Genomic DNA, 72089 nt, shown 5'->3' on the forward strand with positions numbered 1-72089 from the left:
TAAGAGGTGATTAGGTCACAACGGCTCTGCCTTCATGAATAGATTAATGTCATTATCTCTGGAGTGGGGTGGTTATCTCAAGAGTGGGCTTGTTGTGAAAGTGATTTCAGTCCCCTCTTGCTCTCTTACTCTCTCTTGTCTTTCCACCCTCCGCCTTGGGATGACGTATCAAGAAGGCCCTCACCAGATCAGATCCCTGAAGTTTTGACTTCCCAGCCTCGAGAAATATGAGATAAATTTCTGTTCTTTATAAATTACCCAGTCTCAAGTATTCTGTCACAGCAGCACAGGACAGACTAAGACACATCATCTCACACTAGAATGTCAGTTCCATCAGAAAGAACCTTCGCCGTACTCTATCTTATTCAGCATGCCATGTGTTGCCAGCACCTTTAAAAAACGTTCCTTAAGAATTATCCTCGGCCGGGCGCGGTGGCTCAAGCCTGTAATCCCAGCACTTTGGGAGGCCGAGATGGGCGGATCACAAGGTCAGGAGATCGAGACCATCCTGGCTAACACGGTGAAACCCTGTCTCTACTAAAAAAATACAAAAAACTAGCCGGGCGAGGTGGCGGGCGCCTGTAGTCCCAGCTACTCAGGAGGCTGAGGCAGGAGAATGTCGTAAACCCGGGAGGCGGAGCTTGCAGTGAGCTGAGATCCGGCCACTGCACTCCAGCCTGGGCGACAGAGCGAGACTCTGTCTCAAAAAAAAAAAGAATTATCCTCTTTTCAGACATTTTCCAAGTATGCAGTATGGGAGAAGGAGGTATGAGGGGAGGAGGCCATGGGAGGAGGAGAGAGACTGGATCAAAAGCAAATGTTTACATAAGATCTGGTGACAGAGCCTGGCAGACCAGTTATCATAAGACTCCAATTATTTTCCAGTTGCTGTGTGACCAGCTGCAAGTCATACCACTTTGCCTTTCACAACATTTCAAAATACATGTCACTCAGCTTTCCAAACCAGTTCACCAGCTTCATCAGCCCTTTCTACCAACTCACTTCACCCGTGACCCACCAAATGGCAGTGAATTCTAAGAGGGCAGTGTTAGAAAAGGAGAACAGAGAATTCATGAAACCCAAGGAAACACTATAATTATTCTCATGAACTTAAAAGTGAATTCAAAATGGAATAGGCATTAAGAATCATTGGTTTATGAGCAGCAAGAATTGAGTAATAGTCTAAGTTGACTTGGCAGCATCAAAATCTAGGTGCCAACAAGATGGTTCTCAACCTTTTCATGGTCATAGCACAATTTCAAATACCAGAATTTTGAGAAAACAGTTAGAGAGATTGAGACTCAAGAAATCTTTGACAATGTTAGCAATAGATGCATCATCATAATCACTACTAGCATAAAACAATGCTCATTTTGCCTGCAAAGATCTCACAGTGGCAATTCACTACAACCATTCATCCGCAGGCACTCGGACTTCACTTGAAGAGAACAGTTGATGCCCTCATGGTGCTCAAGGACATAATACAAAAGTTGTCATCTTTCTCCTGTATATTTTTCTTTAGTGAGAGGCTGACTTGTGTTAAACTGTCTTTCTTCTGGCAAATCATATTCTTCACCATGTTCTACAAACACCTCAGGTCCAGTTCTGCTTGACAGGTGTTGCCTGTTAGCAGAGTGCTTGGTTGCAGTAAAATAAACTGTATACATTGATCAAAACTGGGTAGCCTATTTTTTGGTGGCCAGAGTGCCATGACATGCCAGTTTGGAAGCAAGGCTGAATTCCTTACTTCCTATTTCAAACATCCTTATCCCACAGTCATCAAGCGCACTATTCTGGGGTAAGAGACCTGATTAAAGTTGAATCATTTGTAAAAAAGTAAGAAATATGGTTTTAATAAAGTCGATTGAAGCAATATCATAATGGGTCTTAAATAATATAAAATGTGCTAAATAGACGTCAGGAATCCATTAATTTATTAACAAATTCGTTCATTTAACAAATATGTATGAAGCATCTTTTGTAAGTCAAGTTCTCCCCTAATTGCATACTAGAGAGTGTGTGCACTGTTAGAAACAAAGTCCCTTCTTCATAAGACTTACTTTCTACTGCAGAGACAGACAATACCCAAAAAAATTAAGAAATAAAACAAGTAAATGTATAGTTAGAACTGATGATAAAGGTGAGGACTATGAGGAAAAAATAAAGCAGCTCAGGGAGAGAATGCGGGGGAGGAGTGGCAGCTCTGATGCATCATGTGGTCTGGGAATGACTCACTGCTAGGGTGACCTTTAGGGAAGAGACTCTAAGGAAGGGAGAAAGTGTGGGCTGCAGCCTCCTTGGGGAAGAGTGTTTCAGGCCGAGGAAACAAGTGCAAAGGCCCTGAGGCAAGAGCACATTTGCATCAACATTGGCCAAGGTTTGAGGGAATATTTGAGAGGACAGTGGCAGATGAAATAAGGAGGGGGTGCTGGGAAAGTGAAAGACACAGGCAAATCAGATAGAAACTCTATGAAGATCTTAGCTTCTACTCCTAGTGAAATGAGAGGCCAGTGGAGGGTTCTCAACAGAGGAGTAACATGTTGTAACCTGTGTTTTAAAATGATAGCTTTGGGAGAATGAAGTTGCAAAATGGCAGAGAAGGGGAGAGTTGATGGTGCTGTCTGAATGAGGGTGGTATCTGTGAAAGAGGTGAGAAGCAATTGAATTCTAGGTATATTCTGATGGTAAAACAAATAATTTGCTAATGGATTAGATTTAAGATGGGAAAGAAATAATCAAAGATTAGACATTTAGCCTAAACACTGGAAACATGACATTCTCATGAATCCAGAGAGAGAATACTGCAAGAGGAACAGGTCTGAAATTTTTAAACGTAAGAACTTCAATTTTGCAAACATCCCATGCTGTCCAAATTAAGAGTCACTAACTACATGTGGGTACTTAAAATTTACATTTTAGTTAATAAAAACTAAATTAAAAATCCAGTTCCTCAGTTGCACTCAATACATTTCAAGTGCTCAATACTCACTTAGGGCTAGTGGCTACCTCAGTGGACAGTGCAGATATTAAAGAGCATTTCCGTGTCACATAAAGTTATATTGGGCAGTGCTGGTGGGACATTAAGCCTTTACTATATTATGGGTCCTGTGCTAACTTTCATTTTTGTCATATTTTTTATTGGACAGTGTTGACTTAGACTTCCTATGTGATTTTCAATCATGCTTATTTCAGTCTCTATGCTAGGGTTCTTCGTTCATCCACATTTTCCACTTCTCAATCATGCTTGGTTCAGGGAGAATGTCAATAAACGCATATGATTATAAGAAGCGGAAAATGTGGATGAAAGAACCCTAGCATAGAGACTGAAATAAGCGTGACTGAAATGGAAGTACATGCAATTTTTACATTTTCCCTAGCCACATTAAAAAAAAATGGGTAAAATTAACTTTATTGTTATAATTTATTTTAATATGCAATCAATACCAAAAAATCATTAAGGCATTTTACTTTTTGTACTAAGCCTTTGAAATCCCCTATGTACATCTCATTTCAGACTAATCACACTTCAAAAGTTCGATAGCCATATGTGACTCATAGCTACATATTGGACAGCACAGGACTAGAGTATCAGTGAGTTGAAAACCTCCACTGACTGCTAGCAGTGGGTAATTCCTAAGAGAAGATGCTTACCAGTTAACATTTCTTCACATGGAGGGTGGTTTCAGAAGTCTCAATTAGTATACTTAGGGACTTTAGACAAGATCTCTGCACAAGCTGCAAAGAGGCAGCCTTGCAGAATGACTGAACACATTGAGTAGACTTGATGAGATATAGGTTGTCAATCCAGCTCTACTACCTCCTATCCTTGAATTAGTTAGTAAAAAACCAGTTTTCTTACTTGCAGAATGGATATAGTCGTACTAGCCCTTTAACGTTTGCCCTAAAGATCATTTATGCAAAGCTTTAGCTCAGGGCCAACAGCCTGCTTCTCCAAATGTGAACTGTGGATATTTGCATTGGGGACCAAGAAACAGAGACTCACTAGAATTCTGATTATTCTATACATAGTATATTATTTATATATGTATATAAATACACACAAAAAATATTTTAGTCAATGCTGGTTAATTAAACCTTTGCTCTAATTTGAATCATAAAGTTTATGTTGTAGCCACCTTTTATTGAGAATGGTCTCTGCCAGAAGTTCAAGATTCTTGAGTTCATACAAACTTCAAATAGTATAGGGAAAGCTTAAATAATTGATACAGTATTTCCTGTAAGAGTAGCTATCTAAATTGCTAGAGTGTCATCTTAATATAGTACCCTCAAGACTCCCCCAGCCTTTACTCAGTTAATAATTATTAAAACTCATCGCTAATTTCCTGTAAGGTTTAAAGAACGCATACAACATGTATTAGCACAAACACATTTCTTTATTAACCAAGGGATGATCCTAATTAATCCAACACACTTTGAAACAGCTACACGTAAAATGTTTGTGATAAAGATAATTGAACACAGTAATGAAAAAAAAAAAAAAGAAACAGTATGGAGATTTGCTCATTGAACTGAGCTTGGTCATTCTCTTAGTTAATTCCTGTCCAAAGTGATGATGGAATTTTTATTCTACTTTTTCATAGATCCGAGTACAGGTGACATTGTTCATGACACAGTCCTAGAAGAAGGAAAGACATTAAAGAGTTAGGTTAGCCTTATATTCCAGTAGTGGTGGTGTTAAAACATTAGAATCAAAGTCCCACAAAATCACGTAATCTAATTCATAGATGGAGAAAATTTCTTTCAGGATTCACGGATTTGAGAGAAGCTAGAAGCTGTTGTTTTGCTTATAATATGCATGTTTTACAGAAAACTAATGTGTTGAATATATCTTTATTCTTTTGGTCATGGCAAATATTCCTTAAAGATACAGAAAAATGTGTGTCTAAGAGAGCAGTTTGGGGGCTTGCCAAGATTTCACTGTAATGTGGCAACAAAGCAAGAACTCCCCCTGACGCCAGCCAAATCCTCTGCTATGTCATGTCACTTCTCTATCTCCACTAGGACTTTCTTAATAATCAGTGTTCCTGGCCGGGCACGGTGGCTCCAGCCTGTAATCCCAGCACTTTGGGAGGCCGAGACAGGTGGATCACGAGGTCAGGAGATCGAGACCACCCTGGCTAACACGGTGAAACTCCGTCTCTACTAAAAAAAAAAAAAAAAAAAAAAAAAATAGCCGGGCGAGGTGGCAGGCGCCTGTAGTCCCAGCTACTCGGGAGGCTGAGGCAGGAGAATGGCGTGAACCCGGGAGGCGGAGCTCGCAGTGAGCTGAGATCCGGCCACTGCACTCCAGCCTGGGCGACAAAGTGAGACTCCGTCTCAAAAAATCAGTGTTCTAGTATTTAACTTGTTATTTTTTTCTTCCAAACTGAGTTCTGTTAATGATCAATGATACAGAACAGTTATGTGAACTACGAATGCACACAAGAAGCTAAGACACAGCAGTTTGACACTTACCACCACTAATTTCCCATCTTTCAATTTTCTTGTTATTGTGCTTTCCTTCCCATCCCACTCCTGATGCTGAACCAATGCACCATCTGTAAAGCTGCAGACAGTCTGCAAAAATGAAGTAAATGTTTTATCTTCCAAGTACATTATAAGAGTTTCCATGACTCATAACACCTCATTAATTAACTTTTTTTTTCACCTTCTCCTTTCTGAGTCTACTTCATTAACCCATATTGATTTTATTCACAATAGTTTGTGGTTTTCAACCTACTAGCTTATAAAAGATGCCAATTCTACGATGAAGTTGATACTTTTGCTAATGTGACAAAACTCAATTCATAACTTTTTCATTAAGTTCTTGCCTATAAACAGTAAAATGTTATTGATACAGCCTATCATTCTAGAAGCTTCTGTGATTTCATAACATGTCATGACTGACCTGAGTTTTTCTGCCATCAGCTGTGGTTTCTTCAAATTTCTCTCCCAGGGTACAAGAAAACTGTGTTGTTTTCAAAGTGCTCTCAGTTTTTATGGTGAGGTTTTTGCCATCACAAGTGATGATACAGTCTGGCTTGGCCATTGCGCCCATTTTTCGCAAAGCTATTCCCACTCCTGTAGAATGTTAAGTCATGTTAAACAGGAAGACCAAAGTTATCATTTACATGATAAAAGCAATATAATTCCATTGTAATCACTTTGTGCAGCATATTTTCACTTATTTGCTTATTGATAACTATTGTAAACACATATCCCATAGTATGAGCCAGCACTTTACATATATGAAACTCAGGTAAGCTTACAACAGCCCTGTAAAAGGCAGATGTTACTGTCTCCATTTTACTGATGAGAAAGCGAGGCACTGAAGTAACTTGCCCAAGATCGTTCAACTGGACAGTGATGGAACTGGGAATCAAGAGCACGGGCACCCTGGCTTCAAATCTGAGCTCTTGGCCACCCTGCTATGCTGGTTTTCAGAAAGTTAGGTAAGAAATGCAGACTTCCAAATTTTATTTACTGAAAGCAGTTGATAGAAGGTGGAGATAAAGTATTCAAAATTGCAAATTCAGGAGTTCGCTCAATCTTTTTCTTTTTACTGGATTCTGCCAACCATTACATTCTATGACTCCAGCACACAGTCTGGCATAGAAATGCTCTCGATAAATATTTGATTAGTAAACTATACAAATTAGAACTCGATCCTGAGATACTCGAACAGCACAATCTTTTAAAAGTCAGCAGCACAATCTTGATGCTAACAAATGGGGAAAAAAATCCTACCTTTGAATATAAAAAATATTTCATAGCTTTATAAATCAATAGAAATTTATAAAATACCATATTAAATTGTATGTTAATTTATGATCTATCAATTTCCCCTTAACGTTCCCCTTAGAGTTAGTTAACATGTATAAGGAAACCTTAGATCCAGGCCAAATCACTGTTTCATAAATGAGACTACAACCTACGCAGGGTGATTGTCTTGATGAAGAACTCTCAGCCAGGCTTTAAAGTTCCCCTTGGAGCCTTCTCTTTGGCCAGCTCAGGGCTGGTGCCTTACCGCTGTTAATTGAGTCATTATTTACTCTCACTTCGGACAAATAAATGGGCTCTGCTCTGTTCACATCCTGACTGCTCCCTAATGAACCGAGTCTTGACAACCTTCAAGACTCCAGAATACAGGAAACAAGCCCTCCAAACCTACACACAATTTGCTTTCTACAATTTGTTCTCTGGGCCTTAAACTTGTACACACACACACTGTATTTACTGGACATGTGCAGTAAATCGCTTTTTCCAGAGTCATCTTGATATAGGTTTACAAGGAAAAAGAAAAATACTGCCTTCTTACTTCACTGATAGTATCATAAATACACTTATGATTCACCATAAACCAGCCTTAACACCACATTGTCTTGGATAAAGGGTACTGAAGGAGTGATTCCGAAGTGCCACGGCGACAAGGTATCAATAGAGGGCCACAGTAGTTATTTCACCAGCGAGCAACCAGTTAACATTTGTGGATACCGGCTTCTGAAGCAACCTTGTAAGTCCCAGCCGTCCCTTAGGGCTGGAAGCTCCCTTCCAGAGAGGATCCATGCTATGCTAACTCCATCTCACTTCCTAGTGGCCTGTGACATTTTTGTTTGCAATTTATCCAGTTATCTCAATCAGCATGCAATCTGTCACTGGCACAGAAAAGGACAGTAATTTATAATGAAGCACTGTTTTGAGTGAGAGAAATGAATCTTACTACTGAGATTCTCCTCCCTCGGAACGCTTTCCGCAGGGCCACACCCATCTTGCATGCAGTTTGCCGCAGCAGGGCCAGGCAGTTTCTGTTACGGTTTTCCAGCAACGCCCACTGCCCCCTTCCCCCTCACCCTCAAGAGGCAGAGACCAGGATGGCAACACATGGCCACCCCCAGGAACAGTCGGCCTCATTGCGCTCCTCCCACAGGCCACCCTCCCACTGCGGTGCCCCGGCCCGGCAGTGCCAGCAGCAGGTCTGCACCGCCAGCGCCACGCTTCTCGGGGGCCCTGGTGTTCCATGGGGTGCCAATCCAAAGAGTTCGGCTCAACTGCTGAGGGCGAGCAGAGGAGCTGGGGGAGATGGGGCTGACAGAGGAATACAAGCTGAAGCTGCAGCGCCGCTCAGACCCGTCTACAGGATTTCTGCGGGAAACTGCGCGCCAGCACCGCGTCCCCAAGAAGGGAGGGCAACCTGCGCGCCAGAGAGGAACAAAAGATGCGACAGGGAGGGAAAGGGGAGTGGGTGCTGCCACGATGGGGTAAATGGAAGAGCCAGGATAGTAGCAGGAAGGGGAAGGATGAGTAAAGGAGGAAAACAGGGAAATAGAGGGTCGCCTGGAGGGGGTCGAAAGAAGTGCAGCGTGAGGTGACGGATGCGCGCACTAAAGGACAGGAAGCAATGCAGAGTGGCTGCTGTTTGGGCGAGGGGAAAGAAGCATAAGAGAGGTAGGTGGATCACGAGGTGGACTACCTCCGGAATCTTGCGGCCTGCGGGCGGGCAGGAGGCGCGCACGCTCCCTGCTCCTAGACGCCTGCCCGCGTGGTGCTGCGCGCGCTGCACCCAACGGCCGCGTGGTGGGGAAGATGGGAGGGGTTGGGGATAGGTCGCCGAGCATCTCCTGCCCCGGAATCTGGCACGCTGACTGGGACCGAAGGACAGACGGCCACAAACACGCCACGTTGCAGGCGCTGCCAGGTCGGGTGCCTCACCTAGCTCCTTCATGTATTCATCAAAGCCTTTGCTATCCACCAGGCGCCATCTTCCTTCCAGCTGCTGAACTGTGGCCATGGTGGGCGCGGGCGGGCTGACGTGCAGAATGGGGTCGGCGTCGGCGTGGCAGCTTGCTGTGAGGCGCCCGACGCCCGCGGCTGCTTTTATATCCGCGGTCTGCGCAGGGCGGCGCTATGCGGCCAATGGGAGGCGGGCCTCGCCCGGCCCTCGCCCCGCCCGCCGCGCGCCCCCCGGGCCTTCCCGGGGTCGGGAGGTGCTAACCAGCAAGCAGGGACACGCCTCAGCACCCCACGCCTCCCGGACGCCGGCGCCTGCACGTTTTGGCGCCTCTGCAGGCCCAGGAAGCCACAGGGGGCACCTGGAGGCCCAGCCCCGCCTCTCCTTCACCCTTCCGTTTGACAGCCTATCCACCGCCGTTTTTCCTTTCAAAATACCCGGACCAATCGATTAGCCCTCGCCGGCCTCGGACTGCAGGAAGTGATTGATCGGCTGTTTGGTTTATTGATTGATTAACTACGGTGCCTCCCTGACCTTCTGCTCCTTGCCAGCGGACAAGCTCACAATCCACACCCTCCTGAGAGAACCCGCTCTCGCCATCCGCAGGTCTCCCTGGCCCAATAGTGGGGATATACCTGAGTTGAGCTAGAGGATTTTATCAGAAGGTGCCTGTTGGAACGGGGGACGTCTCGGGAAGTGTGGTTTCTAAACTAAAAGACTGCAGGAAGTGTCAACTTTAGTGATTGTCATTGCCATTCAAGAATGTTTTATTAGTTTATGTTCCCCTCGTAGTGCACCCTTCACGGTTTCTTCTCAGACACCAGCGGGTTCCCTCTTTCTCTTGAACTATAATAATACTCTATACATGTGCGTAGAACGTGATACATTTCAAAGTGTACTTTTCACAGTTTATTACTTGGTGTTCCCGGGTGCCTGTTGGAGCTGACCTCCCTGGACTGGACTGACCTCCCTGGACTGGACTGAGGTGAGGAAGTTGCCACACAGGTTGGCCGTTTCGATAGAGGTAATGTGCATTTATTGAGTAGCTACTAAGTGCTAGATGTGCTTCCTGGGTACTTTATAGACATTGGTCTCCACTATATTTTTGCTAGGGGTGTTATCCCAATTTTTCAAAAGAGAAAATGGGGCAAAGAAAGTGCACAGTGGTAGAACCAGAATCCCCATCCAGGTCCAACTCACTGAAGACCTTATGAAATCAGACCACACCTGATGACGGAGCTCTGAGTAGACCATAGTCACCGAGACACTACTAGTTCTTGTATCATCCTTGACAAAATTGAAATCTGAGGTTGATTTGCTATCTCCCAACATGCTGCTCCCTTGAACTGCATCCCTTTCAAGTCCCTGCCCTAAGTTTAGGGTCACACCAGTTTTCCTTGTGGTACCATTTAACACTCAGTTGTTTTCCCAATAAGGGTCTGCATGTCCCCACTGCTCAGAAAACATTCGTGTTCCGAGGGGAGCTGAGTGCATCATTTGCTCAGTGATGAGAAGCCCTGGCTTTCAGGGAGCTCCTAGGGCTGCCTGTGTGTTTGAGCTCTTCATGTGCCATTTCAACATGTCTTATCCGTTTTTGTATAGAATGTAGTAATAATAGGACGCAGCACTCTGATACTAATTTTTAAATTATCATAATCTAACGTGTTACAGAAATATCAAAAAGAGATTGGCACTGGAGTACTAGATACTTAGCTACTTAAGAAATAGCCTTTAATCCCAAGGCCTTACCTAAAACTTAGGTTTAAACACAATCTCTAATGTGATGAGTGGAAATCGTTCTTTTGTGTTAAAACATACAGAAAAAACAAAGATATATGGCCAAAATAATAACCGTTATTTTATCTTGTGGAACAAAAAAGGGCATGGTGATTGCTCTGTTCCTCAGGGAAACACATTGAATGTCTTGTTTTCAGACACTTCATCTGATGTGTATACAGATGTATGATTGGAGTAGATTATTCCTAATGCCCCTTAAGCTCTACTACTCAGATTCTTTCCTTCTCAAGAGTTATGGTAATGGATTTTAAGCTGTGAAAAAGCAGTAAGTATTCTCTTCACCCGCTAAGTAAAGGCCTATTCTAGGCTACTTACCTTGCACCCATTATGAGGTGTAAAACCAAAAATGTTGTGAAAACAAATTTCACTGAAGTCTCATGTAACTTTATGGGGATGGTTGAGTATTTCTTTGTTGGAAAGAAGGAGAATCATCACTTGATTGTGATTAATTACGACATAGGAAACAAGAAACAATAGTTTTATCCTAGCCTGTCCTTACGAAGATTAGTAACTGTACTGTTCATTATTTTTAGTAACAGCACGTACGTAATACAGGTGTTATATCATGTCTTCCTTCACACTGGAAGATAATAACACATTCTTCTTATGGATGAAAATGATTGAAGAATCAAGAATTACTAGCAACTCTTCTTCCAGTAGCTTAGAAAACTGCCTTTTTCAAGACAGATGCAATTTTACTTAATATCTCTGAACCTTAGTTTTATCATCTGTGAATTTAAGGAGATGAGAATTAAAACTAAATAATTTATTAGATCACCTTCAGTTTATGAAGTACTCCTGCAGTAGTAGTTCATGGCCTTGAAAAAGCATACTCAAAATTACTCTATTTCCACCTAGTGGTAAAACCATAATATTTCTCTGAGGCTTTACTTGATAAATGTGAGTAGTTTTTCAGCCTTCTCATTCTGTAATCACACACAGCTTTGGAGCATATTGTGTCATTTTTATTTAAAGAGAACTTCCCAGTTGAAGTTTATGTACATAGATATGCCTTCCACAAAGTTGATTATTGCATATTAATTCTTCCTAAGGACAGTAAGTGTTGGTGGCTTAGCAACAGGCAGTTGGTAGAGAAATGGAGAGTACCACATTAAATTATTGCAGAGAATATTCGAAGTAATCCATTTCAGGGAACTGAGTCTTTTCTAAGTATATGGCCAGATGATCAAAAAAGGAAAAAAAAATTAATCACTGAGATTGGAGAACACATTTATTTAAACCTAGTGCCTCCCTTAAATTTTATAACCAGCTTTTTGACCCTCACTCATCTGGCTTTCCTTGCTATAGACATGCTTTGCATACCCAGCTTCTACTCACATCTTCCCTAAGAAAATTTCACTTGGAATCAGTTCCAAAAGAAAATCTTAAGAGATAGAGTATGGATCTGCATGTTGTCAGCTATCTGAAGCAGCAAAAATTCCCGTATGAGAATAAGTCAGGGAGCCTTGCAGTTGAAGGCACACCTTAAATATTAAATTTTAAATCCTTCAATGCATCCAGCCAAAACAAGAAATTGCAATAGCTACCATCCATCAATACAAGGTTTTTTTGGTTTGTTTTTCATAATAAGATTGGTTTTAATTAAAGCACTTATAAGGCCGGGCACAGTGGCTCACACCTGTAATCCCAGCACTTTGTGGGGCTGAGGTGGGCAGATCACGAGGTCAGGAGTTCGAGACCAGCCTTACCAACATGGTGAAACCCCGTCTCTACTAAAAATACAAAAATTAGCCAGGCATGGTGACACACGCCTGTAATCCCAGCTACTCAGGAGGCTGAGGCAGGAGAATCGCTTGAACCCGGGAGGTGGAGGTTGCAGTGAGCCAAAATCGCACCACTGCACTCCAGCCTGGGTGACAGAGCGAGACTCCATGTCGAAAAAAAAAAAAAAAAAAAAAAAAAAGCACTTATACACTTATAAAGATGGAGTTATATTTTGAACTTTGTGCTTTTACTTAAAGCAGTTAGAGTCTTACACAACATGACTGCCATGACTAACCATTAAAATTTTCCAGCACCTTAAATAATCCATCATAAACTTGTGCTTGCTGAGTTAACTGGACTACAGGATAGCTGGAGGGAAAATGACGCATTGCAAAAGTTACAGTATTAAAAGGTGAATGGCTTCAAAATAAGGCAGAGGACATAATGGCTCATTTTATAATAAAAGCTTTCAGTATAAAATTAATACATTTCCCTTACTTGTATAGATCTTCCTACTTTCCAGACATGTGTATTATTGTATATTACGTTTGTCATTAGCTCATGGCAACAGATATACATAGTCTGGGCTAATCCTTTTATACCTCATATGAGCAGTGTTCAAAGGTTTAAAAGCACAACTCCGAAGGGCAGAGCTTGAAATGAAGCAGGAGGATGCAACCAAGCCACCCCAATAAACACAAAATCTTAGTAAAAGCATTATGTTTACCAGGCAATACAACCTCAAAACAAATTCCTTAGCAACTCCAACCTCTTCAATCACATTATTACTCCTAATAATAATCACATTATTACAAGCCCACTTCTAATCACATTATTACTCCTAAGCCTCCTTATATACAAAATCTTAGGCTGGCCAAGCCCAAACACACAGACACATTCATAATGAGCATCTCTGTCCTTAAAAATTGCAAACATAAAAAACCTCCAAATGGTATGTTCCCACTGGAAAAGGCCAAATTCTTTTCTTGTAGATTACCCTTTTCTATTTTTCATTCCTACCTCCCATGCAATATTCCTAGATTCTCACACCATTTGATCATTTCTCTTTTTGGATATTATTGTCTATCAGAATTAATGATTTTTTCAAGTCAAATCTACAAAACCATGGATTTGCTTGCCTCTAAGCTATTTATCTCAGTGAGTCAGGCCCATTGCTTCCATTTTTCTGGATTAGCTCTGAAGAAGAATCATCAGCATTTAATAACCTACCTAAATCTGACTGAAGATGCTTTCTTGATCCTATCTCTGGTCCTCTTCCTTTGGCGGTGGGAAGAGCTACCCTGTAACTCCTCAGAGTCCTGCACAGAGCTGTAAAACCAGCATGGAGCTGATTTTGTGCACTTCTCTGAAGGACCCAAGCAGCAGGATGGGTACTTTTGTTCACCCACCCATAGACACCACAGGACACTTTTTGTTCACCTGCTCACTTCTGCATTGACCAAACTTAAAGATATAAATTCAACAGTATGTAGAGGGAGGTATATTTAATTCTCCCATGCATTACCTCTGCCATCTTGCCCGTTGTATGCCTAAATTCCTTGTTTCTACGGCAATGGTTTCTCCTCTAAGTAATCCACTATTAATTATAAGAAACCAGTTTAAGTTTCCAGTAAACTATATTCTGTTTTCTGCATTGGCTAGAATGTAGATATTATATTATAATTTCATGCAGGAACTGGGAGGCTAAGTAGTTGTTACCAGTAAGAAGGTCAACTGTGATCTTAGTTCCAGCCTATTTTGGAAAGTGGGATAAAAAATATTTGTGTCACAAATCTCAAATCTTGTCTCCTGTCTTACAACCTTGAAATACATAGTCAATTCCTGCAGGGTCTCAGACATCCTACTGAGTTGCCAAATATTGAGCACCAACCTGGATTTCCCTTGTCAACACTCAGGACTAGAAAGAGGAGATCTCAAATACCATGGCCTCAGGATTCTGAATGTGGGTCTGAAATCCCTCCTTCTTACTTTGGATTAAAAGCTCGCCTGAGCTACAAACATCTGTTGTCCTAGAATGGATATTTTTATTTAGATATCAACCAATTCAACTTCACTCCTTTATTGATTCAGTCAACAAATCAATAAAATTGACTTCAAAAATTGAAATCACTTTTTAATTTTCCTCCTGTTCTCTTTCTACCCTGCCCTTTCTTCTTCACACTTGATATCAGTTTTACCCATCTGAAGGAGGAATAAGTCTGACTTGTCTTTGAAACATTTGCTTTGTCTCATAACTGCCACATACTGGGCCTAAAGTGTATGTACCTGGATCTGAAGACAACAAAATACCTAGAGGATCTGCTCTGTGGGTGGGACGTGGCAGCTAGAGCTGTGGAGGTCAAGCTGGAATTCCAGGGGATGGTACTATCATGATTCTGATGCGTTCTTCTGATCTGGATTTGGATCCTGGCAAGAGAATGGTAGAGTTTAGCCATCAGGAAGAAGGAACAAGACCTAAGCTGATGGTCAAATCCTAAAAAAACACAAAAATAATCGTGTGCCGTGCATCCTTACCTCCTTCTCCCTGCCCAGCACATCAGATAACATTAATTCTAGCTTCACCATCAGGGCAGGGATGGAGCTCCTAATGGCCTTTCTGCCCTGGTAGGTTATCTGAACATCCTATTTTTTGCAGAGTGCAAGATTGGATGACCATATCCTGGTTTGACTGGGGCAAGTCAGGGCTGTGCTTGTTGTCCTGGTATGATTTTGAGCAACGCCCTCCTTCCTTCCAACTATTTCAAATAGGATGAAGAGCTGTATATTTAATTCTCACGTATCAGGCAGCTCCAAAGTCTAAATTTCAAGGAAGGCATTAACATAGTACTACAGTGTCATCTATTGTAGGACCTGAAGGTGCCTTGCAGGAGGGAAAAAAATGCAGTAGGGCCATATTCATGACATACAAATATGTCATGCAGGGATAGCTTTGCTTGCTCACAAAAGAATGGCCAGCAGAGCTGTCCATACCAGACAGATTCCTTTGTCTCAAATCAGTCCGTATTTTTAGAACACCTAGTAATTATGTGGATAGAATCTAGTTCTTATCTTCAAGAAGTTTGGTATCTAAGTCTGTACAAGCTAAAGAACTACATCCATTGTGGTTTTTTTTTTAAGTTTCACAAACATTTATTAAAAATTGATTCTGTTTTAGTTCATTACATTGAAAATTTGAAAAAATTAAAGGTCTTTGAAATATCAGATAAACAGAAACCCTCAGGTTCCCCATAATTCATTATATCTTTTTTCTTAAGAAACCACATTATTTTATTTAAGAAATAAATGAAAGGTTTTTAGATCATCACTGGTTAAAGTCTCCATTTGTTGTTTTCCATTTACACAATAATGTTTTTATTTTGTTGTTTTATTTTTATTTTATTGACAAATAATTGTATATATCTATGGGGTAAAATGTGAAGTTATGATATAGACATAGATATAGAAATAAAATAATAAAAATAAAATACTTAGGAGTAAATTGAACCAAGGAGATAAAAAATCTATATACTTAAAACTGTGAAACATTGATAAAAGAAATTTAAAATGACACAAATAAATGGAAAGATATCCTGTATTCTTGCATTGGAGGAACTGATATTGTTAAAATGTCCATACCACCCAAAGTGATCTATAGATTCAATGCAATTGCTATCAAAATTCCAAGGTCATTCTTCACAGAAATGGAGAAAACAAGTCTAACATTCATATAGAACCACAAAGGACCCCAGTTAGCCAAGAAGAACAAATAGCAAAAGCTGGAGGCATCACACTACCTAATTTGAAAATGTACTACAAAACTATAGTAATTAAAACAGCATCGTGCTAGCATAAAAAGAGACACATCAACCAATGGGATAGAATAGCCTGCGAAAAAACCACATCTACAGTCAATTTAATTTTTTACAAAGGTGCCAAGAACACACAATGAGGAAAGAACAGTCTCTTTAATAAATGGTATTGAGAAAACTCAATATCAACATGCAGAAAAATGAAACTAGGCCCTTATCTCATATACAAAAATCATCTCAAAGTGGATTAAATTTTTAAATGTAAAACATGAAACTGCTAGGAGAAAACATAGAGGGAAAGCTCCATGGCATTGGTCAAGGCAATTGTTTTATCTTTATAATATTAAGTGAGGTTTTTTTTTTTAAAGCTAGTCTTTTTAAAAAAAAAACAATAACAACAACAGGCCACCTCTTTTGCAGAAACCAGGTGAGTGTACCAAATAGATATACCTTGTTTAAAATTAATGTGCCAAATGTCAAAAAGTTAACTGAGGTAAACTTTGCTCTGATGGATCTTGTCTGAGAAATACTGGGTTAGAGATCATAAAGCAACCCATGCCACTACTTAGCTCTGCCTGTGCTTTAGAGTTAGTTCATTGCTATGAACCTGGGAGTAAATGGACGCCAGGCTATGCCTGAAGTGGTGATGCATACTGAGATATACAACTTGCATAACAAAAATGTCCAGCATACAAGTCAAAACTGGAATTGTCTACCACCCAGCTAGTTCAGTAAGGGTCAGAAAATCCTGCTGAGTTCCTTTTCTGAGAATTGAGAGAAGTGTCTCAGAAGCAAAGCTGAATGATTTCTTGCCACACATACTCTGATGCCCTTGTCTTTCAATAGAAACTGTACGTAGTTCCTGGGGAAAAGAATATGGTTCTATATGATAAGTTTTATTTGTTTCATGTTGTAAAATATTATCACTTCTGCAGCTATATTATCAGGACATCAGATAAGTATCAAGACAGAATAGGACCAGCTTCTATAAACAGGAAAGAATGCCATTTACTGGTGTCCCTTTGAATGTATTTAGCATATGAAAGTTACTGTATGTTATGTACTGTATGGGAAAGAAAGCTTTTTTTCTCAAATACCTTTCCATTTTATTGCATTTTTGCATTTTGGTTGACATAATCATTTCTGAGATATATTCACAGAAACAAAAGTTTGACCCCAATATGAAACAGGAAATCAAAACGGCCTAATATTCCATTTGAAAGCATGTGGTGATATAAATCATAACTAGAAACAAAATAAAAATCACGTAAGAGTTAAACAAAACATTTATTTGTCATTTTCCAATCAACGTAAATAGTGACGGTAAATCTTGCACACATAAAAAAAGGATTGGGTTTCCTTTTGCTTCGTGCTTTACTGAGTAGGTGGCAGCTGCCTCTGGTTTTCCAAGGCAAGGCTCTAGTTCTTTCACACACTGGTTTTTCACAACCCAAAGCTATAGGTACAGTATTTAGAGAAAGCTTTGTATATGTGACCCATTTATCAATTAAGCCAGACCTTAAAGTTGCAACAGTACTCTGAGGGAACCTAACTAGTCCAAGTCACTAATCCACATGAACAAGTAGAACTCGATCTTTGCTGCCCACGCCCAAGACATATAGTTTTTAATTGCATATTTGGCAGTAATTCTTGGTCAGACGTGATCTCAGAACAATGAGTTGTCACTTGAGCAGCCATATCAGTAAATTTTTTAAAGTTATATAGTTTCATTTCTGAAATTAGATTAGTGGCTTGGATTTAGAACTAAAGGACAATCAAAATTCTAGCGTTTAAAAGAATTTTAGATGTCTTCTAATTCAGCTAAAACTCAAGATTCCTCTGACAAAAGATTTTCTGAGTAAGCAAAAATAGAATTGCAAATTATAGGTTTATCAAGAATACCAAATATATTCCGTGATTATTAAAGTATTCTTTAAAATACTTTATGGGAAGAAAAATGAAAAAATAAAAGAAAGGGATTAACCAAAAATTAAATTATTTCTTTCAATTTGTATTTGGCCTATGAAAATAATAGTTAATAATTCATAGTTAAAACAATACTAGCGTATGGATTATAAATAGATATGGAAAATTTAACACTGCAAGAAATTGTGCTATTGTTTGACCTCCTCACTTGTTTCTCAAGAAAATCATATGTCATAGTAATCATGTGTCATATACATACACAAACACACATAATTTGCTCACTATTTAAACTGTAGCAGAGCGTTTTTGGTCTCCTAGAAAATCTTCAAAAGTATATATCTTTTTTAAAGATCTGTTTTTAAAAAACTATTATCTTTGTGTCCTCAATTCCCCTTTGTCTTCACTTGAATTGAAAAAAAAAATCTTAAAAGATTTTTTAAGAATCAAATTAGACATAGCAACTTTTGTCTCTATTATAACTCTAGGCCCTAACATGTTAATATAGTCAGGCAAAGAAATATTAATATCATTCATAAGACAATAATTTTATTAAATATCTGCTCTAAATGCATAAAAAGTAAAAGCAGTGGCCTAGGATATTGTTCTAGACTTTGCTACAAAATACCTGTTTAAATTTAAATTTTTGTTTTCTCATTTATAAAATGAGAACAGAAGAAATTAAATTTTCCTGTGAGTGATTTTTTGAATACAGACTCCATTATCAAACAAATTAGGAAAATTGGGCATACCATGATTCCCACTGGATATTTCCAGCTTGTATGAGCATACTAAAGATGCCAGGAAATCTTGAACTTAAAAAATACATTTAACTTTTTAAGAGCAGCATTTCTACAAATGGATTGATTACAAAACCTGCCTTGTTTGCTGCCGTCCTTTTAACAGCACTTAGAATGCTCTGAAGAATACTCTAGGAAAATGCTGATGATAATCTTCAGCCTCCAAAGTATTTGATTCTATCACCAAGTCACTGTTCTGCGGGAATAAAGAAGTATAGTATGTAACTAGCAATGGCCTCAAAGAACATACATATTAGTTGTTCATGGAGGACATCTATGCATGAAAACTTACCCCCTAATAAAGGTCTTCTAGACATGTTCTACTGAAGTTCAGAAAGTGAATGTAACCAAAAGGTACAGTATTTAGAGAAAGCTTTGTATGTGTGACCCAGGAGGCCAAAGTAGATGCCCCTTTATCAATTAAGCCAGACCTTAAAGTTGAAACAAGTTCCCTACAGGTTGAGGGTTCAGGGTTCAGCTGGCGTGGTATTGTCCTAAATTCCTTTAAGAAAAACCACACCTTTGCTAAACTCCTTAACAACAGGAGGAATCAGGCAAATTATCAGAACCTTCTTAACTCTGATTTACATCCCAGACCACTACAACTTTAATTGAACAGAGGACACACCTTATATTCTTTCCTGATAAGCAACTGTAGGCCTCAAGCCAGTTTCAGCCAGCTTAATAGAGAGGGTGCACAAACTGTCTTTGTGTCCTATAGTTCACCTTTTGATGTAAAGAGCAAAGTCCACCCCATTTTAATGCTAAAATCCCGCCCCAAAGGGAACATGGGATGTATGTTCCATACACTTTTACCCGTTGTCATGCACTTAATTCCTCTCAGAGATATGGATAGCTTTTCCCCAAACTTGCAGAAGCATAAGAGACTTGGAGTTTTAAGGGAGGGACTATTGAAAAGAGAAAAGAGATGAGGGTGAATTAAGATGTTTTTCTTCATGTTTCATCCTGGTACATGTTACCCATTGGAATCAAGATATAACCTGACCGCAGGGCCAGAGGACACTTACCCAGGGCCTGATTTTTGTAGGGTAGAGCCTGTATTCTGAGGCACCTATGTTTGTCTGACTCTATTGCATGATACAGGCCCTATGAGGCATAAATTTCAACCTGTCTTTTCCCTCTTCAAAGACAGAGGACCTTTGGCCCACAGCGGATACTGACTCTGGTTTGCAAAGTGATAGTCAATAATACTCTCTTTTCTACCATGTAGCTATCTGGGTGGTCTTTTGAATGACAGGTAGAATATTGGACTGAGTTGGTTTACTTCTGAAATCTTCACCTTGAATTTTGAGTAATAGGGAACAAGACTGATGCAGGGAGGAAGGAAGAAACCAGGTTACTTACACACCTGAACTTTTCTGTTGATGGAAGAAAAGAAAGGTGACCAGTGGAGGGGAACAGGAATCAAATGTATCTTCTTCCAAGCAGTTATGAGTACAGAGTTTTTCTTTTCCTTCTAAAGGTGCATCAGGATATAGGCTCTGCCCAGTAGAGATCAGGCCATTGGTAAGCATCCCCTGGCTTTGTGGCCAGTTTATATCTTTTTTTTTTTTTTGAGACAGAGTCTCGCTCTGTCGCCCAGGCTGGAGTGCAGTGGCATAATCTCGGCTCACTACAACCTCCACCTTCCAGATTCGAGTGATTCTTCTGCCTCAGTCTCCCAAGTAGCTGGGACTACAGGCACGCTCCACCACGCCTGGCTAATTTTTGTATTTTTAGTGGAGACAGGGTTTCACCATATTGGCCAGGCTGGTCTTGAACTCCTGACCTCGTGATCCGCCCACCTTAGCCTCCCAAAGTGCTGGGATTACAGGTATGCGCCACCACGCCCAGCCGCCAGGTTATATCTTAATTCCAGTGGACAACATGTTATACTAGAATGAAACATGAAAAATAACAACCTAATGTACCTCCTCTCTTTTCCCTTTTCAGTAGTCCTTTCCTTTAAATTTCTTATGCTGTCCTTGGGGCCATAGGAACTTGAAAGACTAATTCATTCTAATGTATGAAGTTATTTAATTCATATTCGACCATCTGGGAGGTATTTGCATTTTAAAAGGAGAAGAAGGAACAATGTTTAAACTGAAGGCTGAATCCATAACAATGGCATTTCAGACAGTAGCACTCACCTATGTATGTGGCATTGGTGGGCAGGTGACGGAAGCCATTAGTGGAGGTAGACAGAAAGTAGTCAGAAGACACAGAGCAAAAACTGATTTTCGAAGAAAGTGAAAAGGGGGAAAAGTACAGCAAAGTCACTAGGTACTTCAGTAGGTGGTCTTGGTATTGTATTAAATTGCTATTCCAAAGCCAAGTGTTCTAGTTCTCAAGAAGCAAGCAATTGGGCACCGATTTTTTGCCTAGATATATTAAACCTACCTAATTTATATACTTACATATGGGAAGTGTAGTAAATGGTTTCTTTCTTTTCTTTTTTTTTTTTTTTTGAGACGGAGTCTTGCTCTGTCACCCAGCCTGGAGTCCAGTGGTGCGATCTCGGCTCACTGCAAGCTCTGCCTCCCGAGTTTATGCCAGTCTCCTGCCTCAGCCTCCCGAGTAGCTGGGACTACAGGCGCCTGCCACCTCGCCCGGCTAATTTTTCGTATTTTTTAGTAGAGACGGGGTTTCACCGTGTTAGCCAGGATGGTTTCGATCTCCTGACCTCGTGATCCGCCCATCTCGGCCTCCCAAAGTGCTGGGATTACAGGCTTGAGCCACCGCGCCCGGCCGTAAATGGTTTCTTTAAGATACGTGTATAATAATTTCACAGAGCATTTCTTTAACAACCAAAAAGAAAAGAACACTGATGAAAACAACTAAAAAACCTTATTCTGCATTTTAATTATTTATCATCTAACATAAGGATAAAATATAATAGTTAAAATTTAAGATATATGCCATTGACTGTTTTCAGACTAAGATTCCTGGGAAAATTTTGTAATATGATTTTTATTATTGTTGCTCAGCCCCCTTCTGCCAGCAGGATTTTGCTGAAGGAGGAGTTATAAGCAGAGAAATAAGAGTTCTCTGAGTCAAGGAAACCACAAGTGAGAAATCCTCAGTGATGAAGAGAGGAAGTTCTCCAAAAGTCCATGATAACATCCCATAGAAAAACATAGCTTTAAAAACTCACTAAGTACAAAAAATATTCATTTATATTGAAATGTATTATTCTGATACAAATAAATTTCAGATAAAACTATTCCAGTCAAATAAGACTTTTTCTACCCTTTATTTTTCCTCTTTTCCCACACGAGAATAGCCAAAGGTAGCCTAATGCAGACAAGAAGATAGTAGAGAAGCCTCCTGTATTCCCCAGTGGATATTTTCCCATCTGTGCAGAAGCTTATGGAGGGGAGGAAACTACTTTCTGCTTGCACAGTGAGAAGGCTCACTCTTCAAATTCACAAGTGACACATGCATTGACTTATGCCTGTGAAATGGATAAGAGCACTCCCATGCTCTCATTCTCCCTCCCTCTCCCTTAACCCCATTCTTGCTTTTCTTCTTTTTTTTTTTTCCATCCCACAGGGGATTTCAATCATTTCTTTTTAAAAAATCGCCAGGGTTGATGGCAAATGTATTGTGTAAATCAGCTAAGTCAACTGATGCCACCAAAAGCAAATGGCAAGACAGCATCAGTAGACTTGAACATGCAAACCTCATTTTTAGGTTACTGAGGTGTTTTTTGTTGTTGTTGTTGTTGTTGTTGTTTTTAACTATGACCAAATACATAATGATGGCAGTAGCATCATCATCAAGCACATGACAGTACATGACTCAGTAGTCTGAAGAAAAGGTAATTAAGAGTATTGATACTCTATTACTCTATTAGTAATTAGTAACCATTCGTGTAATTTTTTTTTTTTTTTTTTTTTTTTTTTGAGACGGAGTCTCGCTCTGTCACCCGGGCTGGAGTGCAGTGGCCGGATCTCAGCTCACTGCAAGCTCCGCCTCCCGGGTTCACGCCATTCTCCTGCCTCAGCCTCCCGAGTAGCTGGGACTACAGGCGCCCGCCACCTCGCCCAGCTAGTTTTTTGTATTTTTTTTAGTAGAGACGGGGTTTCACCGTGTTAGCCAGGATGGTCTCGATCTCCTGATCTCGTGATCCGCCCGTCTCGGCCTCTCAAAGTGCTGGGATTACAGGCTCGAGCCACCGTGCCTGGCCTCGTGTAATTTTTTTAAAAAAGAAAGAAAAAGACAACCAAGAGTTTGAGAATGGATTTGTAGTCAAAGAAACTTTGGATACTGGAAATGCCTTGGAGATTAAGCCTCTATTAAATCCTCTTTTTATTATTCAGAGATTACATCACATTTTCCTCTTCACCTACCTAAGTTTCCTGAAGCAAGCAGTGGAGGTTCTCTTTGAAAGCTGTAAGTTTAACTTTCTTGTTCAGTTTCTCCTTAATATCGGTAAGAAAATTAATTATATATGTGTATGTGTGTATATATAGAGAGAGAGAGAGCGAGCGCGCAAATAAATTCAAGAATCTTAGTCTCTGTTTCTCCACACCATCTCGACATACTCACTGAACTTTTCAAAGACAGATTACAAATCTATTTCATTTTATATACTTATTTCTGGATTATCCTTGGTATCCAGAATTATCTAAGGGAAATTGTCATCTCTCGCAGATCTTCTCTTAACTAAGTAAAAAGTAGGTAACATTTACAAGAACTTCTAAGAGAATTAGAATTCATAAGAAATTGTATAAAAGGTTTTGTCCTACTTAAAAGAAATGGATCAGATGTTCAGGCACCTGTTGTCAGTTCCACTAATGCTACCTTCTAGAGTGGCATTGTAAAAGTTCTGGTGTCTTCAGAACTTCAAACAAACACTATGATAGGCAGATGCCTTAGGAAGACCCTAGGGTTAACTTTTGCTGTGATCACAGCACAGTGGTGCCTCCACCCTCCTCCATGGCTTACTTTGATATTGCTGTTTTCACACTGATGAATCAACAGCAATACTAAGGTGATTTAAGAGTGGTTACTCACACATGAGATCATCCACTGGTGCCCTGCCACATGTTATTAAACTGCCTCTGTTCACAGAATGGTCCAGAAAACACTTCTAGCTAGTGTGCTAACTCTTGCAACTAGAAGGTAGCTCACAATGACCAAATCCAGAGATACTGCTGAGTCATCCTGGGTGCAATATTTAACATCTCTGTTTCACTAGGACAAAAGTGATGCCTCTTTCTAGCCCCCAACCTTGTTAATAATTTACATTAAAACTCAGGACTAACATGTAGAGTAGGAACCATTCCTACTGACCAAGCCTGGCTGGTAGATAGTAAATTGGTAAACCACTTTGGAAATCTGTGTGGTATTATCTATTAAAGTTGAACATTTACACCAAGAGTCATGTACAAAAATGTTCATGGTAGGGTTATTTGTAATAACCCCAAAATGGAAATATAGTCAAGCAACATCGTCATTGCTTAACAACAGGGATAGAGTCTGAGAAATTCATCGTTGGGTGATTTGATCATTGTGCAAACATCATTGAGAGTACTTACACAAATCTAGATGGTATAGCCTACTACACACCGAAGCTGCGTGGCATTTTCTATTGCTTCTAGACTACAAACCTATACAACACATTGCTGTTCTAAATACTATAGGCAGTTGAAACACAATGGTAAGTATTTGTGTAGCTAACCATATCTAAACATAGAAAAGGTACAATAAAAATATGGAGTTATGAGCTTACGGGACCACTGTCAAATATGTGACCCATGATTGACCAAAACTCTTATGTGGTACATGGTTGTAACTCATGTGTTCATCAACAGTAAAATGGGGCTTTTAGTGTGACATATTCATTCAATGGAATAATGAAAGCAATGATAAAGAAAGAACTATGACTATTTGCAACCACTCAACGATAAACATATTGAGTGAAGGAATCTGCACACACAAAAATTAAAACCTGAAGATCCTATTTGTTAAAAAATCAAAAATAGATAAAACTAATCTGTGCTAGTGGGAGCCAAGATAATGGTTTCTTTTGGGAAGGAGAGAAGGAGGAATGCTTGGGAATGGGGCTTCAGAGTGCTGGCAAAGTTTTCTATCTGGAAGATGACGACATGGGTAGATTCACATTGCGATATTTCACCAAGCTGGACATATCAGATTTGTGCATTCTTCTCTGCCTAGTGTTATGCTTTCATTAGAAATGTTATTTTTTACAAAAGAAAATAGGATGATGAATGAAGAACTATGAAATATCTTAAGTGTCTCAGGAAAAAGTAGCAAATGGTTCAATAAAATTATTCCTAGGTTATTAATCCTGGCTTATAAGAGTTCTCTTAAATTATTTTATTAGGTAAAGGAAACATAACTTAGCAGTTTTTACTTTGTTGATTTTCACCTTTCAGCTGAGTACAGCTAGAGTTAGCTGAGCTCAGCAATTAAGGAAGTGAATTTTGAGGGGGCCACATAATTCCTTCTGACCTCCCACTTGACAAGGTTACACTGACAACTGGGAGGTGATAATGTAACTGGGAAAGCAACCTGAGTGCTCCTTTGGGAAGCTGCATGGTAGGGTGGAAAAAATGTGGAATTTGGAGCCAGAAGGAACCAAGCTGGAATTTTAGCTCTGCCACACATGAGTTGTATAATCCTGAGCAAGTCACTTTCTGTTTCTTCACCTTAAAGGGGGATCATAATGCCCATTTTAATGGGACAATAATACATACATAAGTATGCATGCATGTATATATATCAGCACCATATAATATTCAGTGAATGGTAACTATTATTATGAATAGAATTACCTAACTTATTTGTTAACAATGTAAATAAACTGAACAAACATTAAATGCCAATTTTTAAAAATCTGCACTATTTTTATTATATTTTCTTATTCAGTATCTTAATAAACATTTGCAACATACACGTTTCAAACTTGCAAATATACCATGAGGTTATCCTAATTTGTACTCATGTAAAAATGTGGCATCATATTTTTATAAAATTTCCAGGGGTGACAGATTCATTTTTTTAAACTTTTATTTTAAGTTCAAGGGTACATGTGCAGGTTTGTTATATAAGTAAACTTGTGTCATGGGGGTTTGTTGTGCAGATTATTTCATCACCCAGGTATTAAGCCTGGTACCCATTAGTTATTTTTCCTGATCCTCTCCCTCCTCCCAACCTCTACCCTCTGAGAGGCCCTTGTATGTGTTGTTCCTCTCCATGATCCATGTGTTCTCACCATTTAGCTCCCACTTTTAAGTGAGAACATGCAGTATTTGGTTCTCTGTTCCTCTGTTAGTTTGCTAAGGATAATCACCTCCAGCTCCATCATGTTCCTGCAAAGGACATGATCTCACCCTTTTTTATGGCTGCATAGTATTCCATGGTGTATATGTACCACATTTTCTTTATCCAGTCTATAACTGATGGGCATTTAGGTTGATTCCATGTCTTTGCTATTGTGAATAGTGCTACAATAAACATATACATGCATGTGTCTTTATAATAGAATGATTTATATTTCTTGGGGTATATACCCAGCAATGGGCTTGCTGAGTCAAATGGTATTTCTGTCTTTAGGTCTTTGAGGAATCACCACACTGTCTTCCACAATGGTTAAACTAGTTTACACTCCCACCAACAGTGTGTAAGCATTCCTTTTTCTCTACAACCTTGCCAGCATCTGTTATTTTTTTACTTTTTAATAATAGCCATTCTAAGTGGTGTGAGATGGTATCTCATTGTGGTTTTGATTTGCATTTCTCTAATAATCAGTGATGTTGGGTTTTTTTTCCATATGACTTTTGGCTGCATGAATGTCTTCTTTTGAGAAGTGTCTGTTCATGTCCTTTGCCCACTTTTTAATGGGGTTGTTTCTTCCTTGTAAATTTGTTTAAGTTCCTTATAGATGCAGGATATTGGACCTTTGTCAGACGCATAGTTTGCAAAAATTTTCTCCTATTCTATAGGTTGTCTGTTTACTCTGTTTATAGTTTCCTTTGCTATGCAGAAGCTCTTTAGTTTGTCAGTTCTTGCCTTTGTCACGATTGTTTGGCATCTTCATCATGAAATCTTCACCTATGCCAATGTCCTGAATGATATTGCTTAGGTTGTCTTCAGGGCTTTTATAGTTTTTGCTTTTACATTTAAGTCTTTAATCCATCTTGAGTTAATTTTTGTATATTTTGTAAGGAAGGGGTCCAGTTTCAATCTTCAGAAAATGCTGGTTCTCTTTAGTCCCCAAGAACTTTATTACATGTTCAAATGTTCTAAGATCACAGCCTTACAGCCCAGCAAATAACTGGTCTACCTCAAAATGTATGAAGCTAGCAATTTCTGTGGCCCCAGATACTTTTTACAGCACCTGAGCTAACTATTATGCCATTACGCCCTCTGGGTTTTCCTGGAACCACAGTATAACTAATGTCCCCACTAAGAGGACTTCAGACCCCTTCAATGACTTTCATTTTTATCATAGAATGCCTCTAAGAAAGGGTAAAGGGGAGAAAAGGAGCCAGGGCATGAGCTGTAGAAGGGACAAAAAAAAGCAAGCATGATTGTCAACATAAACAGGGACAAGGGAAGAAAATATATAATTCCTGCAGAGTCATATAATCCATTTTAAGGAACACTTAGAACAGGAATTTTGTGCTTGATGTGTTACAGATAGAGCTTGGGTATCAACTGTATGACCATCAGTGTACAGCTTAAGTGTTAATATCCTAAAGCCTTAGTTTCTTATCTATAAAATGGATATAATTGGATCTATTACATTGTCTTTGAAAAAAATAATTTAATTTTTAAAAATATTTTAGTAGTGTCTCTGATTTTTGTCTTTTTACATCTTCAAAAAAAAAATACATGCATCTGAAACCATTTATAGGGGTTGGAGGATTGAGGAATTAATATAGACCACTTTCCCTCTCATGGGTCCAATGTATACTCAAAGTTATGTCTGTTATCTTATGAGCTTTGAATTCTATTCAGATATTTACAGATTGAAGAGACTTCAAGAGCATACTCTGGTCTACTAGCCAGCAGGGCAAATAATTATTGTCCCCATGTTCGTAGTCTTTGAAACTTTATCCAAAAATTCTTTTGAGCTCAAAGTATTGGTACTGACGTAATTTAATTAAGCATGCGTGAAATTCCAGTGTTCCAAAACCTGAAATTGACGTAATTAAAGTGAAATGCAGAATATGCACCTCTGATACCATTCTTTAATGTTACACTCCATCACTCCTGCTTAATATCAAATCACAGGAGGTATTTTTCATCTGTTAATTGCATTTTACACGCCCTTCATCGTTGGCCTCGAAGCAATTAAATTTGAGAAAAAAAATTACTGAGGCAAGGAGTAAGATCCAAAATAATCAAGTTCACTGAAGTTGTTTTCACTCAGTGATGTCTCTAGCAGATAAATCACCATTCACAGTTTCATTCTACTCTAGCCATTTCACTCTCAAAAATTCTCCAATTAAAACCTAAAGGTTCTAGAGAGATATTTTTATTTTTAGAATATTTGTGAAAATCCAGGAAAAAAGAAAGCTGCTTATTTCTTTTCTTCTTCTTCTTCTTCTTTTTTTCTTTTTTTTTTTTTTTTTTTTTTTGAGAGAGAGTCTTGCTCTTGTCTCCCAGGCTGGAGTACGATGGTGTGATCTCGGCTCACTGCAACCTCTGCCTCCCGGGTTCAAGCAATTCTCCTGCCTCAGCCTCCCGAGTAGCTGGGATTACAGACACGTACCACCATGCTGGGATAATATTTGTATTTTTAGTAGAGAGAGGCTTTCACCATGTTGGCCGGGCTGGTCTTGAACTCCTGACCTCATGATTTGCCCACCTCAGCCTCCCAAAGTGCTGGGATTACAGGTGTGAGCCACTGTGCTCGGCCTTAGAAAGCTGATTATTTCTAATACTTTGTTACAGAAATTATTCTTTTGGTAGAACATATGTTATTAAAATACTAAAAATAAAATCAATGATTTGTCAATTTTCATTATCTTTCATCCACTATCTTTCATCCATGGTGTTTTGCTAACCACATAGTATTCTTGGCAGTTTTATGCCTTAAGTATTCACAATAGACTTAGAGTTGATAGTTGACATAGGTAACCTAAGAATCTGAGTTCTCGTCAGTAAAAAATCTCCCTACGATATTTGTGAATATTAGGTCAAATCATATGAAATTGACATTTTTGTAAGTTAAAAATGGTCAAATCTGAGAAATTTCATATAGCGTAACCAAATATCTGAAGAGTTCTAAATACAGGTATTTTGGTGTGCCTGGAAATACCTTTGGGTTTTTTCTCCATTAACTTGATGTGAATACATATTTTGGAATTATCTTCTGGTCAAGATCTCATCTGTTTGCCATTCTCTATTTTTTTCCCTATCCACTTACTCTTTTATCCTTTGAATAGATAGCTTCTATTCCATTGACCCAAAAGAAATTCTTTTCCAAAATTACTGATGTTCATTCAAAAAATTGAACACTGATCACTCTCTCCTTTAAAACCATTCCTTCTTGGTTTCCATGTTGCTGTTACTTGTTTCTTGATTTATCTCTCTAAATGTTTCTCCTCTTCTATTTGCCACCTAAATGAGGGCATTCTATTTGTCTCCATCTTCTATCATTTTTCTTGGCCAATAGACTTATACTGTCACACCAATCTCCTTCACAGTTAGTAAATGAGCTCCCTTTCTGCTCTCTGGCTACCAGAACATTCATACACAACTGTGCTCTTACTTGTTACTGTCACCATCCTCTCTCCTTTCTGTTTACTTAATAAAAAGGCATCCCTCTTCCTCAACTCTTAACCCCTCCTTGTGCTACCACATGCCTTCCCCCTATCCCAGGGACCCTGCTCCACTATTACGCCTTCCTATAGTTTCTGTCCCCCCAGCATATAAACTTTTCTCCCATGACATAAAGAAAAAATGTCTCATGATTCTATGTCATTTTCTAGTTACGGTTCTATCTTTTTTCATTCATAAACAGTTTAAATATTTTAATTCTTTTTTATCTTCACCTCTTAAAACTTTTATGACCTTTTGTCATAAGTTGGGCACACCCAGAAACAGGCTCTGATTAGAATTTGATGGGAGTAGTTTACTTGGGGGATAATCTTTGCTAGGAGAAAAGGAAGTGAGTCAAGGTAGGAAAAAAGTCAATAGAGAATGTGTTTATCTTAGATTACTATTGTGGTAAACTGGGATTTGAATCTCATTTGGCATCTTTGGGAAACTGTAGAACATATCTTAAGGGTGCTTTCTCCTTGCAAGAGGAATACTGGGGTACTTACCAATCAACTCACATCTTAAATCACTGTGGGCTGCTCCTGCAGGCATTAACTCTGGCACATCTGACCAACTCCAAGACAAGGCTGGGCTCTTGCTAATGAAAAAGCCCTCATATAAAGTAGCAGGTGCTTTCAGTAGGACACCATTGGCAAGGTTGGAAATAGTGAATGCCAAAGAAATATGGGAGGGGCACCAACTGTGTCTGCTACACCCGTTGTAATTAGCTTCCTGCTTTCAGCACTTCACCTTTCTGGTGGAGAGCCAGTGATCTCATAATTGCCACACTTAACGAAATCTCTTTTGTCTTCACCCCCTTGACCTTTCTCTATGCAGCATTTGGCTTCCAGTCCTTATCTCCCTTGATATTCCCTCTTCCTTGGCTTCTCTTTCTTGTTGCTTCTACCTCTGTAACAGTTTTGCTTCCTTTTCAGCCTTCTCATTTCCAAGTGCTGATGCTTTGCAGGGCTCTGCTTTGGCTTTCTCATTCTATACACAATTCCTGAGACATTCCCGCCAATTTTATGACTCCTCCAACCACCAGCATGATGATGACTTCTGAATCTATATTTCTAGCCTGGACCCCTCTCCTGTAGTCACAGCCTTATATCACATCGCATTCCATGTTTCCATTTCCTATAGTGCCAGAACATCTCAACCAGAATGTCACAGATGTACTCAAACCCACATTCACAAAACAGAGTATTATCTGTCTTTAACACATGTTCTTCCTCCTGTATTCCTTCTAACAAAATGGATCATCAGCTAACCAGTAACACAATAGAAAATCTGGAAATCATTTCAGCCTTTGTAATTTTCCTCATTCTTCACATTTAACTGATGACCAAGCCTTGTTAATTGTATCTGCTCAACACTCTCCAGTTTGTTCACATCTGCTCTTTCTTGTCACACAATCTCTGCTTCACTCGGCCTCTAATCTCACCTTATCACTTGGTAACCTTCACCCTACTGTTAGAATTGTTTCAAAAACACGAATCTGACTAAATGCTTACTGGAAAAGTTCAAATTATTTCCCATAACACGAAGAGTCTCTGTGAGCTGGCCCTCATCTGCATTTCCAGCCTTAGACACCATTTCCTCTCCCCACCTACTCTATACCCCAACCACTGTAATTTCCAAATTGTTCCATAAAGTTCCAAATCTCTATAGATTTAATTAAAACTTATGTATAACATGCAGAGTGTCATGTAGTCTAAGAAATTTACAAATATTTTATTATTTAATCCAGATAACAACCCTATGTATGTATTATTATCCTCATTTTATAGATGAGGAAACTGAGGCCCCGAGAGGTTAAGTGATTCAACCAACATTACACATCTAGTAAATGGCAGAGCCGGGATTCAACTCCAGGCACTCCGGCTCCAGAGTCATTACTCTTCACTACCCTGCCACAACAAACTGGATTTGTTAATGTCATTTCTCTCTGTCTGGAAAATCCTCATCCTCCCCGCACTTCCAGTAAGTTTTTCTCTATCAAACCTTTCTTGATCCTTCATTTCTTTGGTAGTCTTGACCTCTCTCTCTCCTTTGAACCCCTCTATAGTACAAATACACTTAACGCTTATTTCCATATGTGTCTCCCTTTAGTATACACTCCTTGATAGTCACTCCCTTTTTTGTTCCTATAGTTTTCTCTGACCCTAAAAACCTTTGATCTCCTTTTCTCTCTACACTGACTCTCTTGATGAGATCGCCAAGAGATAAACAGTTTCAGGCTGCAAACATCATATGTACAGGACAACTTTTGCATTTGGATTTCCCACTCAGAATTCTCTCCCGAACTCCAGACTCATATAAAACAGGCTTCTCTAACTTCACTGGATTGTCTAATGAGTATTGCACAATTAACATGTTTAAAACTACTCCCAATCCTTACTTCTCACAAACTCCATCTCAGCCTTCTTCATCTTCAGTCAGGTATAACACCATTCTCATAATTACTCAGGGTAAATAATGTTGGAATCATCTTTTATTCTTTTTTTCTTATGCTCCACAATCAATCTACGAGTTGTGTTTGAAGGGGTGGCCTGCCCCTCCACACCTGTGGGCATTTCTCGTTAGGTGGAACGAGAGACTTGAGAAAAGAAATGAGACACAGAGACAAAGTATAGAGAAAGAAAAAGTGGGCCCAGGGGACCAGCGCTCAGCATACAGAGGACCCCCGCTGGCACCGGTCTCTGAGTTCCCTCAGTACTTATTGATCATTATCTTTACCATCTTGGAAAAGGGGAAGTGGCAGGATAATAGGATCATAGTAGGGAGAAGGTCAGCAGAAAGACATATGAATAAAGATCTCTGTGACATGAATAAGTTTAAGGAAAAGTGCTGTGCCTTGATATGCAAATGTAAACATCTCCATAAACCTTTTTAGTGCATTAAAGAGCAGCATTGCTGCTAGCACGTCCCACCTTCAGCCCTAAGGCGCTTTTCTCCTTTGTCAGTAAATAGAACATACAATCGGGTTTTACACCAAGATGTTCCATTGCCGAGGGACAGGCAGGAGACAGCTGCTTTTCTCTGTCTCAACTGCCAAGAGGCCTTCTTTCCTCTTGTACTAGTCCTCCTCAGCACAGATCCTTCACGGGTGTCAGGCTGGGGGGCGATCAGGTCTTTCCCTTCCCAGGAGGCTGTATTTCAGACTATCACATGGGGAGAAACCTTGGACAATACCTAGCTTTCCTAGGCAGAGGTCCCTGTGACCTTCCGCATTGTATGTGTCCCTGGGTACTTGAGATTAAGAGAATGGTGATGACTTTTAACCAGCAAGCTGCCTTCAGGCATTTGTTTAACAAAGCACACCCTGCACATCTCCAAATCTGTTAAACCTTGAGTCACCACAGCACATGTCTTTTGCAAAGACAGGGTTGGGGGTAGAGTTACAGATTAACAGCATCTCAAATACAGAACAAAATAGAGTCTCTTATGTCTACTTCTTTCTATATAGACACAGTAACAGTCTGATCTCTCTTTCTTTTCCCCACAGTGTTGGCTCTACTTTCAACATATACCCAGAATACAACCAATGCTGTCCACCTCACTACTATTAACCTGGTCCCAAGCACCATCATTTCTTGTCTGGATTAGCCTCTCAACTACCTCTGCTCTTTCCCTTTTAATTATAATTTCCAACAGAAGCCTGGCTGATATTACTAGAACTTAAGTCAGGTCATATCACTCCTCCACGAAAATCATGTCAGCAGCCTAAAATGCCTACAGGAGCTGGTGTCTGCTACCTGCCTGACATTACGTCCTTCTACTCTACCCTTGCTGCAGAAACACCTGCCTTCTAACCATTCCTCCAGTGCTCCAGGCACGTTCCTACCCTTGGGCCTTTGCACTTAGTGTTCATACTGCTGCTTTCTGCTCTGCCTGGAACATTTGTTTCCCTGATACCTTTGCTTCTTTATCTGCTCTGGTCTTTGTTCAAATGTCACTTTCTCGGTGAGGCCTTCCCTAACTACTTCATTTAAAATTGAAAGTACTTAACCCTAACATTTTCTATCCCACCTTCTGGCTTTCCTTTTCTACATATCACCATCTAATAGCATATATTTTACTTATTAATTTTATTTTCGGTCTACCCCCACTAGGATCTAAGTTTCATCTAAGTCCCCTGCTCCATTCCCAGCACCAAGCAATGCCTACTGTATAAATACTCAACAAATGTTGGCGCTTATTATACTCAGCCTGTAACCCAGTGCCTAGAACCCTCAAGTCTTTGATAAATGCTTATTGAACATATCAGTAAATTTGTAATTGAATATATCATCTATCTAAACTATCCTAAGATCTCTATAAAGATAATTCCAATCTCTATTTCCATTCTAAACCTCTCATCTAAGACTTAAAGTTGCAATGCCAACAGCCTCTTGTTTAGCTTGTCCTAAATGATGTTCTAGCACTTCCAATTCAGTCTAAAATGAAACTCATCTTTTCCAAACTCAATTAGTTTTCCTCCCAAACTCAATTAGCTTTCTGATTCTTTTATTAATGTTCAAGATACCATCTCTCTTTCTACTTTTTTTTTTTTTTTTTTTTTGAGACGGAGTCTCGCTCTGTAGCCCAGGCTGGAGTGCAGTGGCCGGATCTCAGCTTACTGCAAGCTCCGCCTCCCGGGTTCACGCCATTCTCCGGCCTCAGCCTCCCGAGTAGCTGGGACTACAGGCGCTGCCACCTCGCCCGGCTATTTTTTGTATTTCTTAGTAGAGACGGGGTTTCACCGTGTTAGCCAGGATGGTCTCGATCTCCTGACCTCGTGATCCGCCCATCTCGGCCTCCCAAAGTGCTGGGATTACAGGCTTGAGCCACCGCGCCCGGCCCCATCTCTCTTTCATCAGCCATTTTTGTTTCACTGATCTCTGTATCTAAACAATGATCAAACTCTAAGATTCCACCTATACGATGTTTCTCTAGTTTGTTTTTCTTTCATTCACACTGATAATGCCTTCATTAGACTTCAACTACCTCTTTTAATCTGTCAATTCAATCAGTCATTCGGTTCTCCATCCATCTCTTCCTACATCTGCAAACATTACTGAGTACTCACTGCCCTGGGTACTCTGCCTAGTATTGTGCAGAATGTGCCAGGAAATGGTATCTTTGATCAGAAGAAATGTCAGTTGGTAGGCCAAATTGATACAGTATATTCTGTTTCAATCCTTTAACTATATTATTGACATTAGTTTGTGTGACTGGAAAAGCAAAGCCAAGTCCTGAATCCATGCCAGTCAAAACCCATTTAAATCTTCCCGGTGCTAATGGCAGCAGCCTAATATAGTCTACTTGCCATCTGTGTGCTGGTTCTTCACCTCTGGGAATATGTTCCATTGCATTTTGTAAACATTGTCTCTCCTGCTGACAAATTGGACAATTATGGCTAACGGTTTGTATTCCTTCTGGTGCTACCAGTAAGGGACATCATTCAGCTCAGCATTACATGGCTTGCTTCTTCCTATCATATCACGTATCCAAATAGCCACTTCTAGCAAATGCCCTGAAGCATCTACCTGTTGGTCTCAGTTTCTCTTAGATCCTGGAAAGGGATTGTTCTGTCTTATTAGATTGATTCTCATGATTATGTTAACACCCCCCTCTCCCAAAAACCTTACATTTAATGAGAAAATAATCTGTGTTTTCATAAGCTCTGGTAGCTTCAACCTCATTTGAACATGTAAGGAAGCCTGTGAATATTGACAGTAATCAAATCTAATTGCTTGCAGGTGTCAGTCATTTTGAATATATAGCTGTTTTGGCATTGGAAAGGACTGTATCGAACATGGACAGTAGAAACTATAAATCCAAACAATAACATTTTACTCAAGGATGAGTCATGAAGCTATTCCTTCACTAATTCAGCCAGTGTGAAAATGCCCCATCCTGAAGGATTAATATTATAACACTAGCTCCCTCTGTTGCTCATTTCAGAAATGACATGGCATTTGGAGCTATTTTGTGCAGCCATGAAAATAGACGTCCCCAAAAGTAACATATTAAACTATATTAAATCAGTGGAGACACATTTTAAATTTTATGTCTTTAAAACCACCACACTGAAGATACAAGGGAAAAATAAATAATGTGACATTTAGTGGCAATTTCATACAGTGTCTCCTTCCCTTTTGATTATTATGATCAACCAACATAATATTGTGTTTAGGAGAATCAGTGATAATGGAATGTAACATGAACATATAATTTCAGGCTCTCTGAAGATAGTGGTTGTCAAGTTTCAGTTAGCATAAGGATAATGTGGACAGTTAGCATATTGGATAATGTAGCATAAGGATAAGTGGCTCTCAAGCTTTGCCATGCATCAGAATTACCTTGGGGGTCTCAATAAGGCATGGATTGCTGGATCCCATCCACAGAGTTTCTGAACCAGTAGGTCTGTGTTGGAGCTGAGAAGGTATATTCCTCGTACTCTAGAACCTCTATTCTGGAGCATTTCGACTCCAATCTGATCTGCAAGATGGCAGCATGAGCTTCACCTGGGAATCTATAAAGACACAGACTCTTAGGCCTATTCCAGATTTTACTGAATCAGAGTCATCTGTTTAAAATCATTCCCAGGTGATTTGTATCCACAATACAGCTTGAGAGGCATTTGCTTAGAGAAGGGGTGCAAACTTTTTGGTAAAAGGCCAAACAATAAATAGTTTAAGTTTTACAGGCTGTATCATCTCTGTCACAAATACTCAATTCTGCCACTGTAGCTCAAAAGCAGCCATAGACTGTGAGTGTGTTCCAATAAAACTTTATTTACAAAAACAGGGAGTGGGCCATTTTTCCTCCTCTGGCTTCTGGCTTAGACTGTGTGTGTTTATGTGTAGTTTCATTTTAACCTTGCTTCACCCCCTTAGTCTCTGCTTCAGCAGTTCTGGAGTTGAACCTATCCTTTGTATTTTTAACAAGCATCCTGGAAAAATTTGATTCAGGTGGTCAGCAAACCACGCTGTGAGAGACAATTTAAGCCATTGTTTTGCTTGGCAATATCTAATTGTTTTATTATTTATATTTTTCTGCTACATGACTCATAAAAAGAAAAAATTAAAATCTTTGATCTATTCTTCTTTTCAATAACACCTTCCATGTTCTTCCAAAGGTTTTCCACTCTCACTTTGGGCTGATACTAATGTTTGTGTTTTTCCTCAACAGAAAAATTGAGTGCCACAACGAAACTTGGCTCCTGTAAGGAAAAAGGACAAATTGCATACACATTTAAGCCGAAAACTCATTACCGAAGAAAATTAGAAGCAATGAGAACTGCAAATCTTTCTTCTTTATTGCTTCTCTAATTTTTTCGAAACAAAGCTCAACTACTCTAACGAAACTATTCAGGGAATAGTTTTATGATTAAAGAAAAAAAAGTGTTGTGCATTTACTTTCTCTTAGTTCTATATTATGCAGATAGAGTAAGAGAGAGAAAACAAAGGCAGCTGTGAAATGAACTTTTTTCTCATTCTCTAAATGGCTAGTTGTTCCTTTTGTAAAAGTAAGATTTGAATTTACCTTTTCATCCCAATCTCTCAGTCCCTTTCACCAACTCTCCTTTCCTGCAAAGGCACTAGTTCTAAAATAAGTCAATGAATTTTTCTGCTGCCATTCTTTTAATTTACCTTTAAAAAGTTCTGGGAAACAATATATGGAAAGAAATTTAATTGCTAGTGAACAGAGATGAAAATTATAAATGCTACATTTTAAATATATTGTTTAAAAATGTATTTGTTTTAAAGTGTGTAAAAACGATACCTAAATTTTTCTTAGCCATATTTCCCACTTTCTTTAAAGAGTAGTTTTAAATTGTGAGGTTCTTGGGGTATTTTTATCATTTTTTTAAAAACAATTCATTCCTAATAATTAAAACAATACTGCTTATTATTAAACTTTAGAAAAGACAGATAAACAACAAAGGAAATCATACATAACACCATTACACAGAAAACTTTACTAAGTGTAAAAATAATTTGAGGTGAAATTCATGTTGAATTTACCATTTTTTAAGTGAACAGAATTCGTTAGTGTTTAGTATATTCACAATGTTGTGTAACCACCACTTCTATTTAGTTCCAAAACATTTCCATAACTCCAAGTAAAGCTCTTACTCTTTGAGCAGTTTATCCCCATTTCTCCTTCCCACAGCCCAACAGCCACCAATCTGTGTTCCGTCTCTATAGGTTTATCTAATCCGGATATTGTATAAAAATGGAATCATGTATGTGATTTTATGTGTCTTGCTTCTTTCACTTAGCATGTTTTTTAAGGTTCATCCACATTATAGTGTACATCAGTATGTATGAATGATCCTTTACATGAGTGAATAATATTGTGTTATATGGATATACCACAATTTGTTGATCCATTCTGCTGTTGGACATTTGGCTGTTTCTACCCTTTGGCTATTGTGAATAGTGCTGCTATGACATTGTGTACATGCACTTGTTTGAGTACGTTTTCAATTATTTCTGTGTACAGTTGACTCTTGAACAACACAAGGGTTAGAAGCACTGACCTCCTGTACAGTTTGAAATCTACATATAACTTTATTGACACCCCAAAAGTTAACTACGAATGGCCTACTGTTGACTAGAAGCCTTACCAATAGCATACACAGTCAAAATAACACATATTTTGTATATGTATTATATACTATTCTTAAAGAATGCTAAAAAAAAGAATAAAATCTTATTAAGAAAATCATAAGGAAGAGAAAATATATTTCCTATTCATTGAGAGGAAGTAGATCATCATAAAGGTTTTCATCCTTGTTTTTACACTGAGTAAGCTGAGGAGGAGGAAGAAGATGAGGTGTTGGTCTTTCTATCCCAGAGGTGGCAGAGGTGGAAGAGGTGGGAGGCGAGGCATGAAAGGAAGTCACATTCAGTATAACTTTACAAAAATACCTCAAAATTTCTGTCTGACTTTTTTGCTTTTTCATTTTAATAAAAGTGTTTCTATATGGTACCAATCCTCTCCCACTGTTTCCTTTAGTTTCAGTGACCATATCATAGAAGTGTGCTTCTATGATATGCTATAAGAGAAGTCAAAAGCAATCTTAAATAACTGGAAATCTTCTACTGGATTGTCTAATGTCCATTTGTTTTCTGGCACTGCTTCTTCTATGTCTTCTTCCTTATCAACTGGCGCTGGCTCAGAAGCAATCATCTCCATCAAGTTATCTTCTGTTCATTCCTCCGGTGTGGTGTCTATTAGCTTTTGAATTTCTCCAAGATCCATATCCTGAAACCTTTCACCCTCTATATATTTTTGTCATATCCACAATCTCTTTCATGATTTCCTTCATTGGCTCTGTTATAAATCCTATGAAGCAATGCACAATATTGGTACCCAGTTTTCTCCAGCAGGAATTTATTGTTTTGGGCTTGATGGCTTTCATGGCTTTTTCTGTAACATAATGGCATATGAATGGCGTAATTCTTTCAGACTTTCATGATATTTTTTCTACTGGGGTTATTTTCCGTAGTGTTGACAATGCTTTCCTTAGAGTACCATGCATAATGAATCGTAAAGATCTTTATGACCTCTGGATTTAGAGGCCGAATTAGAGATGTTGTGTTTGGGGGCAAGTAGACCACTTTGACTCCCTTGACATTGAACTCATGGGGTTCTGGGTGGCCAAGGACATTGTACAATATCAAAATATCTTTAAAAGGCATCTCTTGCTCGCCAGATACTTCCTGACTTCAGAGACAAAGCATTGGTGGAACTAAAGCAGAAAAAGAGTTCTTCTCATTGTTGAGGCTTTCTTGTTGTACAATCAAAAGACTGTTAACTTGTGTTTATCCTTTTCCTTCAAGGCTCAGGGGTTAGCAGCTTTATAGATAAAGGCAGTCCTGATCATAAACCTGACTGCATTTGCACAAAACAGTAGAGTTAGCCCATCCCTTCCTGCCTTAAATGTGGGTGCTCACTTCTCTTCCTTACTAATAAATATCCTAGGTAGAATTTTTTTTCCAGAATAGGGCACTTTCATCTGCATCCAAAACCTGTTTAGGCAGATATTCTTCTCCTCAACGATTTTCTTAATGCATCTGAGAACTTGTCTGCTGCCTCTTAGTCAGCAGAAGCTTCTTCTCCTGTTGCTTGATGTTTTTTAAGCCAAATATCTTTCTAAAATTATCAAGCCATCCTTTGCTGGCATTAAATTCTCCAGCTTTAGATCCTTCACCTTTCTTTTGCTTTAAGTTTCATATAATGATTTCACTTTTTCTGAAATCATATTACAGTCTATAGGTAGGCCTTTCTTGTAACAATCCTGCACCTACAGAAAAGCTGCATTTTCAATACACGATAACAAGATACTTTGAAACAAAATGCAAAGTTTTCTTGCCTGCTGGCATGGCTGCACTGAGAGCTTCACAAATCTCCTTTTCTTCTTTTTTTTTTTTTTACAATGGTCCTGATGCTGGACTCATTTATTATGGTGGACAATCACAGCTGCAGACCTCAATCTAGGGTACATATCAAGTTATTCAACTGTTTCTTGTAATGTCATGACTTTGCTTCTTGGGAGCACTTCCAGCACCACTGGTGGCACTTTGAATGGATCTTACGGTTGTTTATGCTGTTGCACTAAACCTGAAAAATATGTGAGAACTATGAGAAATCACTTTTTACTATGATACACAATTTACTACAGAGACCAACTGCTCACGCAGAGATGATTAGCATCACACATCGTTGTAAAGAGATACTCATAGCACTTGAACTCACTGCAACAGCAACAGGAGTTGGCTATAAAATTATTACAATAGTGCAATATATACTGCAGTTAATTTTATGTAGTTATGATTTCATACTGCATCTTTACATTTGTTTTACATCTTTACATTTCTTTTGACTTCAGATGGCACCATGTATGGTATGTGTTTGTGTCTGTACATTTTGATAAATGTTAACTTTCTATGATAGATTAGTGTACATTTTAAGAAAGTAAATGATAGGCTAGTATCTACATATATTTTATGCATTCATGATATACCTAACCTTTTTCTTATTTTTAAAAACTTTCTAGGCTACATGGTTTATCTGCAAATTTTTTCAAATTGTTGCAAATTTCCAAAGAAATTTTCAACATATTTATTGAAAAAAATCTACATATAAGTGGACCTATGCAGTTTAATCCCATATTATTTAAGGGTCAACTGTATATACCTAGCAGTGAAATTATAGGGTCATATGGTAATTCTATACTTAACTTTTTGAGAAACTGCCACTGTTTTCCACATGCCTGGGCCATTTTCCATTTCCACCAGCAATGTACAAGGCTTCCAATTTCTCTGCATCCTTGCCAGCATTTGTTATTTTTCACTTTTGTATCATAGCCATCCCTGTGGGTGTAAAGAGGTACTTAATTGTGATTTTGATTTGCATTTCCTTCATGACTACTGATGTTGAACATCATTGCATGTGCTTGTAAGCCACTTGTATATCTTCTTTGGAGAAATGTCTGTACAAGTCCTTTGTCCATTTTGTAATTGGATTATTTGTTTTTGATTGTTGAATTATAGTTTCTTTATGTATTCTGGATGTTAGATCATTATCAGATATACGATTTGCAAATACTTTCTCACATTCTGTAGGTTGTCTTTTTACTTTCTTGATTATGTTTTCTGATGCATAAAAGTTTTGGATGTTGATGAAATCCAATTTATTAATTTTTTTCTTTTGTTATATATGCTTTGGGGGGTCACATATAAGAATTCATTGCCCAATCACAGTCATGAAAATTTATCCCTATTGTTTTCTAGGAGTTTTATAATTTTAGTTTTCATGTTTAGGTTGTTGATTTATTTTGAGGTAGTTTTTATATATAGTATGAGATAAGGGTCCAAATTCATTCTTTTCATGTGTCTATTTAGTTATCTGAGCATCATTTTGGAAGAAACGATTGTTTCCCCCACTGAATGGTCTTGGCATCTTTGTCAAAAAATGGCCATGGACGGATGGTTTTATTTCTGGACTCTCAATTCTATTCCATTGGTCTATACAGTAGTCCCCAGTTAGTCACAGAGGATATGTTCCAAGACCCCCAGTGGGTGCTTGAAACTGCAGAAAGTAGCATACCCTATACATACTGTGTTTTTTCATATATGTATATAAAGTTTTTTCAGTGAACATGTATACCCAAAGTTTAATTTATAATTAAGCTCTGTAAGAGATTAACAACAACAATTAGGCCGGGCGCGGTGGCTCAAGCCTGTAATCCCAGCACTTTGGGAGGCCGAGACAGGTGGATCACAAGGTCAGGAGATCGAGACCATCCTGGCTAACCCGGTGAAACCCCGTCTCTACTAAAAAATACAAAAAACTAGCCGGGCGAGGTGGCGGGCGCCTGTAGTCCCAGCTACTCGGGAGGCTGAGGCAGGAGAATGGCGTGAACCCGGGAGGCGGAGCTTGCAGTGAGCTGAGATCCGGCCACTGCACTCCAGCCTGGGTGACAGAGCGAGACCCCGTCTCAAAAAAAAAAACAAAAAAACAAAAAAAAAACAACAACAATAAATAATAAAATAGAACAATTATACCATACTCAGAATGGCACACAATTTAAAACTTATAAATTTTTCATTTCTGGAATTTTCCATTTAACATTTTCAGGCCATGATTGACATTGACTGCGGGTAACTGGAACTGCAGAGAGCAAAACTGCACATAAGGGGAGACTGCTATATGTCTATCTATATATTTAAACTTATGTAAGTACCACACTGCTTTGATTGCTACATCTTTATAGTAAGTTTTTAATTTGGGAAGTATGAATCCCTCCAACTTTTCTTTTCAAGATGTTTTGCTATTTGAGACCCCTTGCAATTACATATAAATTCAAGGATCCACTTTTTCACTTCTGCAAAAAATGCCATTGGAATTATGATAATAATTGCATTGAATCTATGGATTGCTTTAAGTATTAATAGTATTAAGCCTTCCAATTGCCAGGCGCGGTGGCTCAAGCCTGTAATCCCAGCACTTTGGGAGGCCGAGACGGGCGGATCACGAGGTCAGGGGATCGAGACCATCCTGGCTAACAAAGTGAAACCCCGTCTCTACTAAAAAATACAAAAACTAGCCGGGCGAGGTGGCGGGCGTCTGTATTCCCTACTGCTTGGGAGGCTGAGGCAGGAGAATGGCGTAAACCCGGGAGGCGGAGCTTGCAGTGAGCTGAGATCCGGCCACTGCACTCCAGCCTGGGCGACAGAGCGAAACTCTGTCTCAAAAAAACAAACAAACAAACAAAAGAAAACAAAAAAAGCCTTCCAATTTAGGAACATAGAATGTATCTCCATTTAATTAGGTCTTCTTTAATTTTTTCCAACAATATTTTGACATTTTCAGGAGAGTATCTGTTTAAATTTCTACAGATAAAAGACCTCAGGTCAAAGGTAGATAAAATTCCAAATATATCACCAAATTTTCCCTTGGAAAGGTTTGCCAACTTACCCTTCCATTCAATCTTTATTAATGTAAGGAGTAGAAAATGGTATTTCATTACTATGATTTTCACTTCTTTGATTCTTGGTGATGTTGATACTTTTTCATGAGCTTATTGGTCGTTTATAATCCTAAATCAGGAGCATTTACTTGTAAACAAATCTCAGTAATGATTGAATTTTGAAACTGAATTCATAGAACTTATAAACCTGGTTGTCATAAACCAATGTGAATGCAAATGAGGACAGTATTATTGTTATTGTTTCATTAGTGGTATTAAAGCTATCTCACATAATATTCTTACTTATATACCATAAAGCATATTAATTTCAAAGTCCTTCATTTTAATTTTGTAGAAAATTAGTGAATCAGAATATTTAGGAAGATGTAATAGTTTGTTTTGTCTTTTACTCTATGTTTTTCCTGGAACCATTATTCCATATATAAACAGTACTACTTCAGCAACTAAACATGAATAAATTTCTTTGGTACTGGTGTACCTTATGCTCCTACTTAAACTGGCACTGCAATTGAATTTTAGAGCTGAAAAGAACCTTAGAGACCACTTAGTGTGCTCTCTAATTTTATGGATAAGGAATCTGAGGCCCAGAGAGGTGATGTAGTTTAACAGAGGTCACGGTTACTCAGTCATTCAGGGGCAGGATGCAAGGCACCACGGTCCTTCCAGTAGACTAAAGTTATGTCTTGTATAGTCAGTAAAACAGTGTAAGAGCGACGTTGAAAAATTGTGGAGTGCTTTTACATTGCTCTTTTGCTAATGCAACCAGCAGTATGTTTTGAATGTTTGACTTAGTAAATCATTGAATCATTAACAAATAAATAAAAATTAAAAACCTACGTGCTCCTTCTGCAGGTTTCAGAGGCTAAAAATGGCTGCCACAATCCAGTCAACCATTAGAACAAGCCGTGAGGGGAATCAGGCAGAAACTGACCCTTTCAGCTTTGCTAAATGTGGTCTCTTTGCCCCACATAGCCCTAGGAGAAAGTGGTGCAAATATTGTAGTACTTCAGGGCAAACATTTCCTCCTTCCAAATCCTATTCTCGTTGTACGAATTAAGAGCCTGAGCCCTAGATTTCAAGTTTCTGAGCTTGGATTCTGATTCAGTCATTTGCTAGCTACATACACTTTCAAGCCTTACTTTTTCGTCTGTCAAATGGACATCATAATAGTCATTATTTCCACAATAAATAAAAAGACAAAATATACATGAAGTACTTATTATATAGAGACTTAGCATGTGACAATGGAGACAAATGGCTGTAAATGCTCCTTAAAGCATTAGTAAATTGTAGAAGGTGTGCACAGTGTGCAGCTCATTCACTTAATCTCATTGCTGGAGGAAAAAACTGCCTCCACAGTACCTGAAATTGTTGACTACTTCCAATTTTCAACATATTTTTGTTTGTGTATACTCTTTGTAGATGGAGCATTGTAAGGCATATGTGATTTGGGGTTTTTTTTAACAATGTGTTTCAAGATATGGGATAATATGCTCATTATAAAGCTATTTAAGACTGAGAGCATGGGACCAATAATTCTCTGAGGATCTAACGTATATTTTTGAAGACTTAGAAGAAAAAACTCAACAGAATAAATGTGTTCAAAAAGTTGATAAAGCTTATATGTGCCATTTTAACTGCAACTTGGAAAGATGTTTCAATAAGATAGTAAGGAATTACAGACTCCTAAATTAGGTGAATATCAAGAATACTTTCTTTTATTATCTTAATATTTATTTACTAATAAATATAGAAAATTTCCAATAAAAATTAATGAAATATAAAACAAAATTAATAAATATATTTGACATCTAGAGGCTAATTACAATTTATAAAAAATTTCAGATCATACCAAGAGTCATAATTAATTTAAAGGAAGAGATACATTTTGAAAAGAAATAGTGAGGCTGGGCACAGTGGCTCGCATCTGTAATCCTAGCACTTTGAGAGGCTGAAACAGATGGATCACTTGAGGTCAGGAGTTCGAAACCAGACTGGCCAACATAGTGAAACTCCATCTCTACTAATAATACAAAAAAAAAAAAAAAATTAGCCAGGCGTGGTAGTGGGCACCTGTAATCCCAGCTACTTGGGAGGCCGAGGCAGAAGCATTAGTTAAACACGGAAGGCATAGGTTGCAGTGAGCCGAGACTGCGCCCCTGCACTCCAGCCTGGGCAAAAGGGCGAGACTCTGTCTCAAAAAAAAAAAAAAAAAAAAAAAAAGAAATAGTGAATAAGGTGAATAAGCTTTGGATTATTTGATAATCAAGTTAGTGAACAGGAATAAGTCATATGAACACACTGAAAAATGATATACATTTCTTGCTGTTTTGACAGGCAATACCAACATTGACTAAGATCACATGGGATTCATAATATGCTGCTACAAAGAAGGCATTGATAGCAAGCTGGGCGATGAGTGTTTTCAATGCAGGAGTAATGAAATTGGTTATTGCCACAGTGAAATGAAAGTCCCTGAAATCTTATCATTTGTCATAGAAAGAAGTAATCAGAGCATACCATCAAATATAGTAGCGTTGCATCAAGCAATTAATTATTTTGAAAAACCATACTGTTTTTGTAGATTTTATGATACTTTGTGTACACATCAACTTCTTTAAATTTGTAATTTGTTGTTGGTTTTATTTTTTCTTTTACTTTTAATTACATTTATTTTATTCCCATGCAATAAGTTTTTTTTTCTTCAGTTTCTTCTGGGATCTCTTTTTCTTCTGTGCAATTGCCTTTTCTGGTTTAGAAACAATTTCTTCCCTTTCAGTAAGGATCATCTGGATGTGTGTGAACACACCATTTCTATAAAGTGACTTCTTTCATACTATAAAGTGACATCTTTCCGATACCTTGTGGTTTTTCATACATGTGTACTCTTGATGACCTGGGAAGTTTCATGTGTGTTCTTAAAGTGAACACAAAGATTTGAAACTCTTGATTTGCATGATTTTTGTGGAGTTTTCTGGGTCAGATGAATAGCAAACTGTTTTCACATATCACCTTAGGCCACTTAGGGGAAGAGCAATTTGTTTTTTAATCATTCTAAATAAATATTTATTTTGCAGCTAATTCTGTAATTGTAATTTTTATCATTTTTTTCATAAAGAAGAACTCCCAAATTGTATACATTTCAAGCTCACAAAATCTGGATCTGCCCCTGGGTAGGGGAGATACGAAGGATCAAGAGAAAGATTAAACATACTCAGGCATGGTGGCTCACGCCTGTAATCCCAGCATTTTGGGAGGCTGAGTTAGAAATATCATTTAAGACCAGGAGTTAAGACAAACCTGGTCAACATAACAAGACCCTGTCTCTACAAAAATAAAATTAAAATACAATTTTATTAAAAAGAGAAGGATTCAAGAGAAAGATCAAGATCGAGAGGGACCTCCCTACTGAGTAGAGTCTCACACCCCAGCTGCCTCTTCTTCTCACTTGCAGACCAAACTTCCCTGGCCTGCTTTTCTTCCATATTTGTCACAGTTATTCATGCTGTTACAGCCATAGCTATCTGCTAGAATACTGCATTGAGTGTGAAGTGCAGTGCACAATAGTGCTATAGAAGTCTGCAGGTAAAAGGTAAGCACAATGATCAGTGCCCGAAAAAGAGACTGGTTAGTGGTATGAGAAGGTAATTGCCTCTTGAGCAAATCAGAGCTTGGGCAGGGCACAACAACATAATGCCAAGTGTGATAGTTAATACTGAGTGTCAACTTGATTGGACTGAAGGATGCAATATTGATTCTAGGTGTGTCTGTGAGGGTGTTGCCAAAAGAGATTAAGTGGGCTGGGGAAGGCAGACCCACCCTTAATTGGGTGGGCACCATCTAATCAGCTGCCAGTGAATATAAAGCAGGCAGAAAAACGTGAAGAGGCATGACTGGCCTAGCCTCCCAGCCTACGTCTTTCTCCCGTACTGGATGCTTCCCACCCTCCAACATTATACTCCAATTCTCTAGTTTTGAGACTCAAACTGGCTCTCTTTGTTCCTCAAGCTTACAGACAGCCTATTGTGGGACCTTGTGATAGTGTAAGTTAATACTTAATAAACTCCTTTTTATATATATCCTGTTAGTTCTGTCCCCTAAGTTAATACTTAATAAATTCCTTTTTATATATATCCTATCAGTTCTGTCCCCTAAAGAACCCTGACCGAAACAGATTTTGGTACCAGCAGTGGCTCTAGAGGAACAGAATATTAAGGATGGAGTTCTTTTGTTGGTTTTGGGGTTTCTGGAGTCAGCTACTTAATATGATTAGATCCAAAAATGCTAAGGACTCCACTTCTGATAGTGTGGAGAACACTGAGAGTTCTTGGCAGAAATTGTTTAAAGAGCTATGCCAAATAAATGCATTTGACACCCCTGACTTATTGCTCATAAGAGGCAAAGAGTTTATAATACCTTCGACCATATGTGAAGAACCAAGGAACATAATGAAGCTGGTTGGTTGTTCCTAAGTTCAGTGGACAAAATGATAAAAGAAAATGACGAACTTGGGAATTCTGTCTCCCGGCTTCAGAAGCAGATACTGAGCCTCAAATCTGCTATGATTGCCCTGAGTGAGAGTCTTACCTCCTGTAGAGAAGGAGCTGAAATTGTGGGAACACAGACACAAGCTTTTATCATGCGAGTGGCTGACCTGCAACAAAAGATGCAAGTACAGCCTCGCCAGGTGTCTACTGTTAAAGTGAGGGCATTGATTGGAAAAGAACTGACTAGTATACTAAGGCATTATTAAATAAGTTGTAATGAATCCCAAAGTGTCCAATGGTGACTACAGAATTTCCATATAGGTTCATATAGGTTGGTTATTTGCTTGAAAGGTAAAGACGGGAGACATGTAAAGTAAGTTTGCATAGCTAGACCCAGTGTTTACTTATATACTACATGTTATTTGAGGTGGCTTGCAACAAGGGGGATGCTAATGGAGGCTATGTGGGGTAGGGGCTGGGAGTACGGCATCTCCTGCCCATACCATCCCAGGGAGCCCACCCTGACCCCTTGATGCCTTGCTGTAAAATATTAGCTACAGGTTGTATTTATTGCAGAATTATTTAGCTTTTATTTTGTCAATTCCTTAAAATGAGCCAACAAAAATTTAAGAACATTAAATTGTGTATAAACACAAAAGATTTAGAACCACAAAACTGTAAGGAACCTCTTTTAAATTCAAATGTAAAATCTAAGTTTATTTGCAGGAATAACTCCAGAGTTACCTGCAGTTCATGCAAGATTCTCTGTTCTATAGTAAATGATGTACTTCACAACATCATTCAACACAAAATTCACTATTCATATACCCAGTAGGTCTGGCTATTGTGCCTGCATCTGGGCATACAAAGGACAAGAAACAGTTAATTGAACCTTTGCTCTGAGCTCAGTAATCTGGACTAGAACAACAGTATTACATGGAATGTAAGTGTAAGTATGTTGACTCTCCTCTGGAAAGAAGTGAGGGGAAAATAGCTTTTGTTTTTCGTGGAAGAAGAATCACTCCTCCCAAAAAGGAGTAGAAAATGGAAATTATTCCATGGTGAACATGAAGATTAATTGCTTATTTCTTCCTTGGGGAATGCTTTTGAAAAGCATGTTAATTTTTTATCTTCAGGGGCCTGACATTTTTTAATTAATTTACAGTAATGTGCTAGCATCTTAATACATTTTTTCTTATGTTAGAAAAAAAGTATGCTTTCTAAGTGACTTGGGCCCGCAGTAGGAAAAAAAATTGAGAAGTATGGGAAAGGCATTAAGTCACCTGAAGACCTGCTTGTTTCCCTTCATAGTTTTGCCGAAAATTAGTTAGGCTTGCGTGCTGTTACTTCTGTTCTATTTTTAAAATTTTCTAAATCATTAATACATTTATATAAGCAAACCTACACTCATATTTATTTAAACAGAATTCTCAAAAGTTATTTTTCAGAACTGATTAAGATTTAACTTAGACTTACACTTTTAAGAAAACAAGCATTTTTGCAGTGAGTTTCAAGGAAAGCTTAGAAATCTTGGTATTTGTAAATCTCACTGAGATTATCACAGTAGGAGCCAAACCATATCTTGGAACTTTGCATGTCATTTTCTACTCAGCTAATAACGTGTAACAGTTAAGAACTAATCATCTCAGCATGGCTGTACCTGCTGTTCGAGGCTTGGTGGCAGATAATTGCAGCTCAAAGTATTAGAGGAAAGAAGGAAAGAAAATGTAATAGTATTTCCTTTGTAGAGAATAGGGGCAGTTATAGGAAAGAATTATATAATTGTGATTTCTGAATTATTTATCTAGTGCCACAGATGTCACAGGGCTTGAAGTAGAGTTTCATTATTTAACATGAGTAAGATGCAGGATCTAAAGGCTGTCCTAATAAAATTTAAGTCATTGACTCTCCTTTCGAGGATGGAAGATAAGAAAATTGTGATTGCAGTCATGCTTAATTCCATAGAACTGAGAGGTACAGCCAGGCAGAGAACCCAAAGAAGAAAGAAGTTAAGCTTTTCAAAAAAGTGGGGGCTAAGTTCCATATGGCTCGCCTGGTGAGGACCAGATGGCCGGGGCCGTGTGCTGGAAGAGCTGACGCCGGTCAGCAGGCAGCTAGAGAGTCTGCCTGCTGGAGCCTTGCATGAGTAAAGGGTTTCAATCAGTTAGGACAAGGAAAAGTGATGATTTTTATGTTTTTGATTCCTTGATTTATGCATTTCTAGGAGTGAAATAAAGTGGTATGAGGACAGATGTGAAAAAAAGGTAGAATAGTCTCTTGATAGGCCTACTGGTGCCAGAAGCCTAAGAGAACAGCTCTGGTTGCTAAACTAGAATTCCAACATCTCCACAATAAAAACTAATGTTTGTGTCGTGATTTCTATGCCAGATTTTTTAAATGTCACCATCTTATTAGGTAGGTCCTAATTTTGTCCTTATTTTGTAAATGAAGAAATAAGGCCCAAAGACACAGGTTTGGTAATATTGTCCTAAGATTAGTCATGGAGCCATTTCTGATTTCAGAATTCAAGAGTTCACTCTTAGCGCTTCCTTTAGACCACCTGTCTGGAAGACGTGTACTTATTTAAAAGCAAGTCTTCCTTCTCCATCATACACAGAGAGGGAAGGAGGGAGTCATTCATTTACTCAACAAGTATTTACTGAACATCTGCAATGTGCCAGGACCCATCGCCTAGGCCATGCGGATGTTTAAGGTGTAAGGATCGAGAATGATGTACAACCTAGTGATTCTCAATTTTTAAAAATCTTTCTCCCTCTAGAGAATTCACTTTCACACTCTTTGTAAGTTACTCTTCTAGAAAGAATAGTGCTAATCATATTGCCCTCTCTGTAATTTTCCACTGTGCCCTTGCCTCCTGTTCCTCATGTACACATACCTCCTGCTCCCACCAAACTGGATCATAGCTATTCAGAGGCTGAAACGGGAGGATGGCTTAAGCCCAGGAGTTAGTTCAAGGCTGCAGTGAGCCATGATCCTGTCACTGCACTCCAGCCTGGGCTACCAAGGGAGACCTTGTCTCAAAACAAAACAAAACAAAACAAAACAAAAAAACCTGTTCTCCCCCGTATGCCCAACACTTGCCATCTTTGACTTCCTTGATGATACTCTTCTTTCTACTGTCTCACCTCAAAATCCTTCTTGTCCAACTTAAATGCAAACTTCCGCCACAAAACCGTCTCTGGATTTTGTCCATACGCCACAGCTGAAAACACTCTCCCTGCCCTCCCTTGAGACTTCTAGGATGCTTTGTCCTTGCCTCTCATGACATCTTGTACATTTTGACAGTGTTGTGATTATTTTGTATAGTCTTATTGACCCTTCTTGGTTGGGAGCATTTTAAAAGAGCGTTTTTAAACTTACCCATCTCTGTGTACTCCAAGATCTAGCAATGTATTGAATAGATGGTTGAATAATAAATTTCCTCAAACACAATTTTCCATATATTAAAGACAACTCTGTGATTCAAAGCTAAATCATGCCATATTTTTAGAATGTCTTTATCCAGGAACATCACAGATGGGTAACTTTCCTCAAGAACATTATGAAAGACAGTCCCTACGGGCAGGTACCACAAATAAGGACACTTTTTTGTTTATTTAGTAAAATTTACCTATGTTTTCCAGAATTGCTGTGTTTTTTGTTTGTTTGTTTGTTTATCTAAGCCCTATACCTATAGCTGACACTTTTCCAACCTCTTAACCCCCATTATCCCCTTCTTGTTCTGGCCCTTATCACCTCTGTCCTGGACTCTTGCGAGAGATTCCCAAGTGACATCTCTGACTTCTAACTCTCTCTCTCTCTACTGTAAACCACCTACAGACTCCAAAGTGGTCTTTCTAAAATATGCTCCAAAGTGGCAATAGACCAGAGTGGTTAAGAGGCTGGGCTTTGCAATCACCATTTCCCAGGTTTTCGTCTCTGTTTGGCCACTTACTGGCTCTGTGGCCTTGGACAAATTACTTAACTTTTCCAATCCTCAATTTCTTCTTCCATATTACTCAATAAAATTACTCCTCTGTCTCATAGTAATACAGTTTGGCTCTGTGTCCCGAACCAAATTTCATCTCGCATTGTAATCGCCAGGTGTTGAGGGAGGAACACGGTTGTACCATGGGGATGGCTTCCCCCATGCTGTTCTCATGAAAGTGAAGGACTTCTCACGAGAGCTGATGGATTTAAGTATGGCACTTCCTGGCTCGTTCTCTCTCTCTCTCTCTCTCTCTCCTGCCACCATGAAAAGATGTGCCTTGCTTCCCCTTCGCCTTCCACCATAATTGTAAGTTTCCTGAGTCCTCCCCAGTCATGCAGAACTATCCATTAAACCTCTTTCCTTTATAAATTACCCAGTCACGGGCAGTTTGTTATAGCAGTGTGAAAACAGACTAATACCCATAGTGTTGTTGTGAAAACTTTTCATGTGAAATGCTTAAGTAACATGCCTAGCATAAGTCTCAGGTACTGAATAGGGCTATCATTTTAGTGTCATTCTTTTGCTAAAAACAAAAACACACTATAAATAGTTTTTAATAGGTTTCCATTTAAAATATTCATTTCTTAGCTTGAAATATAAAATATGAAGCTCTTGATAATCTAGCATCATTCTATCTTTTCATCATGATTTCCTACTCATTCCTTCGTGTAAGTCACGAAGGATTTTTCAGCCACGAAGGATTTATCAATTTTCCCACCTCATGTTCACACCTATGAATATGTTGGTCACTCTTACTGGGATTCTCCAGAAGTCCATCTGTTAAACTCCTACTATCATACACAACTTAAATATAAACTCCTTGGTGAAGCCTTCCTGGTTACCTCAGACAAAATTAATTCTCCCATTTTGTTCCCAAAGCCATGTTGTTCTTAATTCTACTAAAGTAGGTTTCTTACAGCATTGTCATTGTTTGTTTATTAGTTCCTCTCAGTAAGCTGTAAAATCCTTTTAAGAATGTGTTTTACTGGTTTCTGGGTAGCTAATACGTACTAGAATTGAGTGGCACAGACACCCATAAATATCTGTAAAATAAGTGAATAAATGTATAAATGAATAAATTCATGAACCAAGTAACTCATTCTTTGTGGATGAAAGATATAAAGTCAGGTAACATGTATTGGCCTGAGCATTTCACTTATAATATGAAATGACAAAACACACACACACACACACACACACACCCACACACACAAAGAAAAATCAAAGAAACAATTTAATATCAGACAATGGTTTTGGAAAACAGTATTCCCTGCACGCCTATTTTAGCCTAATCTTCTAAAGCCTTTCTTCACATCTGCAATAACTCCTGGGCAGTCAAAGTTCATAATGGTGACCTGGAGTGACCACAAGTCAAAAACCATTTTCTGGTTACTTTTCAATTGACAGGACATTCCATTTATTACGATAATTCAATTCCTGGTCCATCAGGGCTTACTATAATAAGAAAGGCAGTCAGAATTATACTTCTGGGATTCATGAAAGCAAATAATCCTAGACAAAGAAAAACCTTTATGCTCAAAGGTTTACTCTGTGGCATTATATACAATAGCCGAAAAATTACAAACAAGCTAAATGCCTAAAATATAATCATGTTAAGTGCACGATGGTACATTTACTCGGAGGAATTCTGCTTTTTAGAATTATGTTCTTAATGTGCATATAGTATAAGGGGAAAATTAAATGTGTTAAATTTAAAATCAGGGTATATAGCTGCAAATAGACAATTATTACAACAATGTAATACAAACAATTATAGAAAAATGCTGAAAAAACACATCAAATATTAATATTGTTTGGGTAGTGAAGCCATGATTTTTTTTCTTTTTGGTAATTCCTAAGTATTCCTTAATGGAATCTAGTATTATTTTTACAAAATATTAACTAATTGTTTTATTTTATTGATTGATTTAGAGACAGAGTCTTGCTCTGTCGCCCAGTCTGGAGTGAAATGCTGTTATCTTCGCTCACTGCAACATCCGCCTCCTGGGCTCAAGCAATTCTTGGGCCTCAGCCTCCCGAGCAGCTAGGATTACAGGCACGTGCCACCATTGTATTTTTAGTAGAGACAGGTTTCTCCATGTTGGCTAGGCTGGTCTCAAACTCTTGGCGGCAAGTGATCCACCCAATTCAGCCTCCCAAAGTGTTCGGATGATAGGCGAGAGCCACCAAGCTTGACCTAATTATTTAATTTAAAAGACTATTTTGATGGACCAAACCTGCCCACTCAAACCACTGGGCTAATTTAGTCCAATGTATGTTAGAAGCTTCTGTGAGTAAGCCATCCTAAAAAGTCACTGTTAGATATTTGCTAAGCTCTTATCTCAGTTCAACAAGCTTCAGTGGAGCACCTATTGTGTGAGGTTTTTGTATTAGGTGTTGAGGTGAGAGAGAGAGAAGATGCAAAGAGAATAAGCAGCATCTCATGGAAGGGACTTCAGCCTCGACTTACATGGCTGCACATACCCTACTCGGTCCACTCGTGTGCAGCCTGTCTGTGTCAGATGCTCTAACAGAGATGAGAATAAAGGGCCACACAGGATTAAACTCCACTTGATAGCATGGGAAGCTGACATTTGAGTTGGGAGTTAAAGATTTTGAAGTGTAAAAATGTGAGGGAGAAACTCCAGAAAGATGAAGAAAGTCATTAAAATGCGCACAGAGTAATGAGTTGTCTGCTGTGATGGGAACATTCGGTATGAGGTGGGGAAAGGCTTGGAAGGAGGCAAGTATAATTGCAGTAATGCATTTGTTGGCAGTGACATAAAAAACCTAAATAAACTTGTTCCTCTTCCAAGTTTTAAATATTATATACTTAATTTATTCTGGAATACTCATATCCATAACTTGATTTCCCATAATTTAGTCTCTTTTTTCAGTTCTAGATTTGCATAATTATAGTTACAATTATAACAACATCAAATCTTTTTCCAGGATTTACCTGTGCCAGACACTCTGCTAAGTGTGTTCTGTACATTGTCTGAGATGAGCCTCATGAAAACGATAGGAGTTAGGTCCTTATCCCCGTACTACAGATGAATAAACTGAGTCACAGAAATGTTAAATATTTTTTCCAAAATCACACAGGTGGTAAATAGGAATGAAAAGATGTAAAGGCCAAAACTAATCACATAGCATTGAATTAAAATTAATTCTCAGGGCTTGAGTCCACCGAACTGGGTAGTGCCCTACCAATGTAGTTCCATAGGAAAGTCGCTAGATGGCAGAACCAGCCTAGCTTGCATAGAGTTGGGACTGGGCGCGGTCAAATCTTGGACGCCAAGAGGTTTAGCAACGGTGACAAATAGCTGCCTTCCTTCAAACATAGCAGATTGAAATAGGAATAATAATGATTAAGCTGGCCGGGCGCGGTGGCTCAAGCCTGTAATCCCAGCACTTTGGGAGGCCGAGACGGGCGGATCACAAGGTCAGGAGATCGAGACCATCCTGGCTAACACGGCGAAACCCCGTCTCTACTAAAAACACAAAAAATTAGCCGGGCGAGGTGGCGGCGCCTGTGGTCCCAGCTACTCGGGAGGCTGAGGCAGGAGAATGGCGGGAACCCGGGAGGCGGAGCTTGCAGTGAGCTGAGATCTGGCCACTGCACTCCAGCCTGGGCGACAGAGCGAGACTCCGTCTCAAAAAAAAAAAATAATAATAATGATTAAGCTTTAAAGGGACCTTTTTTTATTTTTTCAAGTCAAGAATCAAAAACAGCTAATCAAAATAATTTCCCACATATTTAAAATGTATCATCGACAAAATAAAACTAAAGAGAATATATGCCTTTTCATTCCTTCCTTCACCGAGATGGGAGGGTGGACGGCTGTAATCCTGGCCTTTTAAATTGTAGATATCTCTGGTTTCAAATGGCCATACATCTGTCTGCTACAGTGGTAAATCTAGAGTGGTAGACCTTGTTTTATTTACTACCTACCAGGGTAAGAGTCCTACTTACACTAGTAAAGGTCTGGTAATTGCCTACTTGGATTGACTTATACATTTCCCTTCATTCTGTTAAATTTTCAACTATTGAACTTAGGTTGAATAGGCACAAATCTTAAGTACAAATATTTATCATGTAGAAACAGTCCAAAAAATACATATATGAGGCAGGACCTAATTTTATCCTCTGTCATCTGTAATTTAGTTCTTCAGATGGGTTGATGCCAAAATTCAAACAAACTTTGCTCTAAGACCTAAAATAATCATTTCTGTTAATAGCACTGACAAAATTCACCTAACTTATAGGTATGAATCGATCACAGGGGCACTCCAACAATTCTTGGTTTAAAACACAGGCTCTACCCAAAGTCACAATACGTGGGGATCTCTGTGTAATTGAGGGCTTCATGATGGGAGCACTCTAAATATGTAACGGATGCATCAGGCTGAGTCACAGCAAGTTCAGGTCACAATTTACTCACACAAACCATGGGAATCCTTGACTAGACATTTCCTGTTTCTTAGAGGGCATATAACCCCGTGCCCCTCACTTGCCTCATGTGCTCCTTGCCCATCCCCCAGCCCTATTTAAAAGGGAAAAAAGTCCTAGCCAGAAAACTTGTCATTAAAGAACACAAAGAAGAATTTGTAGTTCCAAAATGTGAAATAAGAAGAACCATTCAGACGTATGTGGAATGAAACAGAAAGTATGTCACCCATTGTGATTTTGCTAGAACATGCCCCAGAGGCTATTCCTTTAAAGGGGAGCAAAAAGCCTCTCTTCTTCCTCCATCTTCCTCTGTTCTTCAAAAGGAAGAAGTGCTAATATCTTTGAATTGGATCCCAGAGTATTTATAGGCGATATATGTATTTATATGTGTGTACATTTACATATATAATCAGCTTTCTTGAGATATACTTAATATAACATAAAATCCACCAGTTTTATTTTGAATTTTTGATGAGCCTGGCCAAATGTATACTGTTGTGTATCCACCACTTTTATCATGAACATTTCTCATGACTTCCAAAATTGCACATTCCTTTGTGCAAACAATCTTCTAACTCTTTCCCCTCTCCCAGCTCCTGACAATAAATACTCTGCTTTCTGTCACTCTAGTTTTTCTTTTTCTGTAATGTCTTATAAATGAAATTACACTGTGAGTAGTCTTTTTTACCTGGCTTCCTTCATTCAATATAATGCTTTTTAAGATTCAGCCACGATACTGTATATTTCGATGGAGTTTTTAATTGCTGAGTAATAGTCCATTGTGTGAATATACTACAATTTGCTTATCCCTTCACCAGCACTAAACGTTTTTTTATTTTAGTTTTTAGCTATTATGAATAAAGCTACAAGGAACATTCACATACAGGTCTGTGTGAACACATGTTTTCATTTATCTTGGGTAAACTCCTAGGAGTGTGTGTGCTAGGTCACCTTGTAAGTATATGTTTAACTTCTTGAGAGCCTGCCCCATAGTTTTTATAGAGATACACTTACTGGGAGTGGTTCTTCTTTCTAAATCCCCATGTCTAGAATAATAAAAGACCCAGGAGCCCCACCATGTGGAATGTGCCTGAGCCAATGCCCCATCACTCTGCATTTCATAATTTGTATCATGTTGTTACCCAAAGAATAATAAGATTCCAAGATTTTGTCTGAGCCTGAGAAGAGAAAGCTGTCAGATGATGCCACGTCTCCCACACACATCTCAGGCCAGGGGCCTCTTCTTACACTGGTGCGTTTTGCCAGCAAACTTCCATTGTGATCTGAGGTGCCATCAATGCTGATAATAAAGCTGTCCTTGGCTATTCTTTGTCGGGGTTTCTCTGCCTATGCTTCTCCCTCTGGAATGCCAAAGTGCAAGAGATGCTGGTAGCAAGACAACATTCACATGACTGAATCTCCTCACCAAATGCTCTCCAATTATACCCCATCTACCTTACTGGCCAACACCTGTGTGTAGTGTTACTGGTAGTAGTATTCCCTTGCTAAATATTACATGCTAATGTTGTGCGTTATTCTGCAGTTCCAGAAGTCAGAATTTGGAATATCTCTGACTGAATTTGGAATTTGGAAGTCAGAATTTGTACTATCTACGACTGAGAAGAGAAATTATCAATAAAATAAACATAGGGGAAGTTTTTGCCTTGATTATATTTAGTATGTATTTATTGAGCATGTACTAGGTACTAAGAAGTATTGTAAACACTGGGTATGCAGCTGGGAACATGACAGACAGAGTCTTCTTTTTATGGATCTTATTTATTTATTTATTTATTTTTTGAGATGGAGTTTTACTCCTGTTGCCCAGGCTGGAGTGCAATGGCGTGATCTCAGCTCACTGCAACCTCTGCCTCCCAGGTTCAAGCGATTCTCTTGCCTCAGCCTCCAGAGTAGCTGGGATTACAGGCTGGTCTTGAACTCCTGACCTCAGGTGATCCACCCACCTGGGCCTCCCAAAGTGCTGGGATTACAGGTGTGAGCCACCACACCTGGCCAGATCTTACTTTTTAATAGGATGGGGATATATACCCAGTTCACCTATGAATGGGCAAACACGTGCACACACACGCATACATACACACAAACATACACACCCACAAGGAAAAATATTAATGCTGGGCAAAGAATGAAACTAAGATGATGGGTGAGCAGGAATTTGTGGAAGCCTCTTTGAAGAAGCTGGCCAAATAAAGACCTGGGGCTCATGCCATGGCTCATTGTAATCCCAGCACTTTGGGAGGCCGAGGCAGGAGGATTGCTTGAGCCCAGAAGTTTGAGACCATCCTGGACAACATAGCAAGACCTTGTGTCTACTAAAAATAAAAAAATAAAAGTATGCTGGCACATGCCTGAGCCCCAACTACTAGGGAGGCTGAGGAGGGAGGATCACTTGAGCCCAGGAGTTCGAGGCTGCAGTGAGCTGTGATCATATAACTGCACTTCAGCCTGGATGACAGAATGAGACCCTGTTGCAAGAAGAAAAAAAAAAAGATCTAGGAAAATGCATTCTGACGCCAAGGAAGCAGGGAAGCAGCAGGGTCAAAGGTGCTATGTTGAACTGACTCTGAAAAACAGAAAGGAAGCTGCTGAGACAGAGCTTGGGGCTGGAGAGTACTCACGAGGCAGAGCAGGTAAGATTTCCTTGGCCAGAGTCAGGCCTTCAGATTAACGGCCATATATTCTGTCTCCAAACCCAAGGATTACATTACCTTGCCATTGAGCAATGGAGGACCTTAGAAGAGAATTAAAGAGACTGAGAGAATTAAACAGACTGAGTGAGGCCGGGAGTGAATTAATGAAAGCCTAATAAATATTTTTATGTTCAGTGAACAAAATAAGGAAAGTGATCAAGATCACTTACCTTGCCTTCTAAAGATACCACCTTCCTCACTCCTCGTTTAGCAACACTGCAAAATTTTATCCAGCCACCTCTTCATATTTGTAAAGATCTTCTTTCAGGTGTATTTATATATCTATTTATTTGCTGTAGTGATGTAGTAGTTTATGAATTTTTGTTTGTTATGCCAAGTCTATGCTAATATGCAAATTAGTGATTATATTTTTGAAAAGTTGTCTCTCTGAGTAGAACACAATATCAATATGTGATATTTAAGCACTAAATCACGACATAAACAGCAAGGAGATCATTTCTTTCCATGAGATAGCAATAAGCACAACAAACCCAAAGGCAGAGAAGCAAGAGACGGGGGTGTAGTAGGCTGCTCAGGTTGGGCTGATTTCATTTTACAACTTGGAATTCCCAGCAATGTGCTCATATTTAATACAACATTATCATGGCTTATATGGGTTACATAGAAGTAATTCTGCAAATCCTAAAATACTACAGTAGGGTATTTTGTGGATAGAAAGTGCTTACTTTATGGAAATTCTTAGTAAAGAAGTGTTACAATCAATGAATGTCATTTTAAAGGAATTCAAAATGAAAAATAATTGAGTCTGTAAAATTTTAGGCATTCCTTATAAATCCTAAGTAATTATCATTATCATTATTATCATAGGAATTTACTATGAATTTACATGGTCAAGCAGTAAACAATGAGTGGATTGTGTATCTACTATCTCATTTAATCCTTTCACCAATCTTATGCGAGTGGCCTATTTTAACAAATATAGAAATTGAGGCTTAGGCATATTAATTAACTTGTCCAATATCACACTTGCCAGTGATTCCATAGCTGGAGTTTTACTCCAAGTCTGTCAAAGTTCAGAGCCTTACCTCTTAATATCACACGTACTGTCTCAGAAGGAGGATAAACCAGAAAAACAAAAATGGTCCTCTAAGGCAGGCAATTTCAATAATGACTATAACAGTTATTAAAAAAAAAAAAAAGATTCATCTTCTGAGTAAGCCGGAGATTCATTTCCCTGTTTCTACTCACTCATTTATTCAACAAGTATTTACATGTCAGGCAGTGTTCTCTGCACTGAAAATAGGATAATAAATGAAACAAAATCTCTACCTTCCAGAAGCTTAAATTATAGTAGGGGAGATATATTAGTTTTCCAAAGCTGATGTAACAAATTACTACACACTGGGTGGTTTACAATAATAGAAATTTATTCTCTCACAGTTCTGGAGGCCAGAAGTTCAAAATCAAGGTGTGGCTGGTAGGGCTGCTGATCCCTCTAAAGGCTCCAGGGAAGAGTCCTCCCTTCCCTCCTCCAGCTCCTGATGGCCGCAGGAGTTCCTTGGCTGTGGCTGCATTACTCTAAGCTCTGCCTCCTGCATGTGGCCTTCCGCACTCTGTCTTCTCCCTTCCATTCTCTTATCAGGACTTGGCGCAGGATATAGGATCCATCTGGATAATCCAAGACGATCTTATCTCAAGATTCTTAACTTAAATACCTGGCCGAAAATATTTTTTTCTGAATAAAGTTACAATCTCAGGCTCTGGGTATGATGTCATGGGGAAGGACTCCCCATGGAGCTGTCCACCTGCCCACTTTACATGAGAAAAAAGATGTCCACTGTATTTGAGGCATCCTAGAATTCTGGATCTACTCACCATAGCAGTTATCATTTATTAAGGAATACACAGCAGGGAAAGCATTAAAGCAGCAGGTACAAAGCCCTGACAAAGGGCTCCGTGTGTTTGCAGAGAAGCAGGAAGGACAGCCAGTACAGCTGGAATGAAGTGGGCAATAAGGAAAGTGCCAGAAGATGAAGTCGCACAGGTCCAGGGGCCACATCATGTACCATTACAGACCACAATAGACTACTCTAACTTGGGAAGTCACTGCAGAATTTAACTGAGGAGTGACATAATTGAGAGGATTACTATGGCTTCTGCAAGGAAAACAGAATGTAGAAGGGCAAGTGCTTGAAGCAGGGAGACCAGTTAGGAAGCTATTGCAGTCATCAAAGCAAGACCTGATGGTGCTTAGTTTAGGCTTGCAGCAGTCAAGGTGAGAGAGTGCGTAGGTGAGAGAGATATTTTAAAGGTATAGCCAACAAGATTTCCTGACAGATTGAGTACAAATGTGAGCGATGAGAGAACATGGGGATGACTCTGAGGTTTTGGGGCTGATCCAGAAGGATAGAGCTGCCATTTACAGTGTTCCATAAAGGCAACCCTCATGTCAATATCCCATGGACACCTGTAGTGACCACTGTGCAGCCTTTGCAGAGCCTCTGGATGAAGAATTCTTAAAGAGAAATAGCAGGGCTAAAAAAGATTTGTTGCCTCTATTCTTTGGGACATGCTCTCAGCATGCTTTCATCCTCCCACACAAAAGATTTTTTTTTCTTTTTAAGTGTTGCCATCTACTCTGTATTTGACACCTGTGTGGTTTTATTGTGTTTTTTTAAAAGTGTGCATTAGTGGTTTTTGTCTGCAGAACAGGTTTACAAAAAGCAGGAACTATTGCTATTTGAGTATCTATGCACTGTCTTCTTAGATATCTTATGCAATGAATTAGGAACTTAAGTATTGTTTGATAACTGATTACATCACCATATTGATGTAGCCAAAAAAAAAAAAAAAAGTCTTCAAATAAAAAGTCCTTCTGTAGGTAGCCTGCCTTGCCCAGAGTGTGAGCCCTCAAGAAACAGAAGGATTCTACATATTATCAGGACTTCTTTAGTATGAAGAGAAGATTCTTGAAGTGATCATGGAAGATAATTCCCCCTCTATTCTCAGAAAGTGCAAATTTCTTGAAGAAAAAAAACTAAGCCCAATGTATGTTTTATCGTACAAAGAATCCTTTTCTCCTGCTTCCTAGCCATTAAACAGATGCCGTTTCCAAATAAGTGATTGCTGTGGTTTGAATGTTTGTCCCCTCGAAAACTCATGTCGAAATGTAATTGTCATTGTAACAGTATTAAGAGGTAGGATTTTAAAGAGGTGATTAGTTTGAGGGCTTTGCCCTCATGGGTGGGATTAGTGCCCTTATAAAACGGTGAATCCTTCCCCACTTTTGCTCTCTTTTGGCTCTTCTGCCACAGAGACCAGTGTTTCTTCCCTCCAGAGGATGCAGCGTTTAAGGCGCCATCTTGGAAGCAAAGACCGGGCACTTATCAGACAACAAACCTGCCATCACCTTCTTGTTAGACTTCCTAGCTTCCAGAACTGACATAAATAAATCTCTGTTCTTTGTGAATTACGCAGTCTCAGGTGTTCTGCTATAGCAACGCAAAGTGGGCTGAGACAGTGATGACAGCCCTTTTCTTGATGCTAAATAAAAGTATCTTTTAGATTGCAACAGAAGAAAGTTATTCAAGAAAAATATTAACAGGCAAATTCATTCAGACCTCTAATCTACAATGTTCCTTAGCTATAGGTATAGACAAATATATGATAATTTTTAAAAAAATATGAAACAGCTCATTTCTTTTTGGATACAGGTCTGAGCAGGACATGGGTTCTTAGCTTGTTATCCTTTGGGCTGGCTCAGGACAAGGAACAGGATCTGGATAGTAGCACCAAATTCTCTTGAGCAAAGGTTTATGAACCACCTAATAAGACGAGGTATCCAATATTGAAAGATGAAAATTTGGTCCTGCTCCCCAGTGGACAGTAGGCATCAAAACTAGATTGACTTCCTATTTTCCACCTGTGCTACATAGAGTAGGCTTACTACTTTACAGACAAACACAAAATGTGCATTCAGTTTTCTAACATTGCAGTCCAATGTTGAGTTTTCTTTCCAGGCAGCTTTCTGCCGCATCTTTCATGGACTGAGGCTTCTTCCATTGTGGCTCCTCCCTTCTCTTGATCTTCTTGTCCTCTCCAGTAAATCACAAGAGGGAAAGGGGCACATGTGGACTTGTGGGCAAGTTTTTATGAGACAGTCCTAGAGAAGAAACACATTTCTTCCCACATTCCATTAGCTAACTCAGTCACGTGGCCACAGTGAACAGGAATGGAGGGTGGGAAAAGTTGACAGTTGTGTGCCTAGGAAGAAAAGGAAATGAGTCACGGAGGACACATCACAGATGGGACACTGATTTGTTATTTCAAAACATGAAAATCAGTCAGGTGCAGTGGCTCACAACTGTAATCCCAGCACTTTGGGAAGCCGAGGCAGGAGACTTTCTTGAGCCCAGGAGTTTGTGACTAGCCTGGGCAACACTGTGAGACCCTGATTCTACAAAAAATAACAATTAAAAAAATAGCTCAGTGTAGTGGTATGGGCCAGTAGTCCCAGCTACTTGGGAGGCTGAACCCAGGAAGTCAAGGCTGCGGTGAACCATGATTATGCCACTGCACTCTAGCCTGAGTGACAGAGTGAGACCCTGTCTCAAAATAAAAAAAAAAATCAGAAAACATGGAAATCTGTTGGTGGCAGAATCTTCGTGGACTTGCCAAGATTTTACGTATTACTATTGCCTTTGTTGTTTTAATATTTATAAGGAAGCATCACCCAGCCAAAGAAAATAAATAGAAACAAAAAACTATCTTGAGGTGTTCATAAGAAGCTTTGAAATAGAATCTTCGAAATAGAATCTTCGACTCCTTTTGTCAGTTCCTCATCATTTATTATATTAAGAAAAAGTCAAGCATCCCTTATTTCTTATTTTAAACGTATTAATTTTCAGGAGGCTTCCATTTCTGGATTCTATATAAGCCCAATATCTCCAGTTTTTGCTGGCTCTCTACTGTTCACAGGGAATCAGTCATCCTGGAAGAGAAAAACAGAAGTACCTATAAATGTGGTGTGATGAAGGAAGAAATTCATCAACAAGATTATCTTAAGTGACTCTAGGCAAGGAAGGAAGATGGTGGATAGTAGATAAGGCTAATGTGCACCTCCCACATGTATGGACAGAACAGCATGTAGAGACTCACACCATGAACTTTTGCTCAAAGAACCACCACAGGAATATACCATAAAATACAAACAAATTCACAGATCCTTTGAAAGAAGCGGCATGCTGCTGCAAATTACATGACACAGGGAAAAACTGTGAGTTCCCAAAGTGTGAGAGGGGGAAAACCTGTCTCTGAACACACATCCTCACTGGGGAACCTCAAAATCCAGATCACAGGAGAAAGGGTTAACCTCATCTAGAGCTAAAAAGAATTTAGGGAGCCACATGAAACATAAAAGTAGAAGCAGCTGCAGAAAGAGCCTTGTAGGCAGTCCCAGTCCCCAGCTTGAGCCTAGGGAAGCCATCCCTGACTATATTTCACAGGGGCCCTAGGGGCAGGAAGCCAACAGAATTTGGGAGGGGTCACAGGTGAAAGAAGCTCTCAACTGAGCTTCCTAATAATTTTTGAATAGGCACAAATTTTCTTGAACAGAATCCAGGGGGTGAATGAGAACTGTTATATATACAAGCGTAGGAGCCGCTGCTGACATCATGGGCAGACAGGGATGGGCAAGGCCCAAAAGTCATGCCTGCTTCCTCAGTGAGGAAGCATATAGCCTGGAGCAAGGTCTGAGTCCCATGCGCAGGCTGCCTGGATCTAAACTTTGCGCTGTTAGTGGGACACTGAGGGAGTGAGACCAGCTTCACCAACTGTGTGGGAGCTGGGTGAGGTCTATTGCTACCAGCTTTCCCCCACTTCCCTAGTGAACTATATGGCCCAGCAGAGACAGTCATAAACCCTTCTGGAACATAACCCCATTGACCTGAGAACCACCTTCCCATCCCCCACAGTGGTTGCAGCAAGCCCTGCACAAGGACAGTCTAGGCTCAGACCCAACTAACCCTGACCCCACCCAGTGATATTTCCCTATCCACCTGGTAACCAAACACAAAAGACATAAACTCTTAGGAGCTGTACAACCCCTCCCATTGAGAAACCCAAATACTTACCCTGCCCAACTTAGGGCAAGCTTACATTCCCCTTCTACTACCACAGCTGGTGCTTTCTTGAAAGCGTCACCTCCTGGCTGGAGGCCAACCAACTCAAGTCATTACAACAACTCATGACAGAATAACCCTGCTCCCAGAAAGGAGAAAACTACAGCTAATTCCACTGCCTGCAGCATCCTGGATCACCAGAAGTCCTGAGTCTGTCCACATGACTACTTCACTGCTGGCATAGCCAGTATTCAAGAAAGCCAGCACACTAAACATATCTACAACCAAGGACTCACATGGAGTTTACTTCAGTTTCCTGCCACCTCCACCAGAGCAAGTGCTAGTATCCAGGGCACATCTGAAGACAGATCACATCACAGGACTCTTTGCAGACATTCCCCAGCACCAGCCCAGAGCCTGGTAACCTCATTGGGTGACTACACCGAGAAGAGCAATAACAATCACTGCAGTCTGGCTCTCAGGAAACTCCATCCCTAGGGGAAGTGGGAGAGCACAATATCAAAGGGTCACCCCATGGGACATAGGAATCTGAACAGCAGCCCTTGAATTCCAGATCTTTCCACTGAAATAGTCTACCCAAATGAAAAGAAACCGGGAAAGTAATTCTGGTAGTATGACAAAACAAGGTTTTATAACATCCCCCAAAAGATCACACTAGCTCCTGAACAATGGATCCAAACCAAAAAGAAAGCTCTGAATTGCCAGATAAAGAATTCAGAAGGTTGATTATTAAGATATTCAAGGAGATACTAGAGAAAAGTGAAAAACAACTTAAATACATTTTAAAAACAATACAGTATATGGATGAAAAATTCTCCAGAGAATTAGATATCATAAAGAAAAAATAATCACAACTTCTGGAAATGAAAAACACACTTAGAGATATATAAAATGCACTGAAAAGTTTCAACAATAGGCTAGACAAAACAGAAGAAGGAACTTCAGAGCTTGAAGACAAGACTTTCAAATTAACCCAATCCAACAAAGACAAAGAAAAAAAGAATTTTAAAAAATGAATAAAGCCTCCAAGAAATTTGGGATTACATTAAATGACTAAACTTAAAGTAATTGGTGTTCCTGAGGAAGAAGAGAAACTTAAAAGTTTGGAAAACTTATTTGAGGATATAATTGAGAAAAACTTCCTGACCTTGTTAGAGACCTAGACATCCAAATAAAAGAAGCTCAAAGAACACCTGGCAAATTAATCACAAAAAGATCATCACCTAGGATAAGAGTCATCAGGTTAACTAAAGTCAAGGCAAATGAAAGAATGTTAAGAGTTGTGAGGCAAAAGCATCAGGAAATCTATAAAGGAAAACCTATCAGATAAGTAGCAGACTTCTCAGTAAAAACCCTACAAGCCAGAAGGGATTGGGGTCCTATCTTTAGCCTCCTCAAACATAATAATTGTCAGCCAAGAATTTTGTATCTAGTAACACTAAGCTTTATAAATGAAGGAGAAAGAAAATCTTTTTCAGAAAAACAAATGCTGAGAGAAGTCACCACTATCAAGCCAACATCACAAGAAATGCTAAAAGGAGTTCTAAATCTTGAAACAAAACCTTGAAATACACGAAAATAGAATTTTTTTTTTTTTTTTTTTTTTTTTTGAGACAGAGTCTCACTCTGCCACCCAGGCTGGAGTGCAGTGGCATGATCTCAGCTCACTGCAACCTCTGCCTCCTGGATTCAAGTGATTCTCGTGCCTCAGCCTCCTGAGTAGTTGGGACTACAGGCACTCACCACCATGCTCAGCTGATTTTTTTTTTTTGTATTTTTAGTAGAGCCTATAAAACAATAACACAATGAAAAAAAGGTATTCAGGCAATCAGGCAACAACTAGCATGATAAATAAAACAGTACCTCACATATCAATACTAACATTAAATGTAAATGACCTAAATGCTCCACTTAAAAGATACAGAATGTGTTAAAATCCACAAACCAAGTATCTGCTGTCTTCAAGAGACTCAAGTAACAAATAAGGGCTCACATAAACTTAAGGTAAAGAGGTGAAAAAAGATATTCCATGCAAATGGATACCAAAACCCAGCAAGAGTAGCTATTCCTATATCAGACAAAACAGGCTTTAAAGCAATAGCAGTTAAAAGTGACCAAGAGGGATATTATATAATAATAAAAGGACTAGTCTAACAGGAAAATATCACAATTCTAAATATATGTGCACCTAAAGCTGGAGCTCCCAAATTTGTAAAACAATTACTACTGGACCTAAGAAATGGCATAGATGTCAACACAATAATAGTGGGGGACTTAAATAGTCCACAGACAGCACTGGACAGATCACCAAGACAGAAAGTCAACAAAGAAACAATGGAGTTAAACTATACCCTACAACAAATGGACTTAACAGATATTTACAGAACATTCTACTCAACAACTGCAGAATACACATTTTTTTCATCAGCACATGAAACATTCTCCAAGATAGATCATATGATAGGCCACAAAACAAGTCTCAATAAATTTAAGAAAATAAAAAATATATCAAGTACCCTCTCTGACCACAGTGGATTAAAACTGGAAATTAACTCCAAAATGAACACTTAAAACTATACAAATACATTGAAATTAAATAATCTGCTCTTGAAATATCTTTAGGTCAACAATGAAATCAATATGGAAATTTAAAAATTCTTTGAACTGAATGATAGTAGTGACATGGCTTATCAAAACCTCTGGGATACAGCAAAAGTGATGCTAACAGGAAAGTTCATAACATTAAAGGAATACATCAAAAAGTCTAATAAAGCACAAATATACAATCTAAGGTCACACTTCAAGGAACTAGAGAAACAAGAACAAACCAAATCCAAACCCAGCAGAAGAAAAGAAATAACAAAGATCAGAGCAGAACTAAATGAAACTGAAACAAACAAACAAAAAACGCACACAAGATAAATAAAACAAAAAGCTGGTTCTTTGAAAGGATAAACTAAATTGATAGAGCATTACAGAGATTAAGAAAAGAAGAAAGGAGATCCAAACAAACTCAATTAGAAATGAAATGGGAGATACTACAACTGATATCACAGAAATACAAAAGATCATTCAAGTCTACTATGAACACTTTTATGTGCACAACCCAGAAAATCTAGAGATGGATAAATTGTTGGAAATATATGGCCCTCCTAGATTAAATCAGGAAGAAATAGGAACTCTGAACAGACCAATAACAAGTGACAAGATTGAAACAGTAATTTTTTAAAAATTGCCAAGAAAAAAGTTCAGGACCAGATGGATTCACAGCTGAATTCTACCAGACATTCGAAGAAGAATTGGTACCAATCTTACTGAAACTATTCCAAAAGAGGGAATCCTCCCTAAATCATTCTATGAAGCCAGTATTTACCCTAATACCAAAACCAAAAGAAGACATAACAAAAAAGAAAACTACAGACCAATATTCTTGAGGCACATAGACGTAAAAATTCTCAACAAAATGGTAGCTAACTGAATCCAACAGCATATCAAAAAGATAGTCCACCATGTTCAAGTAGGTTTCATACTAGGGATGCAGGGATGCTTTAACACATGCAAGTCAATGAATGTGATACCTCACATAAACAGAATTAAAAACAAAAATCACATGATAATCTCAATAGATGCAGAAAAGGCATTTGACAAAATCCAGCATCCTTTATGATTAAAACCCTCAGCAGGGCTGGGTGCAGTGGCTCACACTTGTAATCATAGTACTTTGGGAGGCCAAGGTAGTGGATCACCTGAGGTCAGGAGTTCAAGACCAGTCTGGCCAACATGCTGAAATCCTGCCTATACTAAAATTGCAAAAATTAGCTGGGCATGGTGGTGGGCATCTGTAATCCCAGCTTCTCAGGAGGCTGAGGCAGAAGAATCACTTGAACCTAGGAGACAGAGGTTGCAGTGAGCTGAGATCACTTCCCCTGCACATCAGCCTGGATGACAGAGTGAGACTCCATCTCAAAAAATAAAAACATAAACAAAAATTAGCATAGAAGGGACATACCTCAAGGTAATAAAAGCCATATATGACAAACCCACAGCTAACATTATACTGAATGGGAAAAAGTTGAAAGCATTCCTCCTGAGAACTGGAACAAGATAAGGATGCCCACTTTCACCACTGCTGTTCAACACAGTACTGGAAGTCATAGCCAGAGCAATCAGACCAGAGAAGGAAAGAAAGGTCATCCAAATAAGTAAAAAAGAAGTCAAACTGTTGCTAATCACCAACGATATGATCATATACCTTAACCCTAAGGACTCATCCAAAATCCTCCTAGATCTGATCAATGAATTCAGTAAAGTTTCAGGATACAAAATCAATGTACACAAATCAGTAGCACTGCTATACACCAACAGTGACCAAGCTGGGAATCAAATCAAGAACTCAATCCCCTTCACAACAGCTGCAAAATATAAAGTACTTAGGAATATACCTAACCAAGGAGGTGAAAGACCTCTACAAGAAAAACTACAAAACACGGATGAAATAAATCATAGATGACACAAATGGAAACACATCCCATGCTCATGGATAGGTAAAATCAGTATTGTAAAACTGACCATACTACCAAAAGCAGTCTATGAATTTGATGTAATTCCCATCAAAATACCACCATCATTCTTCACAGAACTAGAAAAAAAATCCTGAAATTTATATGGAACCAAAAAAGAGCCCACATAGCCAAAACAAGACTAAGCAAAAAGAACAAATCTGGAAGAATCACATTACCCAACTTCAAATTATACCACAAGGCTATAGTTACCAAAACAGCATGGTAGTGATATAAAAATAGGCACACAGGCCAATGGAACAGAATAGAGAACCGAGAAATAAAGCCAAATACTTACAGCCAACTGATCTTCAGCAAAGCAAACAAAAACATGAAGTGGGGAAAGGATACCCTATTCAATAAATGATGCTGGGATAATTGGCAACCACTATTCTAAGTGAAGTAACTCAGGAATGGAAAAACCAAACATCATTTGTTCTCACTTATAAGTGGGAGCTAAGCTGAACAACTTTAAAAAGACCCCAGGCTTCATTATAATCTCATTTCCATGCTAAAGGACACTCTCACCAGTGCCATGACAGTTCATAATTGCCATGACAATGACCAGAAGAAACTATAAAGGACAGACAGGAAGGTGGCACTCTGGTTCTGAGAAATTCACCACCTATTTCCAAGAAAGACATAAATATTTCTCCTCTCACTTTTAATGTCCAACCCCTTCATTAGAGAAACCCTATATTGTAACGCCCTCAGTAGTTGAGAAGTTGATTTGTGAGCCATGCTTTTTCTTCTCTGCTCTTTGGCCATCCAATAAAGCATTTTCGGCTTGATGCTCAAAAAGAAAAAAAGAAAAAAAAAAGGTTTTAAAACTATGGCTACAGGGAAAAACTACTGGCTATAAGTTAAATGAAGAATAATGTGCTTTTCATAACTGTACTGGTTTTTGTTCACAAATTTCTGTAGATAACCTTAAGATTAAAGAAAAATTTGGCTGGGCGCAGTGGCTCACGCCTGTAATCCCAGTACTTTGGGAGGCCGAGGCGGGCGGATCACAAGGTCAGGAGATCGAGACCACGGTGAAAGAAACCCCGTCTCTACTAAAAATACAAAAAATAACCAGCGCGGTGGCAGGCGTCTGTAGTCCCAGCTACTCAGGAGGCTGAGGTAGGAGAATGGCATGATCCCGGGAGACGGAGCTTGCAGTGAGCCGAGATCGCGCCACTGCACTCCAGCCAGGGGGACAGAGCGAGACTCTGTCTCAAAAAAAAAAAAAGAAAAGAAAAGAAAAAAAAAAAAAGAAAAATTCATTTCAAAGATCTTGATTATGAATTGTAGTTGGATAATAAAATTCCTTAATTTTTTAGTATTAAATAGGAGGTATTTGGCTGGTAGTGGTGGCTCACACCTGTAATCCCAGCACTTTGGGAAGTCGAGGTGGGTGGATGGTTTGAGCTCAGGAGTTCAAGACCAGCCTGGGCAACATGATGAAACCCCATCCCTACAAAAAGTTAGCCAGGTGTGATAGTGCACGCCTGTAGTCCCAGCTACTCGGGAGGCTAAGGAGGGAGGATCACTTGAGCCTGGGAGGTCGAGGCTGCAGTGAGCTGAGATCATGCCCCTGCACTCCAGTCTGGGCAACAGAGTGAAACCGTGTCTCAAAAAAACAAAACAAAACAAAAACAAAAAAACTCTACTAAAAAATACAAAAAACTAGCCGGGCAAGGTGGGGGGTGCCTGTAGTCCTAGCTACTCGGATGGCTGAGGCCGGAGAATGGCGTAAACCCGGGAGGCGGAGCTTGCAGTGAGCTGAGATCTGGCCACTGCACTCCAGGCTGGGTGACAGAGCGAGACTCCGTCTCAGAAAAAAAAAAAAAAAAAAAAAAAAAACCAGCAGGTCCTCATATTCAAGAATATTGAAAATGAAAGCTTCATTCCTGGTCTAGAGAAGAAGTAAAAGTAAAAAGTCCATTGTAGTGCAATTCCACCTAAGAGTGAAAGCCGCACATGAGCACACACCAGGACGCACGCAGACATGAGCAGAGTCTGGCACCACCTCCACACCCGCCTTCCTCCGAGTAAGTCGCCCTTTGTGACTATGTGCATAATATGTTTAGGTCCATGCTTTCCACTTGTCGCTATCACCCAGTGATAGATTTCAGAATAAAATCAACACCAGCCATCCTGCCTAAAGTCAATAGCTATACTTCAGGACAGTTCTATTAGGTTGGTGCAAAATTAACAGCAAGGGACAAAGATGAGAGAAGCCAAACCGGTGTATTTGAATCCAGAAGGTACATTTTGAAACCCAGTGCATTGCTACAGTTCCCTCGGGTATTTCTTCCTTTATAACCAAAGGAGGCAGCTCATCCTTGAGTGGTCCCACAGAACTGTGCACTGAACAATAGTACTTACACAAATAGTAAACTGTGATACAACAATTGTCTATGAACTTGCTATTCAAAACATGGTTCCTCTCTCCAAACAGCTTCAGCATCACCTGAGGGCTCATTAGAAACAAAGAATCAATCTCTGGCCCACTCCAGAATGACTGAATTGAAATTCCAGTTTTAACAGGATCTCCAGGTGACTTTTAAGCTCATCAAATCTGGGAAGCACTGTTCTGTAGGGTTCTGGGTCTTCATCGCTGCCATCTCATCTCCTATTGATTTCTTAACACAATCATCATGTGAAACTCAATTGGGTTTTGTTGCTATCTCTTTATTAGTCTCCCTAGGAGGAAGAAGTCAGTAGT

The 72089-nt window shown here is 39.1% G+C and overlaps 2 protein-coding genes across 6 annotated transcripts; one reads left to right on the plus strand and one right to left on the minus strand.

The window, feature by feature from the left end:
* Positions 1-4375: 4375 nt before the first annotated feature.
* LOC105483524 (fatty acid binding protein 5) lies at positions 4376-8841 on the minus strand. Of its 2 annotated transcripts, none has more exons than XM_071068058.1 (4): positions 8710-8841; positions 5909-6081; positions 5476-5577; positions 4376-4636 (listed from the first exon to the last, which is right to left on the minus strand). In XM_071068058.1, the coding sequence occupies exons 1-4, from the start codon at positions 8786-8788 to the stop codon at positions 4583-4585; spliced, it is 408 nt and encodes a 135-aa protein (XP_070924159.1). In that variant the 5' UTR covers positions 8789-8841; the 3' UTR covers positions 4376-4582. The 2 variants fall into 2 exon arrangements, with proteins under 2 accessions (XP_070924159.1, XP_070924160.1); XM_071068059.1 differs by lacking the exon at positions 8710-8841 and adding an exon at positions 7721-7833.
* LOC112427019 (zinc finger protein 318-like) lies at positions 7872-45642 on the plus strand. Of its 4 annotated transcripts, none has more exons than XM_071068054.1 (4): positions 7872-22602; positions 23105-23177; positions 42222-42319; positions 45412-45642. In XM_071068054.1, exon 1 carries the CDS (start codon positions 7872-7874, stop codon positions 8367-8369), a length of 498 nt encoding a protein of 165 aa, XP_070924155.1. In that variant the 3' UTR covers positions 8370-22602; positions 23105-23177; positions 42222-42319; positions 45412-45642. The 4 variants fall into 4 exon arrangements, with proteins under 4 accessions (XP_070924155.1, XP_070924156.1, XP_070924157.1 ...); XM_071068057.1 differs by having other exon boundaries at positions 8787-22602; XM_071068055.1 differs by lacking the exon at positions 23105-23177 and having other exon boundaries at positions 7872-9752.
* Positions 45643-72089: the final 26447 nt, after the last annotated feature.

This window comes from Macaca nemestrina, chromosome 8 (assembly GCF_043159975.1).
Source record: "Macaca nemestrina isolate mMacNem1 chromosome 8, mMacNem.hap1, whole genome shotgun sequence".
Lineage (NCBI taxonomy): Eukaryota > Metazoa > Chordata > Mammalia > Primates > Cercopithecidae > Macaca > Macaca nemestrina.

What these genes read in the sequence shown, in the direction of transcription:
- LOC105483524 (XM_071068058.1), bottom strand. Translation starts at nt 8,788, where the DNA reads ATGGCCACAGTTCAGCAGCTGGAAGGAAGATGGCGCCTGGTGGATAGC. An exon ending in TGAATACATGAAGGAGCTAG is followed by an intron (nt 6,082 to 8,709) that starts GTGAGGCACCCG and finishes AACATTCTACAG; the next exon opens with GAGTGGGAATAGCTTTGCGA. An exon ending in AAGATGGGAAATTAGTGGTG is followed by an intron (nt 4,637 to 5,475) that starts GTAAGTGTCAAA and finishes TCCTTCTTCTAG; the next exon opens with GACTGTGTCATGAACAATGT.
- LOC112427019 (XM_071068054.1), top strand. Translation starts at nt 7,872, where the DNA reads ATGGCAACACATGGCCACCCCCAGGAACAGTCGGCCTCATTGCGCTCC.